Source organism: Hydractinia symbiolongicarpus, chromosome 4 (genome assembly GCF_029227915.1).
Source record: "Hydractinia symbiolongicarpus strain clone_291-10 chromosome 4, HSymV2.1, whole genome shotgun sequence".
NCBI classification, from domain to species: domain Eukaryota; kingdom Metazoa; phylum Cnidaria; class Hydrozoa; order Anthoathecata; family Hydractiniidae; genus Hydractinia; species Hydractinia symbiolongicarpus.
Genome location: NC_079878.1, coordinates 1,776,512 through 1,847,825, shown reverse-complemented (window position 1 = coordinate 1,847,825; position 71,314 = coordinate 1,776,512). Strand labels below are relative to the sequence as shown.

Below are 71,314 nucleotides of genomic sequence, written 5' to 3'. Positions count from 1 at the left end.
AAGACACAGTACAGTAACTTTTGATATTTTGTGTATTTGTTTTAGTTTGTACTTGTTCCATGAAAAGTTGTCATTCCCCGAAAACTTAAAGGAAAGGCGAACAAAAAACTTTTTTGTGGGCAACAATAAAAATTTTAAGCGAGGAAGCAAATATTAAGGAATTTCTAAATTCCAAAATCTGATAAAATAACTACTATAACCACACACAAATAACTATGTTTCATAACTGAATATCCACATTCTTTACCAGCAACATTTTTACAAAGTTCTCAGGCTGTATGTGGCAAAAAGTTTCGTTAATACTTCTTGGAACTTTATAAACATCTGTCATGGCCAATAATGATATTTTTTTCGTAATTTAATTCGCTTATTTACAACATACTTCCAGCTTCGGATGATGAAGTTTGTTGTGATGAGATGGCGCCAAATTCGATAAATACACAGACCGGAAACTTTCAAAAACAAATGGAACGTTCAACGGTTTCAGCTGTGTTTACAAATCTTTATATTTTTTTTATATTTACTAATGAATTAGTTCAGTAATAAAAATATGGTCGTGTTATTCTACTAATAGCATTTTTGCTATTTTGATCTTTAACTTGTCTTGTTTATTATTTTCGATAAAAGAGTGCGTTGCCATCACAATACAGGAAAAAAGTCTAATATAGTTTCTGAATATAACCACCAGTTTGGCAAATGTGTAAAATACCGAACAATAAAATAACTCACATTCATGGATAAAAAAAAAAATACTATTTTGTAACAAACCCCTATAAAGAGATGTTTTATGGAACATTCCAGACCAACGTGTCTGGTCTTTGAAATTAACTGTAGCATCATAAATTTTCAATTAGCAGCCATGCCCGCGCTGTTTGCCCCTTCTTTAACACAATGTCTTTTCCAGTCAATTTCTGCATATTTTAGCAGCAACTTTATTATGCTGCAGCTATGGCTTTTCAACAAACATCACAAAACATCATTAAAACATTTAAAAATAGTTGTTTTTATGGCATTTTTTACGAATTTTGAGCACGATTGTTAAAGCGCTTGTACGTCCTTGTTTATATTTTGACTTCTACTTTATTTCATATTGGACTAAGCTGAAAATATGAATCTTTTGCCTTGCAAAGGCTTTTCGTTTTCGTTTTTTATTTCGTATATTTTTATTCGGACAATTTTGCTTCTTAGTGAGCTCGAAATAAAGATGACTCACTATAAAATAGAAAAATATCGCTGAAGATGATGTTATATATTATTTTATTTGTATATTATCACAAAATGTGTTGCCACTTACGTAAGAATTTCACAAAATGCATATTTTTTTAAGTTTTATATATTCAAAGCTAAGAAGAATAAAAATAATATATCTTTAAAGGAGAGGCGAACTTCACTGCGGCGCTGCTGCTGAATGAAACTTAATGATGTCAGCGTTGATTTTGAGGACCACACCGACTGGATTGGCCTGCTTCATTAAAAATTCCTTTCTAGTATACAATTTTACATGTCACAGATAACATGAAAAGAAAAATGTCTTGAACAAAGACTAAGGATGTTGTGACATTAAAAATATTCGTAGAGTAGATAAAAATTGAGGTGGATTTTCACTTAAAAACTTTGCAAAATGACAAAACAGTAAACCTTAAGATGAGTGTGTCCTGTTACAAATACCAGTTTTGTTTACATCTTTGTAAGTGCTGAATCATTTATAATTGAATACTTTTACACGTTTGCTAAATGGGTGCGGAAATTAAAAAAAACCATGTGGTATATATCTGCTCTTTTTTGTGATGGTCACGAGTCAATACACACAAAATAAATAAAAAAAGTTAAAGATCAAAATAGAAAAATGTTGAATACCTTATTCCATGAAATTAACGAGTCATGAAATTAACGCGGTTTTTTTAATTTCGCCATTGTTAATTAAATGCAGTGTTAATTTAAAGCATGTTAATTTCATGACCGTTAATTAAAATACTATTAATTTGGTAACTTTTTTATAACATGTTGAAGCCTAAAAAACATAAAAATACAATTTTTCTTTAAATTTCTATTATTTCCTACTCATCGGACGATTGCTCAACCCGGTCTTTTTAAAATAGCTTTTGTTTAATCATCATACTCTGATATGAGTGGAAAATAAACTGAAAGCACTTTTTTTTAATATCGTCTTTCAAAAAAACGTAAGCTTTTATTTCGATTTTCAAACCGCCTTGTAATAGAGAAGACCGCTTTACTACCGTGGATTCGACTGTTGCCGTAATTTTTGCTTCGTGTGTTATCGCATATTCTCAAATTTGCATTAATTAAATGCATATTTGAAAACAACCTTGGTCAACCGCGTTAATTAAATCCCTTTTTTCAAAATAATTTCATTAAACCGCGTTAATTTTATGACCATTAATTCAATTTGCGTTAATTTCGTGACTCGTTAATTTCATGGAATCAGGAAACATGTGACGAATATATTTTCATTTTATCCTACTGAACTTACTGAAAAAATCTGTAAGTAAGTAAAGATAGTTTCCCGTCTGTATATTTATCAAAGTTGACACCATGTCATCTCAACGAACTTCATCGCTTAAAATTGGTAGTATTTAGTAGAAAAGGGATTCAAAACATAACAAAATATTGTTGTTGGTCAAAGATCTTTTTACTGATATTTACTGGTAGCAAAGAAAATTCTGCGAAAATGTTATTAGGAATATAGTTATTTTGTCGATTAAAATTGATTTTGTCGGTGCCACATAGTACTTCTTTAACAAGAATATTTTTAACAAGAAACGCTTGTCTTGTGTAACATCTGTAGATCCTTAAAATGCAAATGCGCGGCAAAGTTTTGTCAGATTTTTTTTTTAAATTTGCAAATCCAAATTGACTTTCTCCCTTAATGATCTTTCAAATGTTCTGCTTCTAAAGATCTACAGGTAAGGCTTTTCTTATAAAATAAATTATCCATTATAAAATAAATTATCCATTTTCAAACTATTGTTGACAGGTGCGTTAGTTATATGAAGCCTTATGTACGTTTGTTTTACAGATTATAATCTTAAAAAAATTTAATACAACATACCTGGGCGTATCCTGGTTTCCTTTCACCTTGTGCAGTCGTAAAGGAATCATTTTATTTACAAAAAGAAACGTGGAAGCCTCACGTATGTTTCAAATTCTATTTCAAATTAATTTTGGTAGAAAGAAAAAACAGAAGTAAAAGCAATTTCAAACAAACTAGTCTTTAAGTCATAGAATAGAAGTTTATATCTCATTTTAAACATGAGTTTTAAAATAGAATGACAAAAAATAAGACAAAGAAAAAACAAACCAAAAAAACACAATAAACTTATGGTTTAATGAACGCAATAAAAGCGAAGAGACCAGGCGGATGATGAACTATGGAGCAACTCAATGAACTAAAAAAAACAAAAAAACTAACTGTCTTAAAGTGCATAAACTCATTTGCAAATCATCTACATAAATTTTTATTCAGAAGAACACGTTGGAAAAACGTGCCTAAAAGTAGAAACATTAACATACATGACGCCTCATAAAAATCATTGCACCATTAACTATAGTTTAAAACTTGGTAGGAACAGTCTGCTGTGATCTATTAAACACGGGATTTCCTACAGATGTTAAGAACCAGAATATTCAAAAGATTTTTAAGAAGGTTTAAGAAGCACAAAATTGGTTTACGGAATTGGAGAAAACTGCCAAGCATTTGGCTGCATTTAAATCATCATGTCACACTTAGGAAGAGTAGTAGCACAGAGCTATGGTTTTCTTGTTTTTATTTAAAACAAAACTTAAGCATGTTAAAAACCTAATCGGAAACCAAACTATAATCCTGAGCATGATATGCAAAAGGTTGCTTTTTGTCTAATTCTCTAAATGATAAAACGGCATCTTGTGGCAGCATGCATCGCCCGCAAAATAGTAGGTCCGGTAACTAACTTCTAATTTCCAAAATGTCCGCATTGCGGAACAAATCACTCCACAGCCCCCCCCCCCCCAAAAAAAAAAACGCAGGATTCTAAGTGAGTCTAAATCCCGTGTAAATATTAACAAGTTATGGGTAAGAACTCTGAAATCACGCCCTTTTTTGCAGTAATTTATGTCTAGGATTGCAACTTAGAATGTGAGGGAACTTTAGAACTTTCATGGATTCCTGTATCGCTATGAAATCGAATCGTCATTTCGGATTTATTAAAAACGCTGTTGCGCAAAAAAAAAAAAAAAAAAGAAAAAAGACAGTGAGGAAACACGGAAAAAACTGACGAATGCCTTTATTGTTGTCAATGTGAACGGTGTGGATAAAACCATTCATTACCAGCTGATTTTGCAAAAAAAATATGTCATGTATGTTCTGGTTAATTGCACTTAATTAAATGTAATTGCATGTAAATGTGGGCAAATAGAAAAGAAATGACGTAGTTATGTAATTAGTGTTCGTTTCTTGATGCTTGAACAGAAAGAATAATTAGACTTGTACATTAACAGAGGCGGATATTAATTTAGAATGTCTGTATTTAAAGTCAGATAAGTGGAACCCTCTGTAAGTGGCAATTTCAATAAGTGGAATTATTATTTTGGTCCAATAAGACAAATCGGATAAGTGGAACATTCGATAAATGAAAGTATTTTTCAAGCCCCCATGTGGTTTCCCCGTATCGAGCACAAACTGTATATGTATATATCTAAAAAACTTTAGGGATTATAATTTTGGCACATAATTAAACCGATGAAAACTGATACAAAATTTCCGTTTTCAAACTATTACGTTTTCGTTTCAAACCGAAACGTTCTTTGAATCTGTATAAATCCTCAAGTGTAAACGCAGTATAAGCACAAGGAATAGTGGACCATCGATGTTAAGAGATAAAATTAACTTGTTGAAATAAGTGGAAAATTTAAACAGAAAAATATTAAATTAAATCATTTAGGACTCATGAAAACAGAAACGAAAAAGTAGCTAACACCATATGAGAAAAAAAAATATAAAGCAATTATAGTATCCCTAACCGTATTTTGTCTGTGTGTTCAAAAGGGTTACCTTGTCCTGTTGCGGAAACGCAAAATGTGATATATAAAGGACGGGAGACCCCGTGGATTTTTCCACGGGTTAACGACTAGTCTATATCATAATACCCGTATACGTCTGTTTGTGACGCAAGATAGCAACCGCAGTAACGAGAAACACAGAATGCAGGTAATAAAGGACGGGCGAACCCGTGGACTTATCCGCGGGTTAACGAATAGCATTTTTAAAATATTTAAACCACGGACATAGTTACCTTATCGAAGCCACAGTTCCACATTAGCACACATGTACAAAACAAGTTCTGAAAATATGTCAAAACCTATATGCAGGAATTGCTTGCTGGCAAATTAATTCTCCATTACAATGTCTAAAGATTTAATCTTAACATCAGCTGCTATTTTAAGACTTTTACAGCATGTCTGTTACTCAAACAATTTATGACCACCTAAGCGTGTGTTTAAAAATAACAAAGCTTTCTTCCACAGATTAAATTATGATTTTATGGCTATAATTTTTACTTCTGCGAAGTTAACAAGTTAACTCTTGTATAAAAACTTAGGCTTTTATCGGGACTAAAATTGACAGTGTTAAGATAAACTCTATTAGATAAAAGCCCCAGTGAAATAAATAATAACCTTGCAATGCCTTGAACATTCATACTGTTATTCTACAGGACTTTTTTTGAATTAGAAAAATACCGGCTGAAACTATCATTGAGTATACTAAGTGCTGTACTATAAAGTTTTTGGCACAATATTTTTTTTATTGATGACTGATTATATGACCTTTATTGTAACAGGAAAATTTAGACTTAATTACAGCGGTTAATCATCCTGCGGAAACGACCAAATGTCAAATTTACTTTATGTCTGTGTGTGGTCACAATGTCGTCATGGTTCTGTTTGCTAAAAAAAATGTTTTTTAACTTTCAGAAATGTTTAAAACTTTCTTAATTCAAATATATAATCAATCAGCTCGTTTATTGCTTTGGAGTGCACCAGGGAAAGAACTGGCATTAAAAAGGCAAATTTCAAATCAGGAATTATGACGTGGTTTCTGCGTTTAAATTAATTGCATCTCTTTTACATCCATAAAACGGTTTAATTTACTCCTTAGTTATCAGTGGTAATGCATTTCTACTGTCTGTCTATCGATCTGATCTGTTTTAACTTTTAAAATGGCTTGCTCGAGAGTTCAGCTCATGACTGAATACAAGTACTCTAGGTACAATACCAGCATTTTCTGAAAAAGCCCTTTCCCATTTGTTAGACGATATGTTTTTGTAATACATCATATGCTGAAAATTCTATCAAAGAAAATTCCCTTGTTAATTTATAGAATGAATGTTTTCACAACAGTTGGGATAACAATGATAAAGGTGTTTCCAAATCCGCCTATTTCCTGCACAATAATTAAACACAATTACAGAATGGTGTAGATATTAATTAGACCTCACAGGTGGGCATAGCGGAAATACTTGATTAAGTTCCCCCTCCCTCCTTTCAATAAACCGCCTTTTGATTAAGTTTCCAGCTTAAAATTACTTTTGACAAATAAGCCTCACAAGATCCTGACTACCTACCAAGCATGAAGTTAAATCCTAAACTGCATGGAATCTCCTTCCAAACCGGTAAAACAGTAATTATGTTCAACAGACTGATGTTAAGAAATTGGGAAAATCCTGTTAAAGTTTTTTCCCTCCATCCCTTCTCTCGCAGCTTTGTTAATTGGCTATCTTATCTGGAGTCACTGGCAATATTGGTCGGGGCAAGTCAACATAAAACAGCCGCTGACTGTAAAGGCAGACAGGGGGCAGACTTCTTTAAGAGCTTGTTTTTCATTAAAAATCACTTTTATGGAACAGTTGTCGCGCAACGTTTTTAACAGAACCTCTGCGATATTTATTGCGAAACTCTTTTGAGTCACTTTGATTTGCATCCTGCATTTACAATTTACAATTTCATAACTAACTTCTGTACACGGTGCTGTTATGGAAATTGATCCTTATAAACAGGATTCTGGCATCCTCATACCGAGATTATTCTTGATAAAGTCTAAAATCAATAAATTAAAACCTGCTACGTGGTATAAAGTTACAAAAATTAACAGTTACAAAATTCAACATTTATATTTAATTTTGTTGTGAAAATTTAGTTCACCGGATCCACACTTTCCACATAAATTAATTTGCTTAGAGTTTAAAAGATTATACCACGGATTTTTTCAAATACAAACTTGTTCAGAATATCATCGGAATAAGAGTACAATTTTAAAGAACGTACCCACAAGCAATTCTTACCCTATCTTCATTCTGGTCACGCGCACTTAAAACTCGACAAAGTTCATTTCTCAACGCTCACAAACAAACTTAATATCTTAGGTTATTTAGTTAGATCCAAAACCTCACTCGTTGCTTGTTCAAGAAGCACTGCGAGAAGCACATTTACAGCGTTGTTAACCCAACCCATATAACTATTGCAGCATATAGACGCAATGTAGTTTGGAAAATTCGAAAAATGGACAAGAAATGTCATGTTCTATAAATGTATGAGGAGGATATTAGACCCTTATCTTTTTTTCTTAAAGGAATTATTAGAAGACTACGCTAAACTGTTTCCAAAACAGATTTGTTATATTTTAAATCTATCACCGTACCATTGACGTAAAAGATCTTAAATTTAGTCACGGCTAAATTAAAGCCTAAGAATGTAAAATCCATAACGCTTATGTCGTGTTCTTGAAATAACTCGAGAGAGCTAAACGATGATTTCGTATAGTAGCAGACTAAAATTTACATTTATTACAACTCAAGCAAAAATATTTTAACTTATGGAATAAGCGCGTAGAAGAATTGTCTTATGGTTTTAGACCGATTTGATGAAATGACGCTAAAAGAATTTAAGCACATTATCATAAGAAAAATGATTTTAGAAAATAATGTGCAGGATTACTTATAAATTCAGGCTCAATTAATGGATGAGGGAAGTCTGCGCATATTGTATTATCAACAAAAGATGTGTAACTGTCTGTGGTTTCGTTTGTAAGAGTTGGTGAATCTAACAACCAAAAAAAGCATGGATGTGGGGTGAACCTCCAAACTGAAATTGGACTTTAATAGCATAATTAGCTACTTGGCCAATAGGACTACTCTTATGAAGCAAAATTTATCTAAAGAAATTCTCTACTCTGTATTGAAAGTGCCTTGCAGTTAAAACTGGGTTTTGATTAAGAATACTACAACGGCTAAAATAATCCAATTCGTTACTGCTAACATCAATGTTATTTAATTTTCCTATTATCACTAACAGTTCATCCCATCTTAAATCTGCACATGACAGAGTAAGGAAGTATGATGGCAATCCTAACTGTTTAACCATTGGTAAAACATTGTAAAGAAAATGTTTTAAATAAGCAGGTGTTCCTTTAATACAGTTCATAAATTGATAACATTGACCTTCACAAACAAAAGAACGAAGTGTTTCATGAAAATTAATTTGCAACTGCACAGCCGTTATTGTGCCCTTTACCTTTTTTGTTGCAATAATTATTAGATTAAGCAAATTTGACTGTTGCATTACATAATGAGCAAAAAATATATAATCAGCATTTGAAAACAAACGCTGGCTGAAATATTTAGTCGCTGTCAAGTACACTGGTCTAGCAACCTTATAACACAAATTTTCCAGAGGGAAGTAAAAAGGGAAATGCAAGCTCCTCGCAGTATTGGTCAGAAAAAAAAGATTGTGGTTGTTTATTCTCACCAGGAGCAAAATCTAAAACCTCATCATCTGGATTTTGGAAATTTGGTATAACACACATTTCATCGCTACTTGCACAATTCATACTTTCTTTCATTTTCAGCTTCTAAATTGTCATCATTAATGTCAACTGTTACTGAAAATTCATTTGTGTCAACCATAGCATCTGTATCACATAAACTTAAAAATTCCTGAGTTATATTATCCATTCTTATCAGCACATCTGAGTAGAATTGAAATTTTTCAAATATTGCAGGGCTTCGTTTAAAAACTACTTTGAAACACAATATGGCTTTGAGAATCCAACTTTCTCTTCAGTTTGACACACAATACACTACTACTATCTATACCCTGAGGAAGACTGTTATTAACGGCTTCTACTTAAATAGGAACATTCCAAATAGTACCTTTTATCTTTTGTTGTTGACCTGTAGGCATAACAGCTATTTTTTAAAATAATATTCTTTTTGAAATCAGAATTTGCTCAACTCTGTTTAAACATTGAATTTCATTAGGAAGATCAACAATATTTAACTTATTACAAACAGCCTGCGGGGTATCTCAGCTTTTTTGAAATACTTATCGCAAGTTATGTAAATGTAAGCATGAGAATCAAAGCATAGAACATCGGTAAACACAAAGTATAAACTTCATAATTGTTTTTGCTAAATGATTTCACAGTTTTCTTGTAAAGGCTCCTATTACAAACTATGCAGACATAGTAGGGGCCATTCTGAATACCTTTTGGGAAATTTAAAATGCAATCATTTATTGTTTTAGCACTTTTTTGTTTGCGCTTAGCATCAGCATTGTTATATGTATTTGTTTTCTCCTTATTGGAAACAGTTGCCTTTCGTTTTCTAGATTGCTCCCTGTTGTGTTCTGTTGCTTGCTGTTTTTTTAGGTCTTTGCTTATTCTCCTTAGTTGCATGCTGCTTTTTAGCTTTCTTCTTGTTGGAATCAGTTGCATGTCTTATTTTTACATTTTTCCTTGTTGGCTTCCGTTGCCATGCGTAAACGACACTTTTCTATATTGACTTTGTTAGAATATAGTCGAGAAAGACTTACTTCTTCATCTGAATCAATACTTATGTATTGTAATTCATATGGCTAATCAACTGTCGTTAGATCAATGTAGGTTGTATGAAGGTATATTTCTAAATCTCTCTTTCTTTGGAATTCCATTAAAGAACAAAAACCATCAGGTGTTGTTTGACCGCACTTATTTTTGGTGTGAGAATCAAACAAGTAGACACAGTTCTTTTTAGGGAGTTTCGCAACACAAATAAATCTATGTATGTAGGTATGTTTTTTTTTCAGAGATTTGTTTAGTTTATCTGCTTTCGTAATGATGTTGAAAAAGAAACTGCATACAAGCTACAACAAGCACAATGTTTTCCAGCACTTTCGCCGAACATAGAATGGAATTGATTAAACGATCCATGAGTAATTTTCAGGAGAGACATCTTACATTTTAATCCAATTCACACCACATGTGCCTCTAGCACAGAAGCAGTTTTTTATATATAATATAACATATATATTAATTATAATAATTGTACTTTTATGGTGCAACATAGCTGCACTAGCTCTTATGGTGCGACAATGGTACAACAAAGCTGCACTAGCTTTTATGGTGCAACAAAGCTTCACCAGCTTTTATGGTGCCACAAAGCTGCACTAGCTAAAGAAAAGAACAACAAGCACTGGGTAAATTACCGCTGATAATTCGACGATATATTGCGAGGGAAAATTATAAAACTAAAAAAACTGTAATTTGACTTGGTCAATCTGACTTCGTCGTGTAGTTCTTTGAGAAATCATGGTATATTCGATGAAAATACATTCTGTAATATAGACGCATTCAAATATAGCTCATCGTTTGTCCATGGTTTCCGCATAGCAAATTTCGTGAGTCACTTACACCGTGTCCAAAACTGCGAAGATCGTAGTCGCAGAAGCTTGGATTTGAAACACGAATCTCCACCTCGTTACAACCGCGAATAAATAAAAAATAAAAACTTTGCATAGCTATATGAAGTATATATTCTAAAATAAAAGTTAAAATTTTAACTGGATATTTTTAAAACTGATTAGGAAAATTCTGAAAATTTCAGAATACAAATCTTGTTATGTATTAACTTGTCAATTCAAAGATAATAAGTTCTGAACGAACTCAATTTGAATGATGAAATAGTTCATTGTTAAATAATTCAGCAATAAGCAGGTAAATATTTCATTATTTAAGCCTTCAAAATTTACTCTCTTGTTGAGAATGCTTTGAAAATGCTAATGGTGCACGGTTTGATAACAGCTGATCTGAAAAAGAAAGCACGTTTTAAAAATGAAAAACAAGAATACAAATTTGTCATAAACTGAAATAACACCAATTTGTTTATTTATTAGCTCTTTAACCTCTTTTTGACTCTTTGATTTGAAAAGGGAATTTATTAGAAAGATACAAATTAATGCCATGTAATGCAAAACGTATATTATATATATAAATGTATGTATATAAAATTTATTCAATCTGGTTTTTGATACCTTTGTTAAACAGGTAACATATTAAGCAGGCAATACACGATTTTTAAAGCCGTGGACAAAACAGGATTTATTTTGTTGAGATCGATTAGAGAATTAAAAAAAATTGACTGTTTATTATCCTTTTTTGATCCGAATTCTCGAATTAAAAGTTTTTTCAATGGAAACTTTTTGAGGAAATTAATTGTTTCGTTTGATAAATCCAAAAAGTTGGAAATCTAACTTCTGAAATTTAGATTGACAAATTGAAATCAACAGGTTCAAACAAAAAAGGGTAAACACGGAATTATTAAATCTGCTGACTTGATAAATCGATGGTCCTTTTTGTAAGACTTCTAAAAATGAAGTTTTAATACTTTGTGTTACTTTGGGTGAGTTCAAGTAACATTTCCAAGCAAATTAGGCACTAAGGAGAACAGGTAATTAGTCAGTAAAAAAATAGTTAGCTGTTTTCAATAGCATGGTAGCTTAGTGGTTACAAGCCATGTTTGTGCGGGAGAACGAAATTCCATTCCCCGTAACGCAATTTCTCTCACATACCCAAACAGCATGAGGAATCAGAAACTGTTCAAGTTATAGAGAGCTTCGGGTAATAGAGTCTTCGGAGTATTTCCAAGCTTTTGTATAAATTTAATATACTTTAATACCAAAGAATCGTGTTTATGCTTTGTCCTAATGACATATGAATCATTTAAGACCCCCTCGCACATGTAAATATGAAAAAAATCGAATCAGTTTAGACTTTGAAGATGAAAAAGGTTTACAATACAGCAAGCTGCACTGAAGGATCTTGTCTACAGGGACGGTAGATTTACGTTTGCAGAGCCAAAAAAATGCAAAAAAAACGGCTTGTCTCATATAAAGTTTTAGATACATGTCACGACACTGCAGTTAAGGGAAAATACCCAAAGAGAGCAAAAAAAGGTTAAGTTAAGGAGAGATTCGAGTTATGGGTGTTCGAGTAATTGACAGTTATGAGAGTTTATTAGAAAATTCCCACCGTGCTGGCGAAATTATTTGAGAGTAAGAGTTGGAGTTACAGAGAGTCCACTGTATATACAATGCGTACAGTATAACTAATACAACTAATTATACAATATATTTTTTTACTCACATTTCCACACTTTTCTTCGTTATTAATTTTCCCATAGCCATCTATACCTATATAGACCCACATATATTTATATAGATAGTCTGCCACTTGTTGATAAGGAAATTAGAAACAAAAAGATTGTAGTTGAAGGTATTGATTATGTAATTCATTTTTTTATATTTACCTTAAATGTCTCTTTAATAATAGCCGTATTCCGTCTGTCTGTGTGTCCGCGAAAGCCGCGTCCCGTAACGGAAACACGAATATTTGTAAATTACGCGCCGATACCAAATGCGATATATTTTTACCGACTTTGTTTTGACCGCTCGCGCGTGGAATACCATTCACAACGCCTGATTCTTTAAAAAAACCAAGATTTTCGCGACAAGAAAGAATCCAAGATCTTCGCGGAACAAAGGCTATTTTGATAATGGTCGTGTTTGTGGTCAGTGTGTGAGGTTTGTAGGCCTGTTTGACTTTTTTATCTTCTAAAAGCCTTATATATTTGTAATATTTGTTTTCTGTTTGTTTTCAATGTTAGGATAAATATATTGTCACGTTTTTTAGCAACGTACAGATCTTAAACGCACCAGTTTTAGGATGTTTGGCTAGGAACGAAGATTAGCTAGCTATAGCTACTAGCTAGCTAGAGCTTCACTTATTGCTATTCTGTTTGGTATAAGAGCTTTTTATCATAGCCAACATTTATTTTTATGTTGAGGCTGTGGCTATTTAGCTAGCTCCTTAAAAAGTGAAAGTATAAAATGCAGTTTGGCTACAACAATATTCTTAAGCAATATATAATTTTTATGCTAAATGCAGTTAGCTAGCTAGGTATAGCTACATATTTTATTTTTCTGCAAACTTTTTCTGCAAATGAAATGGCTGAGCGATTGTTTTGGCTGGACGAGTAACGACAGGCTGTTCCCTGTGTTTTTATTTAAACCGAAGTTGCAATGAACATTTTTGGAAAAGGGTAATACGCCTTATGCGCCTGTTCAACCGTGTTTAACTGTACTAAGCGGTTAGCCCAGTGGTAAAAACAGACTGTTTTTTGTAAAAGGCTGTTACGCCTATGGGCATGTGCAACACCGTTTACCTGTATATACTAAGGTCAGCCCACCACTGTGACAATTAATTTTTAAACTTTCTTGGGAATCACGCCTGGACTAACCGCTCAGCCCTGTGTCTGCGAGAAAGTTTTTTTCAAAAGGGTATTATTCCTATACGCTGTACAACACGGTTTAACTGTACTAAGCGCTCAGCCCAGTGTCACGATTAATTTTTTAACTTTTAAAAAGACTTTTCCACAAAATAAAATAATATTGACCGATTGTTTTTGCTATGACAGGGTAACAACGGTTTGTAAACTCTGTTTTCAAATCAGCTATTGTTGCGGGAAAGTAATTTAAAAAAAATATGTTACAGTCGCACACTATAATGGTGTATGCGCTTAACTTGATTTACGCCTGTGCAACACGGTTTAACTGTACTAAGCGTTCAGCTCAGTGTCACGATTAATTTTTTAACTTGCGCAAAAAGTTATTCCGCAAAATGAAATAGAATTGACGATTGTTTTTGCTATGATGGAGTAACAACACTTTGTAAACTCTGTTTTTATATCAGTTATCGTTGCGGGAAAGTTATTTTTTGAAAAATATGTTACAGTCGCACACTATAACGGTGTATGCGCTTCAAATGATTAACGACATACTGTATACCTGTACTAAAGCGCTCCACCTGATCGTGTGGGACAGTTTACGGCTCTTATTAAGCGCTCCACAGAGTGTTCAATGCCGGATCACACCTTTACTTGTGGCTTAACCCGGCGTTTCGACGCCGGGTTTCCCGGCTAGTCTATATTATAATACCCGTATACGTCTGTCTGTCACGCAAAATGGTAGCTTAGCGGCCCAAGTAGCAAGACGCACGCAGTGCAGTATAAAAAGGACAGGCGAACCCGTGGATTTTTCTACGGGCAACGGACTAGTATTTTGCAAATACACAATATATACAAAAAATCTCATTGTTGATTTGGTTCAGATGCAGTTGTAATAGTTGCTGACTGTATCTATATTATAATACGCTGAGGGTGTCTGTGTGTGACAGGCAAGGTGGATGTGTTCATTTTCCTTTGATATCGCCGAAAAAGTTAAGTCTCAAATGTCAAATTTTCTAACGTAACGGCGCGACGTCATTAACACTATTTTAAAATTAATGAAGCTATTACAGTGCACCTCAAATTGAGGCCAAATAACTTGGAAACGAAGTAGTGACGTCAATGATTTTTCACCGCGTGAGTGTCAATAATTTTTCACCGCGTGGGTAACTAGGAACCACCTAGGACCAATTTGGGTAAGTTTCCCAAACCTGGGTTTCCAAATCCGTTTCGGAATCAAAGGTGATTCTAACGACCGTATAATGGAATTTAAGCGAATTTGCCGGCAGTCTGGGGCGAGCTTCGAAAATTTTATAACAAAGTTGCTGATAAAGGCACAACTTCTAATGTCGACAACAGAAATTTTACCCTCGCGCGGCCTTATGTAAATCTATATAACTAGAATCTAAGGTCTTCAGATGTTGTAGAAAAAACAAAAAACAATTTTGTTGTCGTTTTCAAGCGCAGCAAACGTAAATAAGACGAGACGGTAAATGTCGAGTCAAAAAGTGACCTAGCTAACAGGTCGGCTATAACGTTACCGTAATGCATCGATTAAACGCCGGAGGCGTTTATTGAATATTCTGATATTTAGGGGGCGTTTAATCGAGGGGGCGTTTATTAAAAAATGTTAAAATTGCAAATTGTTATTATATTTGTAGTTAGTCAAATAAACGAAATACAAACAAAAAATATGATACAACAATAAATATTCAACAGTTAAGTATGTCGATTTCTTCATCTATATCATTTTCATCAATCACTTTTAGTGTTGGTGCAGCGGCAGCGATATCTTTTTCGGAAATTTCGAACGGGTTCAAGTCAAGTTCCTTATTTTGGAGCAGCAGCGTCTGGTTTTTTAAAAGATTCGCTCCTGCTTCAGTTTTCTTCCCTTCCTTGAAACATGAAATCAGATGATCTTGAGAGCTGCTGCTCTGTTGCTGTTTTCAATGGCAAATCCCACAACTTACTTTTTAAACTGCATTGTAAATGCTCTTCTTCTTTGCCTTTATGCGAGGTCAAATCAGATAATTCTGCCATATTGACTTTTGCGTGTCGAAGAACAATTAAAATAATGTTGCTTTGATTTTTTTAAATGAATCGATTCGAACGACTATGATGACAATATAAGAAATACAAGCAAGCAAACAAAATAAACATTACGTAGCTACATTTTATTAGAAGTAAAAATATGGCCCGAGTAAGTGGTCACTATCCCTTTAAAATGCGCCATAAAACAGACTTGATTAGTGTCATCCGAGGTCATCATGCTTACAGGTCGATGTGGTCCTCTACAATCGGTGAAATTCTCTTTACTGCTTCCTACTCAAGAGAAGAGCCTCAGCAGTATGATAAATACTGTGTTGGTGTGTATCGAGATGAAGAACACGGGGTGCTGGTGGGGCATATACCTTTAGAGATTTCTAGCCTTTGCTATCATTTTCTCAACCAAAGTGAAGACAATATGATACGTGTGGTAGTGACAGGGAAAAGGCAAAGAGAGGTTGGTTTGGTTGTTCCTGCAAACAATAAAACACAATCTAAAATAAAACTTATTTTAAAACGAAAAGGAGTGTACAGAAAGTTTCCTGTTTATAATAAATAATAAAAATTTGAAACAATTAAACTTTGTTTTTATTCGTAGTACACTGCCATGTCATACATAGGCCAGGGAGAGGACTATAACATGAGCATTGCTGCTATTTCGATTAAACTCCCCTTTTGATAGGGGACGTTTATTCGAGGGGGGCGTTTATTAAATATTTTGATATTTAGGGCGGGGGGGGGGCGTTTATAAGAAGGGGGCGTTTAATCGATGCATTGAGTTTTTCACCTTATGAAACTTATCGTTTCGAAAGCTCAAGGATTATACTTTCAATTTTTTAAAGTTCCATGCTTTCAGTTTTTTTCGGAAAAATATTTGTCATCAAAGTTGACCAAATTCAAATTTTCAAAACGGTGGCACAAACAGGAAAAAAAGCTTTGGTCATGAAATGTGAAACTTTATGTTTCCAGAAAGCTTTTGACTAAGTTAAAAAAATATAATTGAAGAGGCTAACGATTAAACTGGTTACATAATATTTTTTAAAATACACCAATAGAATGGCAGAACTAAATAAACTTTGTCGCATATTTGGAAATATTTTGAATGGAAGAGTTTCCTATCATGTGAAGGAAAACCTCTCTAGCCTTCAGTCAGCATTTCAGGGGGACTTCTGAGCAAGATGTAATCAAAATACATCCATCAAATTTTGTAATAAATGCTACTGCACAACTCAAAATACCCAATAAAATGGAAAGAAGGCAGTGCATAAAATTTCTCAAAAATTAAATCTAAGGGGGGGGGGGGGGGGGGTGACGGCCTATAAAATCTAAAAAAGGTGGAAGGCGGAAAAAACCCATTGAGCCAGAATTGATGACACCCAACAACATTTTGAAGCTAAGCCCGTCCAAGCTTGTATCGACAATTATTGAAAAATGCATGACACATTTGGTTGGTATCAAAATTAAACAGTCAACACTACTGAATTAAGCGATTAAATTTGCTACAAAAGGACCCCAAGTATATGAATAAGAATTTAGGATATATACATATATATCTGCATTTTCCTGAAAATTATTCATATTTCTACTATATATAAATTATATACCTATCAAAGACTAAAAATAAAAACCAATTATTTATTATAGTCAATAACGGTAACAGCGATCAGCATGCCAAGAAAACTATAAAATGAAAGCAGTAAAAGAAGCTTATCTGACCGGAGCAAAACTGCCAAAAATATAATCAACATGATTTCAGGAGAGAGAAAATAGGAGTAACTACATCGCAATGCAGCTATAACTAGTCTTTTAAGACAAAGATGTCAATGAAAAAAAGGAGGTTTTTCTCCAAAGAATAAGAAACCACTGGAAAACTTATTCCAGTGATGTATTTGTGAAACAAACAGCTGCGATCATGAAAAAATGCGACAAGGAGCAGCGAAAACATATAATCGCAGAAATCCATCATGTCTCCATTCCGGCTAAGACTGCTGCCACCATGAAAGCCACTTTGAATTTGCCATTGAACCTTATGCGAAATAATTCCCGATGGCTTGCCACTTTTGACACCAAGCTCGCATCGAAAAAAACAACAAGACAGGTTGGAGACAAGTGGATAGGGAGAGGGCTTGTTGCTGAGCTAGCTCCTCCAACTCGGAAATTTAGTAGCAATAATAAGCAGCTTGTTGTAGATCCCAAACCCGGGGTATACCTTTACAATATTGTTGGTCATATATTAAACCGGCTAACAGAACTGAGTAAAAATAATCAATTAGTTCATCACTCATTTATACCGGATGATGAAATCATGTCAAAATTGGTGGTGACCAAGGTGATAACAGTTTCAAAATGAGCTATCAAGTGGCTGATATTAGAAACCCCAATCGCAAAAAATTACAACCATCTTCAGCATATTTGAAGCAAAGAATCCCGTGACAAATTTAAGAATCTGCCTAGAGAGATTAAAATCCAAATTAGGATGCTGCAAATAAGACGTGGAATAATTTAAAGATCCGTCTCTTTATGTATGGAGATTACGAGTATTTATGTGCTATGTATAGAATTACTGGGGTAAATGGTAATGACATGTTTGATTAAATTAAAATACATATCATATTTTGAAAATTTCACATTAAGGAAAAACAAGAATAGCTTCAAAAGTTCCTTTTTTCAGATTTCTTAAAAAATTTATGTGTATTCAATAATACACATATCATATTATATGTGTATTATATAAAATAAAATCTAGATCTATAAAATGACCTTAGTGGTTTAAATAGGCCGTCTCTGTTGTCTCTGGTGCAGCATAAATCCAGAAGCTCAAGACTTGAAGCCAACAGCCAAAAAGTGTAAATTTACAAAACACGGAGAAGAGTAATGACAGAATTTTCTACTAGATTGTAAGTGGATGTGACTGTATTTAAAAAATTACGTTAAATAACCTTGTGTTACCAGTTTCTAGCAAATTTATAACACAGTAATGCGACATTGGCTTAGTTAAGCGATACTGAAGCTTTCATACGTATTTGATAGTTATCGTGAAACTGTGAAAAATATGCCTACTTCAAAATTCATTTTCTGATTAAAAAAACTAAAAGCACCTCAAAGTTGCATTTTTCTCTTAAGGCCATGTGTGCTTAATGCAAAATAACTTTTCTACAGCCCTAGCAAACTCTGAATAACTACATCCCTGGAAAACTCTGAATAACAAGTTAATTACCTTGACGTTAGAAAAGTAACGCAAACAAGCTAAAGTCTTGATTTTTTCTTTCATCAACTTGGGTAGTTTTATTCCTCGAACCTAGCTCCACTACAACAAAAATGTTTTACTGAGCCTCTTTTTTGACTTTTCACTACGGCTAAATTAGATCCATTGGATTATTAGATAGGAGGATAACAACAGATTTAAACTTCCTCTTGGTTTGTTTTGACTACGTAGTTTGACGACAGCCACCATTATTCCTTTACGGATGTCGTTAAAAACACGCGCATGCGCAAGCTCTAAGATTCCGCTTCGAACCACCCGTGGAATGGACGGGTTTTTAAACCCTAATATCTCTGCAACCGTTTGTCAAAAAGTATATAATCCTATACATTTTCTTGATCTAAAGACCTATACGTTGAAGGCAACAGTTATACAAATTTCTAAAAAATAATTTTGTGTGTTTTCGCGGGTCTTTGCTGACATCATCATAATTTTTAAACCCTTATATATCATTAACCGTTCATTAAAATCACATGATCACATACATTCTCTTTATGAGCGTCTCGAGCTCTACACAATAGACACAACGGACAAACTGAATTTCGTCAATTTGTTCTCGCATACGCACTACTGACATCAGCAAAAGGACTAAAATAACCAATATTTTCATTGTCCTCCTGCCTATGTGGATTTCTCGACGGGCCTTATCGACTAGTGTATATAATAATACGCTTGTGTGAGTGACCATGTGAGTCCACGACACGCAAAGTACGGGTCACTTTTTTACGACGTGACGTTACGCTAAAATTTACCAAGTTAAAAAAAACGCAAATCAGGGGGTTACTATTTAATATTTTTAATTATCTTTTCTTATTATTGTAAAAAATAAAAGTCTCTTTCTGTATTTTATTGAAGCAAATTTTTATTTTATTTTGAAATGTTTTTAATTGTTTTAAAAGCCCTGTTGCTCGTTATGGATACAATAATTTAATTTTACCCCGGTGTACCATGAGCGCGCGTATCTAACGGAAACAATATGCTTATCAACTATAAAAAGAAAACCGAAGCAAAGAAGGTTGTTTCTTTTTTAAAGTAATCCTGAAAAAAGTTATTTTAAACAATGTTTACTCATCATGAGGTTAGCTTAAACCTCATTTTTGTTTTCTGGGACCGAGGTTGCTTCTTTTTATAAAAAATCCATCGAATTCGAATATGAATGTAATTCGAATCTAAAATAAAAAATAGGAAACTGTTGTTGTCGAACGAAGTTGGTGTTGTTAGTTAGAAATACTTTTTTTAAAAAATAAAAAAATGTACGATATAACATTACAAAGAGAGTTGATTGAAAATGTATCAAATAATTTTAATCCAATTTATGAAGCAAAGTTTAGCAGTCGAAGTAAAAAACTGATTGAAATTTTATCCAGAGAACGCTAGCAAACTATCCACTGAGAAAGTCGAAATGAACGTGTTTGTGTCCAGGCAATAGGCCATTACATGTAGTAGAAATTGCTATTACTTATAGCATGGCTTTTTTATTAAGGCATTATATATTTTCAGGCCATAGTCATGCTAAGAACATATTGAGAATAATGAGGATAGCATTTGTCAAAAAAGTTAAGAACATCAGGCTGAAACTAAAACACACTATTCTTATAAATACAGCGTGTATATCCTAGAGAAGAATTTACATAAACTGTAAAAAGTAATTTTTCCGTTGTTACTGTTTTTAACACTACAGCTGTGTCATTCAGTATTGATGTCGTTTTAAAAAACCTTAACCTAAAACCTAAACTTAAATCAATGTTTACATCTGTTACATTACCGTTTGAAACATATTCCATTCTTAAATTCGAAAAGACTGCATTGTTATCTTCTTTGATTTTATGCGTGATATAGTTTCAGCGTATTTCGCTTTTTACGTAACGGTTGTTAGACACCTTTGATTTTTTTTTGAACATTTCTCATTTTTACTTCATATTTTTTTTGTTGCACACGCTTATATTTTTAGACGTTTTGTTTGACCGATTATAAGGATAAAATAATGCAGATTGTGAGCAACCTCGATCCCAGGGCTCTTTTCTCTTTCTGCCATCCCGTTATATAAGAGAGAAAGAGCCAGGGGTCGAAGTTGAAATGTGAGTTTTGAAATTTCAAATTATTGTGTTGTGTGTTTTTCTGTGGTAACCCTTACTTCGCTTTAATGAGAGATTCAGTGGATTCTCTCACAGGAATTCAGCTAGTTATCAATATTTTACTCGCGAGTAACTTTATCTATGCTTCTATTTTTGTAAGACAAAAGAAAAACATGAATGTTGTACGACAAGCATTGACAAAAAAGCAGGAGCCATAACGTCGACTACAACCAGATTCATTCTATGAAAACATGAACAACAGAAGATTGGAATTGGAATATAAAAGATTAGGTTAGTATCGTATCGCTTGTTTTAGGCCAAAGTTAATGTTTTTATTGTAGTGACGTGGGCTAACATTCTACGATAATTTTATTACGTGGGCTAACATTCTATGACTTTTATGATGAAAACGATTCAGCAATGGCCGTAGCGAATCTTAAAATTTTACAACGACAACGACATATCGGTAATTGGCACGATACCTTTATTTTATTCGAACGAAGAATACTTCGATTAAACAGGTAAGATCGAGAAAATAATATTAATATTGCACGTTTTTTGTCTTGAAAATAGAATATCCAATTCAAAGAATGACTTCTTCTCCGATTGATGATAAGGTGACAAAACAGCTAGCTCTAATGACAGCTGATTCTACTATAGTTACAGGTTGTAACCCTATAAATGTTTTTTAAAAAAGCAAAATTCCCTTCTTTGAAAGGATTTCATAAAAACATTGACCGTAAAGAGGCAGAAAAATACAATAGCGACAGAACACAACACAAAACAATTAATATTAAAACAATTCGAAATGAATAGGTGCGAATGAGATAAATAAAACTTTCCATATATATGTATATCGACATGTTGCTAATAAGGTTATGTCCCAGAGAGGAGTATTTGTATCCGTATCGTTCCCAGCGGTCGAGGTTGTCATTTTGATAATTTCACGGATTGTTTTTCCCTGATAGTTTCGACAAGTTTGGAGAGCAATAAAATCTAATGTGTATACCTCTCATTAAAAACTTGTGACATTTCATCATATTTCTCAAAGTTAGTTCCCGGGGTTCCTAGTCCGTTCACTTTAATTGACACAAAAATTCGTAATAATAAGAAAATAATTTACAAAGAGGTGGCAAGCCACCGCAATGATGAACTCAACCTGTTAGGTCTTTGGAAACAAGCTAGAGGTTGTACTCCTCTAGAGAACATGCCTCTAAAAGCACAATTCTCCCTTTTTACAAGGAATTAATTAAAAAAATATAAAAAATGAAATAAAAAGGACACAACACATTTGAAAAGATGAACAGAACTTTAACCAAGGGCAGGTAGGTTTCGACCCATATTTCTGAACCTAAGTACCCTGGATGTCTAGCTGGGTCACCTCGAAGAGATCCGCGGACGGTCATCAGCAGAAACTAGACATCCCTATCTTTCTAAAATTAACTTTGACCACTTTCTGTTCAACTGTGCTATTCTTTGTTTTTAACTCAGGTAATAAGTGGAGTCGTTACTCTCCAAAGACAAGACCTAGTGTGATCAAACCCCCTTGCTAACTTAATTTTTATTTGATTTTGTTTTATTTTTGACTGGGGTAATAAGCGGAGTTGTCACTCTCCAAAGACAAGACTGAGTGTAGTCAAGCCCCCTTGCTGACTCATTCCGGGCAAAATATTCTTATCTCAGCTCTTCTAAAAAGAAAACATATGACTCGTGATTGTTAATAAGGCGGTCATCACAGAAAATTACTGCTCTATCGTTGCAATGCATCCACCTGTGTACCATTTGGTCGAAGGCTATGGTTGTGTAGTGACCATTAATTAAGTTGCCGCAATGGTTGATAATAGCCCTTAATTGAAAATTTTTACGAAATTTCACTTCTCCATCTACGGTTAAAGGTATGGAAAGGGTACCAGGGTAAGCAGTAATACGAGAGGCAATTTTTGACACAAGGCCGTTGGCACTGGCAAAACGTATATATATGGGTCGCAATTTAATCGAAAAAGGCAATTTGATTGTTTCAGGCATGGCAGAAGGTGGATAACGGTTTTCATCCAGCACTTTTCGCTGGCAAATATGATGAAAAACTTCAAAATCGTTATATCTTATATACAGGGTTGCATGTTAATATACAAAGCACAATCGAAATTCCTGAAGTCCATATGCTTGCCAAAAAAGAAAGAAAGTTACAAAGTGCACGCACGATAAACTCGACCAGTTAAGTCTTAAAATTTAAAGTCCATAAGTCTTTCTCTTCTAAAGAATATGCAGATATGAAAAAAACACAATTCTTCCTTTTTCCAAAGAGATAATAGGATAATAATAGGACTTCTGTAAAGGGGACGAGGGTTTCTACTAATATTTCCAAACCCAGGTTGGCGGGTTTCAACTACAGCAGTTTGATGAGCGTTGCAAACATGGCAGAAGTAGGCATTAGTGCAGTAGTAGTATACATTAGTAGGCATTATCTAAGGAAAATTGTAACGTAGGGTCCAGAGAGAGTTGGATGCATGGTGTTATAACTTCTGAGGAGCTGGTAATATGACATGAATTGCAAGTGGTTGATGTCTTGATGCCATGTGTCAGAGTCACTAAATATGGGAATATTGACATAAGAGGAAAAACTTTCAACAAATTTATTGTCCTTAAGCAGATGTTGTCCATCTCTTACAAACCTTTTCAGATGCAAGGTTAAAATTTCGCTAGTCCTCGTAATCCTAGTTTCCCAAGTGCTCTCTTGGTGCCGGGAACATTGTGGGCAAAACCATTTATTTTCATTCTCAAGACTTTCAGAATCTAAAAATGTACTAACTGACAATTGGACGCTGGAAGACGGTGACAGTGTTAGGATGTCCTGATTTTCAATATTACCTGAAGAACAGAGACAGGTGTTACGGATAACTGACACCGATACTTCTGTGGAGATCTTCTGAGACGCAATTACTTAGTACCCTTTCAATTCATCAAAGACAAGAAGTAACATCTGTGCTACATTTTGCTGAGAATTGTATTGGAAAGATGATTTTCCAGAAGAGTATATCTTACGTTCCAGGGCCTTGAGAAAGTTTGAAGAATCAACGGGGGTCACAAAGAACGGTTTAGCATGGTCATGGTAAGAGCAATCGCCTTCATGTCATGGTAAGAGCAATCGCCTTCATAATTGGTGACAAATGGGACGACTCCGAAGCCATCTAGGACCATAGGGATGGAAAAGTACTTAGTGCTTGCAAAATAACATTGGCATAGCACGTATTGCCTTTGTTGACAAAACCTGTATTCATAAAGAGAATAGGAGTAACTACATCGCAATGCAGATATAACTAGCCTTTTAAGACAGATATGTTAATGAAAAAAAAAGGAGGTTTCTCTTCAAAGAATAAGAAGCCACTGGAAAACTTCTGTATTCTCCCCTTTACAGGGATGATCGAAAAGCTAATGGATTTCGGCTGTACTGAAACAAACATCTATGAATTACGTTAACCAAGCAAGAATATTTAGCGACTTTGGTGGAGGGCAATAATTTGTATTTTCTTCGCAAGGGCAAGTGAGTTCGATAATTACAACTCGTTTAAGCTTATTTGAAAAGACAACTATGCCAGGTCTTAGTCGTGACACAGCATGTGACCTGGAAAAACAAAGTTTGGACTAGTGTCGGCAACAACTATTCAATCATTGGTGAGATGTATACCTGTAACCTTTGTCTTTAATTTGGGACTAACATAAGTACTTGCCTAAACAAAAGTCGTATTACATTTCCTAGAGATGGTAAGTGGAAGTGGTGACAGGAATTGTTTTAAGGTGCCAACCAAGTGCACTAGCACCGAATCGTGCCTAAACGTATATCTTCCCTTCACTAGAGCTCTTTTACATGCACCCAGAATGTGAGCGGAGATGCAGATTTCTTTGTGGCACAAAAAACAAGATGATTATGTAATTATTTTCCAACGTTTTAGATTGTTAGGGGATGGCAAGACATCATATGTAGACTGGAGACAGAAAGATAAAAGGTTTGGTAGGGTAGCTGGTATGTCTTTCCACGAAAATTCGAATTTAACATAGTTCTCCCACCTAGTCCACTGCCCTTGGACTTGAAGCAGCAATGCTCTGGAAAAATAACTTTCTTCTTCAATTTCCTTCGATGTTTTGGAAACCAATTTCCATGTTTTGGAAACCAAATCAACCAAAAATATAAGACTATCTTTGTATTGATTTTGTAAATAAATCTGGATTTCTAACAAGAATATTTCTGCCATGTTACCCGCTCGTCAAGTTATGGGGGATTCCCTTAGTTTAGTACAACAACAGCATTAACCATCCCGGTATTTCTACCCCTAAAGTCCAATATCAACATTTAGCTAGAACAACAGCTAATTTATGGTGGCCTATTGGTATAAACGTAAAAAATATGATGGATATGTCAAACTAAAAAGAAAAAAAAGATAAAAAGATAAAAAATTAAATCAATAAAAAGTAATATTACCAAATTCAAATAATTAGAATAAAAAAATGTTTTATTAATGATAAACAATTTATTAAGAAAAAAATGATGATGAGGTGACAAAACAGCTAGCTGTAATGATATTTCTTGTCTAATGACAGCTGGTTCTACTATAGTTAGAGGTTGCAACCCTCTAGAGATTTTTCAAAAAAGCAAAATCCCCCTTTTTGCAAAGATTTCCTAAAAACATTAACCGTAAAAGGCAGAAAAATACAACAGCGACAGAACACAACACTAAACAATAAATATTAAAGCAATTCAAAATGAATTGAATAGGTACAAATGAGATAAATAAAACTTATCATAACGTGAATATCCTTAAACGGATAAATTTAAAATTATTCTTTAGAGAATGTGTTTAAGAAGCAAACAACTATCTGCGCGCCAGGACTTGTGACCCTGGCTGTAGCTTTCCACATGTGTTATGGAGCTCCAACACTCAGTCTTACACAGATAATTGTTGCTGTGGACCTGCCTAATGACAGTACCAGCCTGTCATAACTGGGGTAATATGCGTGGGCGTAACACCACGAAGACCAGATAAGAAAATCTAACCCCCTTGCAAAGCTTCTTCTAAAATGACTAAGGGCAGCAGGATGGTCAATCCTGAAAGCAAAGTGAGCAAACTCTGCTTCCCTTTTGAACTGGGGTAATAAGTGTGATCGTTAAGCCCAAAGACAAGATATGATATCAAACCCCTTGCTGTGCTTCTTACAGTGTCTCTATACAAAGAGAGGAGTGAGCAAACTCCAGTTTCACGGTGCACTGAGCAACATAAATCAGCTGGGGTAAATAAAACCGCTAGGGTCATGAATACCCTCCCCCATTTGTTGTGTGACATACAAATAAGCTAACTTCTGGAAAAGAAAAGTATGTATGACGAAGAATTATTCAAGTGGAATGTGTCTACTTGAGAAATACAGCGATCGTTGCATTTGAACCAGGTGTTTTGTTGGTCCTTAATGAAGGCCCAGTAATGACCTGCTTTTAATGTACCTGAGTGGTTAATGGTAGCAACCAAGTTATACTTGTTGTTGAAAGACACATCGTCAGTTGGGTGAGATGCTACCTTTAAGACATGATGTTTTTTAGGCAAGCAATTGACTAACTTGTTGTCTTTAAAAGAAGACCCATTTACTGATGTGTATCTTAACAATTGTACAACAAGGAAGTCGCCGCAATTAGAAATCTGACTTTCAATTGTGGCCTCTTGATGCGATGAACACTGGGGGCAGAACCACTTGTTGTCACCTAGAAGTTCTTGAGGTTGTAAAAATTTGTTAAAAGAGTCTGCTATTGACTTACACGTTGGTAAAATTAAAATTGAATCCTTTTGTTCCCTGGAAGTGGAGAAACAACAGGAGTTGCATGACGTTGTTGTGCTCACAGTTACAGACAGTAGATTGTCAACCAAAGGGGAAGATCCAATAATTTCGTCAAAAACAAATTGAAGGATCTGGGGCACATCTTGTTGGTGATTGTGATAAAACGCGTTATTGTTAAGAGCATGCATTCTGTTTTGCAGTGCTCGTAAGAAATTGGAAGGATCAATTGGTGAACGAGAACGATTCAGTAGTGACATATTTAGGACTATAGACTTTACTAGAGGAGATGACAAAGAGGACTCTGATGGTAATTGAGACCAAAGTCTTGGAAGAACCGTTAATGCTTGCAAAATGGAGTTTGCGTAGCATGTGTTCCCCTTGTTTATCAAACCAGCGTAAACGATGCTCACCTTTTGTTTAAGTTCCTGGCTAAGGTGATGGTGTTCCGTGGGTTTTGGCATGTCAGAGATGGCTGAAGATGGACTTTTAATGGATTTGGTAACAGACGAGGACTTTTCATGAGGTATACTATCCTTTGGTCGTGGCAATGTTGGCGGACTGCAGTGCGTAAGATCTTGTGACCAATGTGGTGAGTCTCGTGCAATCCAAATGCAAAAGGATGCTTTCATGCTTATATCGCCAAGCTTGCGGGCGGTTAAAAACGCAGATTTGCTAGCGAAACCGAGGCTTTTTAGACAGCAAGTTAGAGACCTTGAAGAGTAGCCCCTAGCACCCACTTCTACTGCAAAAAGATGCGGAAACCACCCGTTGCTACGTATTACCTCGACCAAAGGGTAGTATTTGGAAATTTGGAGGGATGTGATTGCAATATGGCCAGGAAACACAAATCCTTCATTCAGATCTGCTAACATCACCCAGTCACTAGCATGGTGGAATAGACCAGTTGGTTTTGATCTTTTAGCGGAGGAATAGCTACCTGCTTTTACAAATGACACTTTAAGGTGCTTTTTAGTTTCCGGGACAACTTCAGATGAAAAACGCTCTAGACTTAACAGGAGCCCGCGAAGCACAGCATCGTGCGGAAAGTGAACCTTCCTTGTGATAGAGCAACCTTGCAAGCGCCTAAAACATGCGCTGTTGTACATACTTGTTTGGAACATAAGGCACAAGCAGATTCAGTACAAACGTTCCAGCGCTTTAAATTGCTAGATGAGGGAAGAACATCGTAAGTAGAAGCAAGACAGAAGGAAAGCAAGTGTGGGGACATGGCAAAAATGGACTTCCAAGATAGATCGTTTTTTGTGTAATTTTCCCATCTCGTCCACTGACCCTGCACTTGCAACTGCAATGCTCTACCCATGTTGCCTTCCTCATCGATATCTTTAGCTGTGTTCGATATTAATTTACGATACGCATAGCACTGTTTTGAAAGATTTGTTGATCCCTAGGCCCGCTTTGCCGTACTGGGGAGTTCCCACGACTGACTTTATTTTCACCTCTGCCTCTGCTGTTCTTACTGCGTTGTCCACTTTCCACATGCCAACTTTCAAAGTAGGTGCACTGTTAGACACAAGAGGATCTTTGGAATCGCGTAAAAGTAAATGACCACTTATTTTAGAGCATGTAAGCAATGACGTCAAGCTCTTAATTGGCATTGGACAAGGCGAGCAGGAGCTATATAGGCAAATATTTGACGTGGAATTGTGCAGAGATCGCCATTTTCTAATGAAAGTTGATATCTTCTGCTATCTCTTACAAATCTTTTCAGATGCAAGGTTAAAATTTCGCTATTCCTCGTAATCCTAGTTTCCCAAGTGCTTTCTTGGTGCCGGGAACATGGTGGGAAAAACCATTTATTTTCATTCTCCAGACTTTCAGAATCTAAAAATGTACTAACTGACAATTGGACGCTGGAAGACGGTGACAGTGTTAGGATGTCCTGATTTTCAATATTAACTAAAGAACAGAGACAGGTGTTTCGGGTAACTGACACTGATACTTCTGTGGAGATCTTCTGAGACGCAATTACTTAGTACCCTTTCAATTCATCAAAGACAAGAAGTAACATCTGTGCTACATTTTGCTGAGAAATGTATTGGAAAGATGATTTTCCAGAAGAGTATATCTTACGTTCCAGGGCCTTGAGAAAGTTTAAAGGATCAACGGGGGTCACAAAGAACGGTTTAGCATGGTCATGGTAAGAGCAATCGCCTTCATAATTGGTGACAAATGGGATGACTTCAAAGCCATCTAGGACCATAGGGATGGAATAGTACTTAGTGCTTGCAAAATAACATTGGCATAGCACGTATTGCCTTTGTTGACAAAACCTGTATTCATAAAGAGAATAGGAGTAACTACATCGCAATGCAGATATAACTAGCCTTTTAAGACAGATATGTTAATGAAAAAAAAGGGAGGTTTCTCTCCAAAGAATAAGAAGCCACTGGAAAACTTCTGTATTTTCTCCTTTACAGGGATGATCGAAAAGCTAATGGATTTCGGCTGTACTGAAACAAACACATGTGAATGTGGAAACATGAAGATTGGTGAAATTCACTCACGCTTGGGATCTGGTGCGGGCCCTTGAGTAAGCATCCCCTGCCTCCTGCAAGACACCAGCCACATTCATTGACACCATCCGCCAAAACCAATAACTTTTGTTAAACGTTGGAAAAAGGAGAGTCGGCAACTACAATTCGTATCGTTGTTGCTTTTACCTACTTACACATTTGAGTTTGTTTTGGCACTAGTTTGTACAGGTAGTTCTCCCACCTAGTCCACTGCCCTTGGACTTGAAGCTGCAATGCTCTGGAAAAATAACTTTCTTCTTCAATTTCCTTCGATGTTTTGGAAACCAATTTCCATGTTTTGGAAACCAAAACAACCAAAAATATAAGACTATCTTTGTATTGATTTTGTAAATAAATCTGGATTTCTAACAAGAATATTTCTGCTATGTTACCTGCTCGTCAAGTTATGGGGGATTTCCTTAGTTTAGTACAACAACAGCAATAACCGTCCCGGTATTTCTACCCCTAAAGTCCAATATCAACATTTAGCTAAAACAACAGCTAATTTATGGTGGCCCATCGGCATAAACGTAAAAAATATGATTGATATGTCAAACTAAAAAGAAAAAAAAGATAAAAAAATTAAATCAATAAAAAGTAATATTAACAAATTTAAATAATTAGAATAAAAAAATGTTTTATTAATGATAAACAATTTATTAAGAAAAAAATCTTATAAAAGAAAAGATTCTTTAAAAAAAAAAAAATTACACGGTGTGGCCCAGCGCTATCAGTGTCACAAGCCCTGCAATTGGTCATGGTTTTATTCACCGCGCAACTAAGCACGCTCTTTCATTGTGTTTATTTATTCAATGAGGTGAAAAACATGGCGAAAGCAAATGCAAGGAATGAAAAATTTAAGAAAAGGGGAAGAAGGTACATTCCATCATGGTTCAAAAAATGAATCCAGTGGCAACTGGCAAGTTGAAGAAATACGAACCAGAAAGAGCTAGAGACTTCTAGAGACTTTTCAGAGTATTCAAGTTTATCTCTGGACAATGTCAAAAGAGCGTGCCAGAAGTATCATGGCGAACCTGAAGGATCGTGTGATGTCTTGTATAGTGAGAGAGGACCATCATGTATTGAGGATGATCAGATAATAGGCAAAAAAGTTTTGCTTGTTCGATTTTTAGCAACAGCAAAAATATTAACAGATTATATCAACAGCCAAAAACGTTCTGACCTACACCAAAGGAACTTGTCTTCTATTTATAATAAATCAAGGAATGCGTATTCAGACTCAACAAGTTCCATCAAACGAAGAAAGAGAATTGTATGTTCAAGCATTAATAGCAGTGTGTTTCCAAAGGCAATATCCATAGCTGATGTAATTAAAGCTGGGAAACTTGTTAAACCAAAAGAGGAATACACAACGGATATAGGATAGCATTTTACGATCGAATATGCAACTCGGGTCATACAAATGGGATAATAGTAAGACCCTACACTGCTCCTTTAAGTATTCGAACCGTTCATGCAAATCCTTCCACCATCTTTCTATTGTGTTAGAGGTTATTTCCCATACTCAATACACTTAGTGCTGTCCTCCAGATCACAGAATTTGTCAACTAAGTATGCATGTATCGTTGCCATCACTCCAGTCTCGCTTCCACGATCCATGCGTAAATACATAGGCAATTTCTTTGTTTCTAGAAGAGAAAGAAAATAATTTACAAAGAGGTGGCAAGCCACCGCAATGATGAACTCAACCTGTTAGGTCTTTGGAAACAAGCTAAAGGTTGTACTCCTCTAGAGAATATGCCTCTAAAAGCACAATTCTCCCTTTTTACAAGGAATTAAAAAAATATATAAAAAAAATAAAATAAAAAGGACACAACACATTTGAAAAGATGAACAGAACTTTAACCAAGGGCAGGTAGGTTTCGACCCATATTTCTGAACCTTAGTACCCTGGATGTCTAGCTGGGTCACCTCGAAGAGGTCCGCGGACAGTCATCAGCAGAAACTAGACGTGTAAAATTTCCAATTTAGATCAGAGTTCCACGTCCATACTTTAAGAAAAATTATTTTTCTGGAAAACGTGTCTAGACAACCATACACGGCAAGAGGAAATGTGGACAATTTTGTTTTTACTTTATATATTTTTACTTTAAATAAATAATAATTAAAAAAATAATAAAATTAAAACATTAATTAAAGAAAAAAAGAACTTTTAAGAACGATTTTTTTCAACATTTATTCATTTTATTGCTTTACGTTGGTACCAATGGGCCACCATACTAGTTATTGCATTTCTTTATTATATTGAATTTTACCATTTATGTGAACCCCCGGTCTTACAACGATACAGTTAGCTGCATCAAGGAATCGACTTCTTTCTGTCTCGCCACATTTGAAATGTTTGAAATGAATGGAAAGAAGGAAAAATATTATATTTTTTTCCGCACAGAATTCCCATTTCATTCGCTGCTGGTTCTCCGGTTGTTCTCTTCGGTTACTGTCAGCTCTCTGATTGTTCTGTGAAACTAATGGTTATACCTGGTTTCGTCTTTGGGTAAAAAACCTTCAAAAACGCCTGTTGTATAAAAACAACAATGAATGGAAACCAGGTCACCCATTTTGTAGTGAGATGTCGGAAACACACATTCGATACCCATTTCATTAATAAGCATCCAAGAAGGTTTTTTAAAACAGTTTTAGTTAAATGGAGTTTTCTGATGATGAAGATTTGAAGCCATTTCAAAGGTTTGTTTTTATTTTTATCGCTTCTTTTATTAAAGTTTCATTTTCTTTCTTTGTTATTCTTTCATTCGTGACTTTAACTTGGAAAAACTTTTGCCAGAATTTTTTTCAACTTCAAATGTTCATATTTGTTTTTTCCCCCCAAAAGGCGAATTTATGGTCAGATTTAGGGATAATGCTGAATATAGGATTGGCAGAATTATGTCAAAGTTATTAATTGTAAATCATTATGTCTGGTACACTAAAAACTTACTCAGGGACTTTGTTGATCAATATTGTTCGGAAGCTGTTCGTGCCTTGCGTGGTATCGGAAAATACAGGCTTGCTAATGGGTATGAACATTTTATTGTGCAGCTGATAACATGGGATCGCTGGTCTCTCCAACGTCAACAGCAACACATTAACATTTTTTGCAATTTGTTCCAAGTCAGACGCAACTATTTGTGAAACCAAAGAACGCTAGACTTAAAAGCACACCACTTGCAAAGCATAGGCGTGCGCGTTTAGCTGAAGTCGAATTATTTTCTTCTTGATTTGATGAATTCCAGGAGAAGCAACAGGTATCACCAATTGTGCTGTCACGGAAGGAGATTAAGAAGAACGGAAATGAAAATGTCGTTTGTTGGGAAGTAGCTTCTAAGCATGCGTGCATAGAAACGCTTAATCCAGATAGGCTTTTAACCAACAAATATGTTCTTGTTCATCGAAATTAAAAATGATTGCCCTCAGGCTGTGAAAAGGTGTCACAGCTGTAAACGCACCTTCTCTGATACAGACGTGGTATTATCAAAGACTGAAGGTAATCGTAAGTATACGGACAATATTGGGAAGAAAGTGGCATACTTAGGCAATATTTATATTCTTTGGCTCCCTTGAAGGAGAATGATCAAAAATTTTCATTTAATACACAACTTTCCGGTTTCGGAAAATAAAAAAAAATCATAATGGTAGCTTTTTGGAAGGTAAACACGAAAAACGGTGAATTTTACATAACTATGAAAATCTCAAAAAAAGAGTTAAACTTGTCAACAACTATATAAAACCTATACAAATATCGACAAAGGAAAGATTGAACTTGGTATTTCAATAAAAAAACACTAAGAAATATTATTTTTGTGCGTTTTTGAAGGAAAAATCTTGATTGTAAAAATTATGTTTACATGTGATATTTATCCATTTTTTTATTTTCTCACTCATATAAATCTTGTTCTACTTAATTATAACGTGAAAGGAACTAATGGTGCTTTAGCCCATATAATTTTTTTTTGTTAAAGACCAATGCAAGTATCAAAAATCTCTCTTACTTTACACTGGCGTATCAATGATTTTTAACCTTTGCGGCTGTCGCTTTTCAAAACAAAATAAGATTTCGATTGCGCATTTTACATAACCAAAATTATGCCGAAGAGCGAAATGAAAATTTTCAAAACAAACTTCACGTGTGACTCTTTTGAGAATTCACGTGTTAGCTATAAACACTTGCGATATGACTGATGATATAAATTTGGATATGTCCCTAGATAAATTTAAACTGTGGAGTACAAACGCCTTAAAATCTTTTCTACATGTAAGAAACAAAATCACTGATGGATCCTTTGAAGAACTAACTGCCAGGTAATTTTCTGCCAGGTATTTTTTCGTCTATTTACAAACTCAGTAAAAAATTTTCTTTCACTTTCTTATCAGCGTATTTTAAACGATTTCAGAGCTTATGCAGCTTGGTGTGATAACATTGATGTTGACCCTGAACTTGAACAGAGAGAGAGAGACGTTTTGGAGGAGTATCGTAGTAAACTGACGTTGAAAGATACCGTATTTGACGACCCCCTTGTTTTAAAAGACGGGTGGATTGGAGAGCACAGTAAAAGTGGCATTAACTCGTGGCCTTCGTTAAATTATCTTGACATAGCAAACTACATCGGCTTGAAACAGCCTGATTTTCTAAGGAGTATGCAAAGTGATTACAAGCAAGGCAAATCGTTCACATATTTCGCATGTCAGTTTGTTCGTGAGATATTTATAAATACAATAAGCGAAGACTCAAAATATTGTATGTTGAAATGTCGCGTAGTTCCTTTGCAAAGAGTCAACAACAAACCCTACTTTGTTTGGGCAATAATTGTAAAAGATACTCCAAGTCGACCTGGTGGACAAATCATAAGTGCTTATTGCTCGTGTACCGCTGGGCTTTATGGTGCATGCAATCATATAACAGCTATGTGTTTCCGCATTGAATACGCAGTAAGAGCGGGCATGACTAATCCTAGCAAGACCAGTACATTATGTACATGGAACGTCCCTTCAGGAACGAAAGTAAATACAAAAGCTGAAGAGATTAGTGAAATACATTTCGATAAACCACACTACATGAAAGATCACGAGGCTAGTCAAAAAATTAATGAAGCTAAAGCAAAGTTTAAGTTATTTTCACCATCTGATCCCAGTCGTCTAAAAAAGCTTCAAAATAAAGATAACATCAGAACAGAACTATTCGCAGTTATTAAAGACGACATCAAGGGCAGTACCTTGTGGGAATGTATGGAAGGCATTAGCATATCTAGAGAGGCAGAGAAAATGAACTCAAACAAAACAACTTTGTTAACTTTACCCGCCGAAGCAGAAACGTTTTTAGAAAATAGGAAAATAGACAGCGACCAAAATATTACTTCATTCAAAAAAAGCCTTGTTTATACTGATGAACATATTAGATATCTCAATGAGGCAACAAAAAATCAAAATCAAAGTTCAGAATGGCACAGTCATAGAAAGGGTCGAATCACTGCATCGAATTTCCACAGAGTATTTACAAAAACTACCACACTTCAATCAACAAAAAAAACAGTTTCCGCTGATGCTTTAATTTCGGACCTCATGGGGTATAAAGACAATCCTACAACACATGCATTAAAACATGGAACATCTTTAGAGCCACATGCAAAAAGAAAATATCAACTTTTAAATAAAAAAAACATAAAAAATTTAAAACACAAGACTCTGGTCTTGTTGTATTGAAGCAATATCCTTATATAGGTGCATCTCCTGATTTGCTTGTAGAATGTGAATGCTGTGGAGCAGGGTTAGTAGAAATAAAATGCCCGTTTTCAATCAAAGATCAAATTCCCACTAGCAATAATCTCTCTTATTTACATGAAGTTACAGACGAATTAGGAGCTAGGGTGACATTAAAAAAGAACATCAGTTACTATTTTCAAATTGAAGGGCAAATGGGTATAACAGGCCGGAGCTACTGTGACTTTTTTGTTTATACCCACCATGGATATTTTCAAGAGAGAATTCCATTTGTTGAAGACTTTTGGACTGCTTTATTAGAAAAACTAGATTTTTTCTGGACGCACTACATAGCACCTGAATTATTACATAAAAATATTATCAATAAAGGTTCAACTATATGTTCTACTTCGAAAAATAGTGAAGATGTCGAAAACCAAAAGAAAAATGAGTACACCACTTCCATAAATAATGTAAATATCATTCCTATAGCATCTTCAACATCTAACTTAATTATTGGAGAAACTCCAAAAAGAAAAATGAAAAAATCAGAGCCTACATTTCAAACGCATGTTAACAATAAAATAACAGTGGATTGCAATAAAATAAAAGTAGAACCTCCTAATTCAAAAGTAAAAACTAATACAATGTTAACATCACCAGTGGATTTGTTATTGCAGCAAAAGAAACAATATCAACTAATACAAGTGTCATAAATGTAAACAACAAAAAAACGATTAAAAAGAATCTCACTAAACTATTACCAACAAAAATTGTAAATGTAACAGATGAGCAGTGCACAAAGAAAAGAAAGAACAAAGATAACTGTGACAACAAAATCACCAGCAAGGCACCTAAAGTGGAAAATAAATATTACTGTGGATTGTGCAAAAAAGAACTCCCATATGCACCTAAATCATTTGACGAAAACAGTATTGGTTGTGATAAATGTCCACTATGGTATCACTTTTTCTGTGTTCAAATAAAATCAGAGAATGTTCCACCTAAAGATGAAGAGTGGTTTTGTCCAAATTGTAAATAAATTCTAAAACAATGTGTATATATATACGTTATATAGCTAGGTTATTTATTATATATATTTACTTTCCATATATCGGCTTTTTGAGGTTACATAAGGCTGCACAAATTATAATGATGTCATCTAAGTGACATAAAAGAGTTATAGGAACTTCTTTTGCAATGAGGTGAAACTTTTTCAAACGAGAAATAACTTGTTCAACCAGAATTCGCAACTTTGCAATTTTAGTGGTTTTTCTAACATCTGCTTGTGACATTTGGCTCTGACCTCTTTTACCTGGTGGAACAATTATATTGATACAGCGAGCTGCACATTCATCAGCAATATTGAATCCTTTATCAACCATTACATCTGTATATGGTTCAACAAAGTCTAAGTATCCAGATTGTATTGTTAATTCTTTGTCTGAAATGCAACCACTATATGCTTTGGATATAAATGCTATATGAGAATTAGGTTAAACTACAACCAATATTTTAGCAGTGTTATGGTGCTTGTAACTAGACCAGGTTTGCCGTTGTGCTATATGATTTTTGGGGGTCTGAATGAATATTTCAGTACCATCAGCTATTGAATGAAGATTTTGAACATCTCTGAATCTTGGAGGTCTTGTAGCAGCAATATGTCCATAATCAGGAAAGTAAACAAATGATTTCAATACACTTGCTGTTGCTTTTACCCAAGTTGCAAATATGCGACTAGATATAGTAGCAGAAATACCAAATCTTTGAGCTAAATCTTGCCCTAATAATCCAAGCCTAATTTTCATTAGCATTAACAGGAACTCATCTTTGACACATAACTTTGATTTAGGACCAGATTTATTTGGTGTCCTTTTATATTTTCTAACTAGGGTAATATTGGTTTCTTTAAGTCCTCTCCATTTACGTTTGACATATGGTGTAATATACGAACATAGTTTATCGAATAATATTCTGGAAGTAATTCCAGTATAAAACATAACATCTTCATCAGAATTTAATAGCAGCTCATTAACAGGTTTCTTGCATGTACAGTTTTTTACTTTCTCTTCCAGCTGTTTATTAAGCCTGTTGAGAATGTTGACTTTGTTAAGAAGAGCTTTAAAGGGGAAGTTCGGTCAAAAAAAATAAATTTATTTTATTTTATAATTCCATGTATTTATACTTATAAAAACAAAAAAACTTTACTTCATTAAACTTGGAGTTTCGGAAATGTCTCTAATGTTGACACAAACTTCTTGAAAATGCTCCGTTTTTGAAAAAGCGCGTCAGAAAAAAAAAAGCTGGGTTCTAACTCAAGTATGACGTTTTATAGTTCAAAACATTGCATCGCGTGAAAGAGTCACAACACAGGCTACACAATTTGCTAGAAGAATCTACTTCTTTCCTGCTATATTTCTTTTCAAATCTGTAACAAATTACTTCTTTGAAAATACAGTGTTAGTTTTGTAAGCAATGGATCAAATTCGAAGCGATTCAAGTTCTAACGAAGATGAAAACGATGACATACCTGATTTATCCACTCTCAGACCCTTCAATTTTGAACCAGAATTTTCTTCGGAAGAACTGAATAAATTAGGAACGTGTAGTTCCGAGAGTGATGAGGAAGAAGATGAAGTTTCAAGGATCGGCAATAATAACTGGTGCCAATGCGGTGGTCACTGTAGAGCGATGGAGTCGTACAGTGAAAGCTTGTGTTGCAGGGATACAAATGAAATTCCTGACAATCATTTTGAAGGTAAAATAAACAAAAAATTTAGCCAAGCATAATTTTCTTTTTCGTGTTTAAAACCATAACAAAACTCTACATATTCCCTTTAAATATTGGTCTTCGCGTTGATAAAAAAAAATATGCCTACGAACACGACAACTGACGCAAAACTTCTTTCAAAATATTTTGCCTAACATGAGTTTTTTCTCAAAAACATTTAACTCTCCTTCGCATATATTTTATTCGTTATCATTCGCTACTGCCAAAACAATCTCACAAAAAAAACACAACGGTGGTTGTTTTATTTTGTTCAGCTTTACAAATCGAATGAGAACGTGCGCTCAAAAATCAAAACTTGAGACGGGGGTCATTTTTTAAAATTTTCTTTTTAGGAAAACAATGTATTACTGAAGCCGAAACTTTTGGGATGGTTTGTCTATGTAAACCAGTACTAACCACTGCACTGTCTGCTCTAAATAATTTAAGGGGCGATGCAATGCACACGGATAATTGGTACGTTTTTTTATTGCATCTTATTTTAAGGGTTAAGGGCAAGAAAGGACTTGGGAACAAACTTGTGTTATATCACAATTTCTTTTTAGTTCACTACGTTTTGCCGGTTATAAACAGTACACGTGGTGGATACATAACAGGTTGGGAAAAGGTGTGCGAAAAATTATACCGTCGTGTGCTTTATGGGCAATTCGTAATAAATATCCATCTGAAAATGGTATTTATATCCCATTCACGGAGAGCAAATCCGACGTCGTTATCATTCTCACTATCTGACAGATTTTCCAAATTGAACGATTCGTCTTGACTTTTCTCATTATTACTAATTGCTTCTTCCTCGTATTCTGAAAATTCTTCTATGACAGACATCGATACTTCTACATCGGGCGAGAAAGAAAAATCGGTATTACAACATTTGTCCTTTTTTTTTGGTTTTGGAATCTTCACTTTTATTGGAGCAACTTGGATTCCAACCTTTTCATGACTCACATACAGTGATGATTGACATTGAACGCCGCGTGTCTTAGTGCACTTGACAGCATTGACAGCTTTATCAACGCCATTTGTTTCAGTCTGGGTTCCCATTTCTTGTTTATTTTTAGGTTGTGTAGTATCACTTGCTTCTGTTTCCAGCATAGAATCAATTAGCTAGAAGATAACCAAACAAAATTTCATTTTAAAACAAACCCTCTGTATTGCAAAAACATATAGACACTTATTTTACCTGTCGTTTCTGACGGTCTTCGATTCTTTTTTCTGTTCTTTTACGTTTCTCAGGCTGTTTTGTAAAATTAAACAAGGTCGGAACAGCACTATCTTTAAATTTCTTCCGCGGTGGAGAACCCATTAGTTCAGCCTAGAAATTTAAAAATAATAGATTTCCATTACCCCCGTCTTACGAAAGCACGTGTTCTTGAAGGATTTTTCGATGTTAAAAAAACATTCAGCACTGGGGGAAAGAAGATGCGAACATGCGAAGAAAATATAATGATTTTTTTTGACATAGTTTTGTTTTGGAAATGGCTGTAATAAATAAAACTGTGTTGAATTTTTCTAAATACGAGAAAGACAAATGTTTGGCTGTTTGGTGAAACATAGGTAACGAAAAGACTTACTTGTAAATCTCTTTCGAAGCACTCTGGTTCAAAATGATGAGAACAAATATAAAACATAGAGTCTTTCGGCAAGGTACCACTTCTTTTTATATTGTGTAGCCATTTATTCCGAAGCTCTTTATCTTTTTTCGCACTAGGAATGTGATAAAATACTACCCGGATTTTTCTTTCGTTGTTATCTTCGTCTTTTGTCGTAAGCTTTTCGTTATCTACCTCCTTATTTTCCTCGCTTCCCTTACCCTTTTCTGTCTTTTTATTATTGCTACTTCGATTTGTACAGCCGATGGCAGCACAGTTTGGCATATTGAAATAATAAAATGCATAAACAAAACGCTTCTTCGTGTGATTACACCTAATCCCCAACACCGAACTTCGCTTTTTGAACTATAAAACGTCATAATTCAAACTCAACCCAGCCTTCGTAAAAACGTAAAGTGGTCAGTCTACGGAGGTGTTTTTACGCGTGGTTAACACAGATTATTTCAGAAAAATAAGGGTTTCATTTAAAAAGAATTATCGTATTCTTTTTTTTTCTTTTATGACTATTGATTATGAAAATATAATTTTTGACCGAACTTCCCCTTTAATAGTCAGCTGCAACAGTAACTTTTCCTGTTTTTGTTGTGACGGGTCATTTTCAACAGTGCGACATTTTGCAAAAATACAGAAAAATGGTAAATAACTACTCAAAAACAGGAACATTTTGAACAGGTAGAAATAACTATGTGAAATAATTGGAAGACTATAAACAGAATTTATTAAATGTGCTTCCTTCTTGGTGAATTCTATTAGTGATGCAATCTGTAACTCTGTAACGTATTTCTCCTTTGCATTTTTTAATGTGGAAACAGCAACTTGTAAAGGGGATTCCATTTTATGTGAAGATTTTATCTGACGCATAACTGTCTCAGCTTTTTGCTTACAATTGTAACCCATATGCAATGATGGAAATGGGTGACTATCAGTAGGACTTTGTGAAACAAAGTGTTTGGAACATACTCTAGAAGACTTTCCTGGAGACCACAACTTGTTCCTTTTTACTGCATCCATACGATTTATCATCTGTAGCCAGATTTTCCTCATCATACAATCCTTCTTCTCAGTTGGAAATGGAAACAATCTATTAAAAATAAAAGTTTATATGCATTATGGCTATGCAGCTTTAGTAGCTCTAGCTAGCTGCTATACATTAGCTGTAGCTAGAATAGAAATAAAACACTCCTTTTCCGTCAACTTCAATCAGTTTCTTTCAATAAAATACTAAAAATGTATGTAAAAAATGCTTACGTAAAAGGTGGTTCGCAAGAACATTGACTTTCATTATGACATACTTTATGAACGTTGCATATTGATTTACGCCATTTTGTTAATAAATAATCGCCATTATTACATCCTGTTACGGCACAGTATCGAGACATTACAGCTAATTTGATGAACTTTCGATTAGAGTATCAATTTTCCAATATTGCTAAATGTTTTTGACAGGGTTTTAAAGTTTGGTCTTCTGGTGAAATGCAGTGTTTACCTACCAAAATTCTACCATTATGAATTTCGTCATTTATGAAGATGCGCGCGCATGATTTTTTGAAACCGGAAAGTTGTGTATTGCACCCGCAAAAACTTCAGCTTTATTACCATCCAATTGCCTATAATAAAATAAATCGTGTAGCAAAACGAAAGAGCTATTTATTAGAAATTATAAAATTACATAGTATCATCCGTTTATTCGGCTTGATACCTTGAAAATTCAAACATACGTTATTTTATATAATTTTGTTTTGGTCTATTTCTATAGCGAGAGACCGCCGCTCAAAATATATAATATATATATATAATACTATTTCGGCTATCGGAATTCCCTTATTTCCGATAGTGTGTTGGTCAAAGACATGTCGATATCAGATATGTTAACATCCCGCCGCAATGATCTTGATCCACGCAGGCATAGCAATGTCGATCGGAGTAACGAAAAGCAAATTTTCGTTCTGACAAACGTCATAGCGATAGACGTTGGTATACCACGTTTATCTGCTATCAACTCAGCAAGACGTTGATAGAATCTCTTGCATTCTCTTCCTAACCCACCGTGTGTAGAAAACACCAAAGGTGTAAAAGAACCATTTTCAACCTGCAAAACCCTTTCGTTGTATGACCTTTTCTTTTCTTGCTCATTCCTTTCATAGCAACGTTTGATTTCTGTGTTCCTATACCTCTGGGCGTTAAGGTCAAAGACCCTGACATCGCAGAATACCCGTTGGCCAGGAATCCAGAAACCAAGTGCGCTAACATCTAATTGAGCTTCATTGGATGTGATCGCACTTTTCTGGTCAAAGCGTTCGTTTTCTAGTGGAGCAAGCATCGGTTCAATTCGTACGTCTTTACACACTTCTTTCAAAAGCTGAGCAGTTATATCACGAACTTCGTTATGACGTTGTGTGACAAACCCACCCTTTTTGCAGGATAACGCCTGAGCAAGATCAAACTTTGAGCCACATTCACATTCAAATGGTAACCTGGGTAATTCCCAAACGAAAGAGCTATTGCGTAAAAGCCAAACCACAATCGTGGAAAATACTTCTTTTTGAATTTTAGGTACTTGCTGCTTCCACTGAAAAGCCTTAGCTGCTGCAAGCTAACCTGAATAAAAGCCACAGTGTGTTTTCTCAGCAACCAGCAGACATTAAAAAGCTTAAGAAAACACAGAGAAAACAACGGCTAAACTTTGCAGTAAAATTTAAACGTATTCAACGTAGCGTATGCTACGATGCTACTACAACAATGCGTAAGCTTCCCAATATAACAGCTGTTTTGTCACTTTATCATAAATTTCTGTTTACCGTAACGGTTTCATGACTGCTAGGAAAGACCGACTGGCACTGGGAAAGACTAGTGACACTAAGAAAGACTAGATTTGCTCCTTATATGCCTTGACCGTTATTGGACATTCTTTCGGATCTGATTTTAGTATTGTTTTCTACTTGGACCTTAACCAACAGTACGCGCCTTTAGATGAATGGTTAATAGGTTAATTAACCGCTCGCGAATCCTTGCTGTAGTGGCGACACTGCAAAATTAATAGCTTAGCCCTGTGAGCCAGCCAACTCAGGGTGGTCTCCATCCTGTGCATTTTAACTGTCCTACCCTCTTTGTCTGTTTATTTGTTCAACTTTTGTGACAATTATATATGTGAATTTAAGATTAAGTTTAAAGTGACAAATTCGTCTGCTCCAATTTGACCTTTAACGAACCCCCCCCCTCCATAAAAAGTTGCTCAGGATATCTTCTTCAATTGTGTTGCTGGAAAGTTTAAGAAGACGATTGTATCTCAGGATAAACCCCACACGAGACACTCCCTTCACACTGAGAGGAATTACCTCAACAACATGCAAACAAAAACACCAGTTTCTTGGGGAATATGATTGACCCAATTGGATAGCTTTGTTTCTGAATTCTTATCCAACAGGCTAAGGTTTTGCAATTCTCTTTCTGAAACAGTGCAACTCTTAGAAGACACTAGCGTACCATCCTCTAACTTCGGACACTTTTTCAGTTTTACCTCTCTAAAACCTTATCTACGCAACTTCTAATGCTGGTTCTGCAATTTATCGTTCGTTCCAAGCTACGCGGCCATATTGACGGCGAACTTTCTCTCATGCTGGCACCGCACACTGGAAAAAACGTCCACCAAAGAGCTCCACCAAGTACCCCTAACGTCGGACAACTTCCCCTAACATCTGACAGTTGCTAACTTCAGCCTAATTAGTTTCCTCAGAAGTATAAATCCAATCTCGAAAGTTTTTTTTTATCCCGCATATGGGATAATAAAACTGTTAACGTTCGGATATGTCATGAAATATTTGGTAGCATTATAAGAGCATTTTGTTTACGCTGTAAAGTTGCAAAAGATTACAAAGAAAATGTACAATATAGTTTGGAACTTTATTAAAAAGTACAAATAACACACTAACACCTACAGTCCTGACAAATATAGTCAGCATCATCAGCCGTAACAACTAGGTTCTCACATACGTCGTGGAACCACTTCTCACATTTTCCGCAAAAAATCCATATGTTTTTTCTTCTCTCTTTGACCGGAGCTTTTCTCTACGGCAGCTGAAGCAATGTGTTTTCTTGTCGTATGATTCGTCACTTTCTTCGCTCTCGCTAGTTGTTATGATTTCTTCGTCCTCCTCCTCACTGCTAGTATCTTCAAAAAATTCGATTTTTTTCCGCTTGTTTCGCGATGGTCGTGAGGATGCCTGCTCTATCGTGATTAATGAGGAACTTGTTTGCGGTTCCTCTAAAGCCCTTGTTTGCTTTTCTTTTGGCTGCGACTGTTTTTTCTGCTCTTGCCGTTGATTTTTCTCTTGCTTTTTAATGTCAGCTATCTTTTTTTTCCCTCTTTCTCTTTTCTGCATTTCTTTCTTTTCCTCTTCTTCTTTCTTTTTCTCTTCTTTTTCTCTGAATAATTTTATATGTTCCTCAGATGTAAGTACTCTTGCTTTTGTTATGACTCTGAGGTTCTTTTTTTTCTTTTCAGGTGACGATGGAATAATATCCGTTAGCTTCGAAAAATATGTTTTTAAAGGCTTAAAAATTGCTACGTCAAGGGGTTGTAAAATGTTTGTCGTGTGCGGTGGCAAGCAGAAGTGATGGATATCTTTCTGCACGAGCAGGTCTATTGTATCAATATCCATGTGCGAACCATGTCCATCCAAGATAAGAAGCAATGGTTTCTTAACGTGCTCAGTTTCTGGTATAAATAGCTGTTGCACCCATTTTTTAAATAACTCCTTATCCATATACCCGTTAGGTGAAGTGCCATATAGAGCTTTGTATGGACCTGTTCGTGCGTATGAGCCACTTGGGTAGCACTTTTCAAAAACAATAAAAGGGGGTAAAGGATAATCAGCAGCCGAGACGGTAACATGTGCCGTTATATGTTCGCGACTGCCCTTGCTCTCTGCGTAAGCTTGTTTACAATTTCGTTCCACAATCACCTATGAAAAAAGTGTAGAATATAAGAAAATGTCAAATATTCGAATGTGGGAATGTCGATTGATCTGGGTTCGAAGCCTTCGGTCTTAGACAATGGTAGACAATAATTAGAGGTTCTTCGCCGTTTCTACGTAAATTGGGTACTCACTTTTCCAGATTTCATGTCCATGGTCATGTCAGTCTCATCACAATTAAATATTCTGTCTGGCTTGTTCATTATGTCAAGATCTTCTAAAGTCTTTTTTAATAAATTGAAATGTTGATTCATAACATTCACGTTTGCCATTCTACTTCTTCCTCTATCAAGATTATCCGCTTACGAAGGGTTAAGTCATTTTGGTGTCGTTTCTTAAATTTGTGCCACCAGTTATGTCCTGGGCCAGTTACCTTATTAAATCGAGTGCTTCCCTTTCGTTTGGCAATATCCCAAGCAAACATCTTAACAGCTGCCACTGACAATGGATTAGCAATGCTTGCCATAAACTTTATGTAATTGACAAGCGATGTTTCTTCGACACATGTCAGCTCTGTGTGTCGGCCAGGTTTATCAGTTTTGCACTTCATGTTAATCCTGTCACTTAGTGTTTGCTTTGGTACGCCAAAATGTTTGGAAGCTTTTCCTAACGACATGCCTTTTTTAACTTCTGCCAGTGCATTGGCCATATCGTCATCTGACCACCGTCTGTAGGATCGTTTTGGTGCCATTTCTTAAAAACACGACAATTTGTTTGTATTACCCCCAACTTCGGACAATTTCTTCGTATCAGAGAAACACTTATAAATAATGGTAAATGCATAGAATGACCCTATTGAAGCCGTAACAATTTCAAAAAGACTTAATTCATCAAATTATCGGAGATTTAAGACATAATTTACCAAAAATCATTCTACCCCTAACATCGGACACTGTAAATATACAGGTTTTGAACACAAAAATTATGTCTCGGTTAAAGTTAAAATGTGACGTAAAAATGCCTTGATCAACACAAATATAACCTTATAAATTATCACTAGGCATCCTTGATAAGATAAAGCATGGGTGTGTAATTTACAGAACAGATCTCGCCGATGCGGCATATGTTTATATTTTACGGAACGGCAGATCTTTCTAGAATTTCTCGCGCGCTATTTCAATGCAGTGAAGCTTACACAGAGATTTTTATGGAGTAAAGTGTAAACTGTCCGAAGTTAGAAGATGTCCGAAGTTAGAGGATTGTACTCTATCTACAATGAAGCAGCTCTAGTTTTTGGTCATCCTGGTTTACAAAGGTGGCAAAAACCTGTTAGGGAAGAAATGTCACACAATGCTGTCCAATAATTTAAGAAAAAAAAAAGAATTCGCTTCTTAGGCAAAAAAAAGGCTTCTTGCAACCTAAGCCACGCATATTACCCCAGTTACGACAGGCTGATACTATCATTAGACAGGTCCACAGCAACAATTATCTGTGTAAGGCTGAGTGATAGAGCTCTGTAACGCCTGTGGAAAGCTACAGCCAGGGTCAAAAGTCCTGGCGCACAAATAAATTTTTGCTTTAACTTAAACACGTTCCATTTAGAATAATTTTCAATTTATCCGTTTAAGGATGTTCACGTTATGTTATGTTTCTTTATTCAAAATATTGACAGGCTGGTGGATAAAAACCATTTACTTATTGCGCAGGGTAGATTTACATTCCGCCACGATTCTGTTTTAAAAGAACTTGTGGAGTTGCTCACTACTTTTTGTAAGTCCATCACGTCACCTGTAAAACAGCTAAAAACATTAAGTTTGTTAAAGCTGGTGCCTACACTCCTGGTAAAAAGTCTAAACTTACAGGTCTTTTACATCTCTCCTGCGATTGGATAATTTTGTCTGACTTAAAGGACGGATTTGTTTTTCCTGGGCATATTGCTTTAGCATCACTCAGGCCAGATCTCGTTATCTATTCCAACAAAAGGAAGCATGTGATTGTGATAGAGCTTACCTGTCCATGCGAGAAAATATGGAAACTCAATTCAACTAAGATGTCCAAATACAATCCTCTGGAGAACATCATCAAACAAAACGGTTGGCATATAGATCTTTTTGCCATCGAAGTAGGTGCCAGAGGCTACTGCTCTCGATCTGTTTCTGCTTGTTTGAAAAGACTGGGATTGGATCGCAGAAAAACTTTTCAAGCTGCTCGTCAACTTGGTGACATGTGCATGAAAGCTTCTTTCTGTATTTGGGTCGCTAGAAATACAAAGGTATGGAATTAACACAGCCCCATCCCTATTTCAACCAACTATTCCATACCCACTCCTCTAATGCCAAATGCCAAACAACCAACAGTCACCAAGCCCAATACACGTGTTAAAGCAGGCGAAGACCCACCTACCCACAGCAAAGTAATTCACGCAGGATTAAATAAAGGAAATACCTGTTACGCCAATTCCATCCTGTAAGCATTAACTGCAATCCCATCATTTTGGTTACATTGTGCTTCGGAATCTTCTCTTGTTTCTCCTCTATTGAAGTCTGTTATGCTGAGTTTGTCCATGCTGTCCTAGTCTTCCACAGCTGTTGACCCTTCTGCCTTCTTAAGAGCCTTGCAGCGTGAGATGTCCAGCATTAGGAAGACCCCATTCAACATTAATACACAGCAGGACGTGCCAGAAATACTGCTTCATGTGTGACTGGGTAAGAAGTGGAGTCGTCACTCTCCAAAGATAAGACCAGTGCAGTCAAACTCCCTTGCTGACATAATTTTTTTTTTGTTTGTTTGTTTTCCTTTGTTTTTTCCTTTTTGACTGGAGTAATAATAAGTGGAGTCGTCACTCTCCAAAGATAGGACCTGGTACAGTCAAACCCCCTTGCTGGCGTAATTTTTTTTTTTGTTCTTCGCTTTTATTTTGACTGGGGTAATAAGTGGAGTCGTCACTCTCCAAAGACAAGACTACAAAAAATAAATAAATAAATAAATAGTAATAAAAAAAATAAAAATAAAAAAAAATATAAGAATAGTCAAACCCCCTTGCTGACAAAAGCCGGAATTTGTGGTGCTCACTGCAATTTACCTAACCTCTTCAAGGAAAAGGATGTAAGGGATGTACACCATTAAGCAAGCTTTGTTTGCAAGGGACCACTGCTCTGTCGTTGCAATGAAACCACTTACCACGTACTTGGTTATAAGCAACAGTAGTGTAATGGCCATTGTTCAAATTTCCGGAGTGGTTAATAACAGCCCTTAAAGGAGTGGTTCACTTAAAATTCATTAAATTTTTCTCCTTTAAATTTTGTTTTAAATGCTTAATATATTTATAAAAGTATATTTATTTTTCTTTTTAACGAAAGTTTATGCAATTAAGGCGTAATATGCATAAGTATTTTTACAGTGGTTTTAAACTAATTAAATATTCTGACATCATTGGGGCATATGTTGAAAAAAACAGCATGTGAGGAGATAGTGTCAAAAGGTTTGAGAAAGTGAAAGTTTAAACGAAATTAAAAACAACATTAAAAAGATAGCAATTTTTTTATTAAAATGGGCTGGTGTGTTGTTGTTGGTTGTAGTAATAATACTTTTACAAAAAATAGAGAAAAAAATATCAGTTTTTTTCGTTTTCCGTCAAATATTACCTTGAAAAAGAAATGGTTAGCTAACATTAAAAGAGAAAACCCACCTAAAGAGGCGAAGATTTGTCATCAGCATTTTGAGAATTCATGTTTTACAAGAGATTTACAGGTCTGTATAACACATATTAAATTGTTCTAACTTTTGAAATAAAACTATAATAAGTAATTCTTTGTCTTATTTAGAACGAACTTCTTAACAAACCACTCAGACGTTTGCTCAAAGATGACGCTGTTCCAACTTTATTTCCTCACAACTCAGGAAAACAACCACAAAAGCGAAGATCCAGCATTCTAAGAGAGGAGACTGCAGTCAAACGAAAACTATGTGAAGATGCAATCATTCACAATGAAGAAGTTGAACACTTGGAACTTGAGATGAATTCTAAAGGTACACAAGCTGTCTTTACACCTGAAACAAATTGTGTATCTACTCAAACGGAAAAACAAAGTAACGCAAATAAAGTGAATGTTGCAGTTCAATGTGATTATAAGCCCATTCAAGTTGCAGCTAATAATGACCTTAATGAAATCACTTGTAGCAGTGATTCAGAAAGTAGTTACACCGAAACTGATTGTGAGTATCTAAATGAAAGTGAATATAGCAGTGATCATGAATATAATATCAACACGCAAGTTCCTCAAAAAGCAGCTTTCATAGTATATTGGTCATCATTATTGGTATTCTTTCAAAGATGTTTAACTTGTTCAATGCCTGCTTTCGTGAAATGCTTCAGTACAAAGGGTTCTCAGCTAATGGTAAAATTGCTCTGTGTGAATAATCACAATAATACCTGGAGGTCTCAACCAATTATCAATCGGTATTCACAGGGAAACTTAACGCAAGCAGCAGCGGTACTTTTTAGTGCAAATACGTTCAAACGAATGGCTAAATATTTCAACCTTGCAAGCATTCAATGGATAACTAAAACTAGTTATTACACAATTCAAAGAAAATTCTTAGCAGGAGTAGTGCATGAAAATTATTCTAGAATGAACACAAAATTAATAAATGAAATAAAATTAATGGGTCCATGTCATCTCAGTGGCGATGGAAGATGTGACAGCCCTGGCCACAATGCAAAATATCTTACTTATTCACTAATGAACCAGAAGACCAATGAAATTATTGCATTATCAATCACTCAGGTGTCTGAAGCAGGGAATTCTTACAGAATGGAAAAACTAGGGTTTACTAAAGCTCTTACCTACTTGAAGAGTCAAAACACTGTAATAGAACAGATAACAACAGATAGGCATAAACAAATACGAAAGTATATAAGAGAAGAACAACCTGATATTGATATTATCCTTCGATTTGACATTTGGCACTTTTGCAAAAACATTAAAGCAAAACTTGTAGATGCCAGCAAAAAATCTTCCTGCAACATTATCCAGAAATGGATAAAATCTATTTGTAATCATCTATGGTGGGCGTGTGCTACTTGTAATGAAGACGAGGAGCTTTTGCCTGAAAAATGGATAAGTGTTTTATTTCATATCCAAAACAAGCACAAATGGATAGGCAGTAATAAGTTCACGAAATGTGAGCACCCTCCTTTGCCAAGAAAAAAAGCAAAAGCTAAAGAATGGATTGAAGCAAATTCCGACGCATTTCTTGCTTTGCAGTCAATAGTTTTAAATAAAACGCTATTAACGGACTTAAAACATCTTACAAGATTTTCTCACACAGGTACATTGGAAGTGTACCATTCTTTGTACAATAAATGGGCACCAAAAAGTCAACATTTTTCACATCTTGGAATGATCACTAGAAGCCAGTTGGCAGTTTTAGATTTTAACAAAGGTAGCAACTTGGAACAAACAACTACAAGTGGAGGAGAAAAAAGATATAATGTTAATTTTTCCAAAATCACTGGAACATGGTCATCAAAACCAATTAAAGCTGATAAAAACAATTCATATTTGCACAAAATGGTTGAACAGACCCTTGAATGCGCTTCAAACGGATTGACACTAGAGCTTCCAAAAGTGCTACAAAACCTGCCAAAGAACATTGCTAAAACTCCCAAGCCGAACAAAAAAGAGCTGATCACAAACCAGGTCTCCAGATTTCAGAAATAAAACTATTTTTTTAAAGACATTTATATTTAATTCAACATATTAAATATAAAGATGACACAAGTCTTAAATTTCCATGTTAGTCTTTCTTTCCTTCGGAGTAAGGAACATAATTATTATCAAGCTCTGGATATAAGTTTCGTATTTCCCACAAGGCACAAGACGGAATAACACGTCGATTTCCTTTCCCCAAATGTTGGTACAGCCACCATGTAAACTGTTTGTATGCAGCATATCGCATTGACCTATTTTTTATGTTTTCTTCTAAATGGTCTCCTTTTGATTCGTGTAATCCAACAAGAACATTTTTTAAAACGTCTGCATTCAAACAGAGTGTCTTAAATTGGTCTAATTGTGTTACACATAGTTGCTGTTCAATTTTGTCTTGCAAAGCCCCAACTTCTTGGCAACACAAACAATCAATATCTCTTTGCTCTACTTTACATTTTCCACAGGTGCACCACTCTGTATTTCCAGTTCTTGTCTTTTCTTCTGCTGAAACTTCATCATTAGTTAAATCTAAAAATTCTTCCTCATCTGAAGCTGCTGACTCAGAGGAAGAGATATCTATTTCTGGTTCAAAAAGATATGGTTTCAACGACTTCATCATTCCTTCCATTTTTTCAACATCTTCATCTTCACTTTCTTGTTCAAAAAATATTTCATCATTTGAAAAATTTTCTGAGTCAGACATTTTTTAAGTATAGTTTAAGTGTGGGTTGTTTTCTGTTTTTAAACTCTTTTCAGCACATTTCTTTCTTAAACATTAACACATGTGCCTCGATGACGTCAGAAAAAAAGGCTCAAAAAAAATAGCTTATGAAATTGGTTCAAAAGATCAATTGTTATGAATTATTTATTACTTTAGTAAAAGTTTTTTTGTTTTCTTTACGTTAACAGAATCAGTTACACATGAATTTTAAAAAAAATTTTTTGACTGAACCACTCCTTTAAGTTGTAGTGCTTGCGACAAGAGACTTCACTGTCTACAGTGATAGGTATAGAAACGGTGCCAGGGTAAGATGTGACAGGAGAACAAACCTTAGACACAAGACCTTTGTTACAGGCAAAGCGCTTTAATTGCAGAACCAAAACCAATCGGTAAACATACATGTGGGTCTCTCAGGATCGAAAATTTCTACACCCTCTCTGATTGCTTCAACGATGGATTGTTTTGATAGCTTGAACGCGGCATCCAACTCTGGAGTCCATTCGAATTGACAACGTGAGGACAAGAACGGACGGAAAGGTTTCATATAGGTCCGAAGCTGAGCATAATTGGCGACTTAATTGACTAGGCCAAACCAGCTTCATATGTCTGTCGTGGAAGTCGGAGTTGGAAAATGTTGGATTGTATCAAAGAATTTGGGTAACAGGTCTATGCGTTCCTCCGATATATGAAATCCAACAAAGTTGACCTCTTGTTGCGCAAACTGTAATTTGTCGGGGTGCAATGTGATACCAGCCTCCCCAATGCTTGTCCAGCTCTGTGTCGTAGTGGAGAGTGTCATTGACATTTCGCTCCTTTCTCTCAAAAATCAATGATTACAGCATCAAAACGTCTGTTATAGCCATCCCCCGAAGAAAGGAATTCTTAGGGAAGTGGTTTGTACCACCAACAACCAAACGATGTTATAAAAGTCGTAAGATGACGATCTGATTTACGAAGTGGGACACTGAAAGCCATTCCAAGCGTCAGTGACTGTCTTCCAGGTCTTTCGTGGGACTCGCCGAGCTACGTAGAATGTAGACTTGGAGTGATGTGTGTCTCCCGTTTGCAGAATTTGTTTAGCGGCGATATGTCCACCGTCTTTTGTGGACATCCATCAGCTTTCCTCCTGATCACCATCCTGTGGCACCATTCCACCGGTTCCCCAAACTGGACTCGTTTGATCACCCCAAGAGCTTCATCTCGTTTTAAATCAGACTGGACCTTGTCTTGCCAGTGAATTGGTATGGGGGTCGCTTTTTGGCATGCGGATAGTTCTACTTCGTCTTTTAGATGGATCTCCACAGGTGGTCATGGTGGGTAAGTTTTGATGTGGGCATCTGTTAAAGGTGGAGCACTTGTAACGTTCCCGAAGCCATGCTTCCATTCTACCATTGTTCTCAGGGGTGCAGGGGAATGGAATTTAGTCAGGTCGGCAGATACAAGTGTCCACTTGGGCAATCACAAATGCCTCCATCCTCTTTCGTGGCACCGCATATCATCATTCTTCCTGGTAGTGTTGGTATCTCCTGAGCAATGCCCATCATCCTTTGGTGGGTTTGAAAACATACCAACTTGTGGAAATTCTCAATTCAAAATGCCGAGGTCCAGCATTGTATCATACGAAAGGCATAATGATTTTACATCCCGCCTAACATAGATCATGGTATTGCAAGAGACTGACTGACCCGTTAGAGAACTAAATAGCATTACACACATCCCACTATATTGCATGCCAAAACCACGATTGAAAATTTAACTTGATAAAAAGCTTAAGATATCTATTTGGGCATACAAAAAGCCTTTCTCTCCACACTCCATCAAGGAGATATGCCCAAACACACCTTTTGGTGTCTCCAATGCTGGTGACACCCAAGCTTTCATGCTTAAGTCAGATAATTCTTTTGGCACAGTTGCTTTCCATGTCCTAAATATAATTCAAAATATATTTTTCAGTTTTTTTTAGATAGAACCTATTTCTTGAAAAAAATATAGCAGGTATTCTATAGAAGATTTCTAAAAATTTTCCGAGTTTTCAAGAAAGACGTATAAAATTTCCTAGACACGACCCTTGAAAAGTACATTATTACGACCCTTGAATGGTATATTATTTTCTCTGGGCGACATAAAAAAACCTATCGTTTTCACTGGACCTCCCAAGTAATTACTGTTATATCTTTTAAAAACCTTATTTTTGAACTGTAAATAGTTTACATTTTGAGACATGAAAATCATCCCTTCTTCTAAATCCACAAACACTTTCTCGGACAAACTAGGCGAATATCTCCATTTGCATATAACGATTAGAAAAAACCCCAAGCATTTCACTTACAATAAAAAGACACAACGTGACATTAAGCTGAAAAGTCATTACTTTAAATAGTATTACATCCCACTATGCTGAGTGCCAAACCACGATTGAAAATTAAATTTAGTAAAAAGCTCACGATATCTTTTTGGGCATACAAAAAGCCTTCTCTCCACACTCCATCAAGGAGATATGCCCAAACACACCTTTTGGTGTCTCCAATGCTGGTGACACCCAAGTTTTCATGCTTACGTCAGATAATTCTTTTGGCACAGTTTTTTTTCCATGTCCTAAATATAATTCAAAATATATTATTTCAGTTTCTTTTTAGATAGAACCTATTTCTTGAAAAAAATATAGCAGGTATTCTATAGAAGATTTCTAAAAATTTTCCGAGTTTCCGAGAAAGACGTATAAAATTCCCTTGACACGACCCTTGAAAAGTACATTATTATGACCCTTGAAAAGTATATCCAAGTAATTACTGTTATAGCTTTTAAAAACCTTATTTTTGAACTGTAAATAGTTTACATTTTGAGACATGAAAACCATCCCTTTTTCTAAATCCACAAAAACCTTCTCCGACAATTTAAGACGAATATCTCCATCAATTGCATAAAACGACTAGAAAAAACCCAAACATTTTACTTATAATGGAGATATGCCCAAACAGACCTTTTGGTGTCTCCAATGCTGGTGACACCCAAGCTGCCATGCTTAAGTCTGATAATTTTTCGCCACAGTTTTTTTTCTGTGCCCTAAATATAATTCAAAATATATTATTTCAGTTTCTTTTTAGATAGAACATATTTCTTGAAAAAAATATAGCAGGTATTCTCTAGAAGATTTCTAAAAATTTTCCGAGTTTTCAAGAAAGGCGTATAAAATTCCCTGGACACGACCCTGGATAAGTATATTACTACGACCCTTGAAAAGTATATTATTTTCTCTGGTTGACATAAAAAACCTATCGTTTTCACTGGATCTCCCAAGTAATTACTGTTAAAGCGAGCGTCAACGAATGTATATAGCTTTTAAAAACCTTATTTTTGAACTGTAAATAGTTCACATTTTGAGACATGAAACCATCCCTTTTTCTAAATCCACAAAAACTTTCTCGGACAAACTAAGCGAATATCTCCATTAGCATATAACGACTAGAAAAAACCCCAAACATTTCACTTACAATAAAAAGACACAACGTGACATTAAGCTGAAAAGTCATTACTTTAAATAGTATTACATCCCACTATGTTGAGTGCCAAACCACGATTGAAAATTAAATTTAATAAAAAGCTCACGATATCTATTTGGGCATACAAAAAGCCTTTCTCTCCACACTACATCAAGGAGATGTGCCCAAACACACCTTTTGGTGTCTCCAATGCTGGTGACACCCAAGCTGCCATGCTTAAGTCTGATAATTTTTCGCCATAGTTTTTTTTCTGTGCCCTAAATATAATTCAAAACATATTATTTCAGTTTCTTTCTATAGAAGATTTCTAAACATTTTCCGAGTTTTCAAGAAAGACGTATAAAATTCCCTGGACACGACCCTTGAAAAGTACATTATTATGACCCTTGAAAAGTATATCCAAGTAATTACTGTTATAGCCTTAAAAAACCTTATTTTTGAAACTTAAGGAGTTTACCTTTCGAGACATGAAAACCATGCCTTTTTCTAAATCTCTAAATCCACAAAAACCTTCTCCGACAAATTAACCCTATTACGTCCGAGGTTTTTCGAACATACTATGACCGGGGGGGGGGGGGGGGATTCCGCCCCCCCTCAATAACTTTTCATAGGATTGCTCAAATTGAATCAAACTTGGCACACTTATTATCGTAAGATGACGATCTGATTTACGAAGTGGGACACTGAAAGCCATTCCAAGCGTCAGTGACTGTCTTCCAGGTCTTTCGTGGGACTCGCCGAGCTACGTAGAATGTAGACTTGGAGTGATGTGTGTCTCCCGTTTGCAGAATTTGTTTAGCGGCGATGCTTAAGTCAGATAATTCTTTTGGCACAGTTGCTTTCCATGTCCTAAATATAATTGAAAATATATTTTTCAGTTTTTTTTAGATAGAACCTATTTCTTGAAAAAAATATAGCAGGTATTCTATAGAAGATTTCTAAAAATTTTCCGAGTTTTCAAGAAAGACGTATAAAATTTCCTAGACACGACCCTTGAAAAGTACATTATTACGACCCTTGAATGGTATATTATTTTCTCTGGGCGACATAAAAAAACCTATCGTTTTCACTGGACCTCCCAAGTAATTACTGTTATATCTTTGAAAAACCTTATTTTTGAACTGTAAATAGTTTACATTTTGAGACATGAAAATCATCCCTTCTTCTAAATCCACAAACACTTTCTCGGACAAACTAGGCGAATATCTCCATTTGCATATAACGATTAGAAAAAACCCCAAACATTTCACTTACAATAAAAAGATACAACGTGACATTAAGCTGAAAAGTCATTACTTTAAATAGTATTACATCCCACTATGTTGAGTGCCAAACCACGATTGAAAATTAAATTTAGTAAAAAGCTCACGATATCTATTTGGGCATACAAAAAGCCTTTCTCTCCACACTACATCAAGGAGATGTGCCCAAACACACCTTTTGGTGTCTCCAATGCTGGTGACACCCAAGCTGCCATGCTTAAGTCTGATAATTTTTCGCCATAGTTTTTTTTCTGTGCCCTAAATATAATTCAAAACATATTATTTCAGTTTCTTTCTATAGAAGATTTCTAAACATTTTCCGAGTTTTCAAGAAAGACGTATAAAATTCCCTGGACACGACCCTTGAAAAGTACATTATTATGACCCTTGAAAAGTATATCCAAGTAATTACTGTTATAGCCTTAAAAAACCTTATTTTTGAAACTTAAGGAGTTTACCTTTCGAGACATGAAAACCATGCCTTTTTCTAAATCTCTAAATCCACAAAAACCTTCTCCGACAAATTAACCCTATTACGTCCGAGGTTTTTCGAACATACTATGACCGGGGGGGGGGGATTCCGCCCCCCCTCAATAACTTTTCATAGGATTGCTCAAATTGAATCAAACTTGGCACACTTATTATCGTAAGATGACGATCTGATTTACGAAGTGGGACACTGAAAGCCATTCCAAGCGTCAGTGACTGTCTTCCAGGTCTTTCGTGGGACTCGCCGAGCTACGTAGAATGTAGACTTGGAGTGATGTGTGTCTCCCGTTTGCAGAATTTGTTTAGCGGCGATGCTTAAGTCAGATAATTCTTTTGGCACAGTTGCTTTCCATGTCCTAAATATAATTCAAAATATATTTTTCAGTTTTTTTTAGATAGAACCTATTTCTTGAAAAAAATATAGCAGGTATTCTATAGAAGATTTCTAAAAATTTTCCGAGTTTTCAAGAAAGACGTATAAAATTTCCTAGACACGACCCTTGAAAAGTACATTATTACGACCCTTGAATGGTATATTATTTTCTCTGGGCGACATAAAAAAACCTATCGTTTTCACTGGACCTCCCAAGTAATTACTGTTATATCTTTTAAAAACCTTATTTTTGAACTGTAAATAGTTTACATTTTGAGACATGAAAATCATCCCTTCTTCTAAATCCACAAACACTTTCTCGGACAAACTAGGCGAATATCTCCATTTGCATATAACGATTAGAAAAAACCCCAAGCATTTCACTTACAATAAAAAGACACAACGTGACATTAAGCTGAAAAGTCATTACTTTAAATAGTATTACATCCCACTATGCTGAGTGCCAAACCACGATTGAAAATTAAATTTAGTAAAAAGCTCACGATATCTTTTTGGGCATACAAAAAGCCTTCTCTCCACACTCCATCAAGGAGATATGCCCAAACACACCTTTTGGTGTCTCCAATGCTGGTGACACCCAAGTTTTCATGCTTACGTCAGATAATTCTTTTGGCACAGTTTTTTTTCCATGTCCTAAATATAATTCAAAATATATTATTTCAGTTTCTTTTTAGATAGAACCTATTTCTTGAAAAAAATATAGCAGGTATTCTATAGAAGATTTCTAAAAATTTTCCGAGTTTCCGAGAAAGACGTATAAAATTCCCTTGACACGACCCTTGAAAAGTACATTATTATGACCCTTGAAAAGTATATCCAAGTAATTACTGTTATAGCTTTTAAAAACCTTATTTTTGAACTGTAAATAGTTTACATTTTGAGACATGAAAACCATCCCTTTTTCTAAATCCACAAAAACCTTCTCCGACAATTTAAGACGAATATCTCCATCAATTGCATAAAACGACTAGAAAAAACCCAAACATTTTACTTATAATGGAGATATGCCCAAACAGACCTTTTGGTGTCTCCAATGCTGGTGACACCCAAGCTGCCATGCTTAAGTCTGATAATTTTTCGCCACAGTTTTTTTTCTGTGCCCTAAATATAATTCAAAATATATTATTTCAGTTTCTTTTTAGATAGAACATATTTCTTGAAAAAAATATAGCAGGTATTCTCTAGAAGATTTCTAAAAATTTTCCGAGTTTTCAAGAAAGGCGTATAAAATTCCCTGGACACGACCCTGGATAAGTATATTACTACGACCCTTGAAAAGTATATTATTTTCTCTGGTTGACATAAAAAACCTATCGTTTTCACTGGATCTCCCAAGTAATTACTGTTAAAGCGAGCGTCAACGAATGTATATAGCTTTTAAAAACCTTATTTTTGAACTGTAAATAGTTCACATTTTGAGACATGAAACCATCCCTTTTTCTAAATCCACAAAAACTTTCTCGGACAAACTAAGCGAATATCTCCATTAGCATATAACGACTAGAAAAAACCCCAAACATTTCACTTACAATAAAAAGACACAACGTGACATTAAGCTGAAAAGTCATTACTTTAAATAGTATTACATCCCACTATGTTGAGTGCCAAACCACGATTGAAAATTAAATTTAATAAAAAGCTCACGATATCTATTTGGGCATACAAAAAGCCTTTCTCTCCACACTACATCAAGGAGATGTGCCCAAACACACCTTTTGGTGTCTTCAATGCTTGTGACACCCAAGCTGCCATGCTTAAGTCTGATAATTTTTCGCCATAGTTTTTTTTCTGTGCCCTAAATATAATTCAAAACATATTATTTCAGTTTCTTTCTATAGAAGATTTCTAAACATTTTCCGAGTTTTCAAGAAAGACGTATAAAATTCCCTGGACACGACCCTTGAAAAGTACATTATTATGACCCTTGAAAAGTATATCCAAGTAATTACTGTTATAGCCTTAAAAAACCTTATTTTTGAAACTTAAGGAGTTTACCTTTCGAGACATGAAAACCATGCCTTTTTCTAAATCTCTAAATCCACAAAAACCTTCTCCGACAAATTAACCCTATTACGTCCGAGGTTTTTCGAACATACTATGACCGGGGGGGGGGGGATTCCGCCCCCCCTCAATAACTTTTCATAGGATTGCTCAAATTGAATCAAACTTGGCACACTTATAGTACGTCATAAAAGGAACAAAATGGCGGCAATGAATTTTTGCTTGCGTCAGCACATTTTCTGTGACGTCATCAGAAGCTTGAACATTGTTAAAAATGCCACTATCTGCTTAAAATATAATTACTTTTGTTCTAGAGCGAGTTTTTACATTCTGTTTGAAGTTTCTGAAAGCTAAATAAATTTTGTTTAACATATCTTCCGGTTTTTACATGGATCGGATAAATAATCGCCAAAAATTGCCCGAAAATCCGTTTTTTTTTCGATTTTCGGGTAAAATCCGACAACATCGGGAAATCAAATTAGTCACGTGTCAAAATTATTCAAAATGATTCTTCTTGATGAAACAAAGTTGTGTTGCAAGTTTCAAGTTCTAAGGATAATCCTAACAGGAGTTATTATATTTTCCCCATTATAAGGATTTCATAGAGATTTTAGGGGTAGTTTCGAGTAATGGCCAATATTAAAGCTTCTGAAAGGAATGGGACCTACAAATTTAGCGTGCAGGTGTCTAATAGATAAATGTTGAAACTCAGTAAGTATCATAGCCATGTAAGAAAGCAATCAGGAGTTATTAAAAAATACCGTCAGGCACCCCCCCCCCCCCCCCCCACCCCCCGGATTGAATAGGGTTTAGGCGAATATTTCCATCAATTGCATAGAATGACTAGTAAAAACCCCAAACATTTCACTTACAATAAAAAGGCACAACGTGACATTAAGCTGTCTTTAAGTTTAGTCAATTGCTTAAATTCTTTCAAGTAATCTATAACAAAAGTCTGCTTCCTTTAGTATTGTTTTTACTCTTCTTTGATTATCAATCTCATCATTAATACTATTCTGCTTCAATAATTTTTTGTTTCTCCTTTTCACCTGATCTTAAAGACGTTTCTGATGATTTTATCTGAGTAATTTCACCCAACGGCGCAATGCTAAAGTGATATTTATTGTGTAGGTTGTTGTCATTCTTGTGATCGTGAACAATTTGCTGAGCAGCGAACTGACATATTTTGAACAAGCAATTGCCTTGTTCACACTAAAACCCCTCTCCACAGAGGCTTGACAATGATAAAATTATTCTCATTACTGTAGCCAGATTTTGGTACTTTCAATGGGTTACAACAATATGTTTTGAGGAGAAGTCTCAATTTTTTAGATTTATTTAGGAGAATTAAGAAGTATTTTATTAATTTAAGGGGGTGGGATAATAGGGCAGAAACGGTTTTAAAAATCTTCCTTAAGCAGAGAATTAATTTGGTTCGCCGATGCCTGTGCGTTCGGATACGGGAATAAGGATGTTCTAGATGTAAGCTATATTTTTGAACAGCGAGGGCAAAATGGAGGCAATGTGTTAACAGGGAAAAGCACCCACAATCAACGCATCGAACAGCTTTTGAGAAAGTTTTATAATTTTTTTATCATCACCAAGCACAGTTATTACTACAATTTTAAAACTCTTTACAAAAACGTACATGGAATTTCCTTCCAGCAAAAATGACATCACATACAGTTTAGTTTTCCCCAACAAAAGTTCGTAATACGAAATATGAAAAGCCATTAGCTTACACAACAGTCTTCAGTGGAGTCCAATTCCACAAAAATTTGTTTTATTAGTGTATTGCATGTGGTCTTTTTCCCACAAAAGTTTACACAAAATTTTAGAAAACAGCAGTTTGCAACAAAAACAGGAACAGCCATACCATCCTCTCATAAATTAAAATAAAGTCACAAACCCAAAAATAAAATCCCACAGCTTTATATTTAAATTTTAGGACAAATGTATTAGCTACGCGCCAGGGGATACATTAATTATGCAACAAAATGCTGCAAACAAATATGCTGGCTAGGTAAGTGGCTTTTTTCTGGAAAATGCTAGTGTGCTTGCATCAGCGACATAAAAACCAAACGTCTAAAAATATCATAGTTCTTACTATTTGTGATTTTAAATCCACTTGAAACGCCTTTATTTACTACTTCTAACTTTACTTTACATCTAGCTCCACTTCTCACTTTTTCATTTTTTTCTTTTTAAATATGCTTTTTTGAACCACTTTTTTTACTTTTTCAAGATAAATAGATGGTTCTTTTGTGTTTTTTTTTGTGACGAGAGGACACCATTTATTTTAGCAAGTCAAATTGAGTCGTTTTCATCACGTGATGTAAACAAAGTAAACCCGCTAGCAAAATGGACATAATTTTTCGGCAACTTTAAAGAAAATTTTGGCGACTTGAAAAGGAGATGAACACATCCACTATGACCGTCCCATACACTTTGTACTATTACATAAGATAAAAGTATAGACTCTGTGCAATGTAACCAAACTATGAGCAACCACACTGATGAATTTATAATATGAACTTGCAAAAAAAACGACAAAATAAATTAGCTTCATTTATAATTCTCAAAGTTAAAGATGTTATGTGCCGGCTATGTGAGAACAAACGGAACACTTATCAAGCAGCGAAAACAATAGTCTAAAATCTGCCTGGTGGTGTTCCACCAATGCAAGAACTTCTAGGGCTCATCGACATCCTTGTCTTGTAATAACAATTGAAAAATATTTAAGGAAGGGCGCTGGGACAGAAGCTATTGAATTTACAACTGACAAATTGGCAACAACACATGATTGAAATTGAATTGTATGGAGAGAAAAATGAATTATATGGAAAATGTGCAGGATTCATAGGAAATATCAGTATTATAAGTTGTAGAATTATAATTAAATATTATTGAATTAAATAAAAAGGAGCACGGGCGCTTATCATAAAAAACTTTACGGTGGAGTGCTGCCAGTCAGTGGTTTATATTAAATGATAGCGTACGGCCAGTGAAATAGAAGCAGACTTCGGCGGTGGGAAACAAAACTGATTGGGGTAGTATTCATCGATGGATTATCATATATCAAGCTAAGTTCAAGAATTTGCTCTTATTTTGTTTTTAATAATAAAAACACAAATTCTGAATTTAGCCTCATTTTGTTCTCATTTTTGTAACGTAATATTCTCGGCACATAATTGTTCCTGCATTGTTCTTATTTTATGATTTGCGTTGTTCTTGGTTTTGAACACAATGGTTTAAGTCTGACGCTGTTCTTCTTTTGTTCTTACTTTTTTTGGCAAAATCTGAGGGTTGTGTTTTTATAAAACTGCTCTTTTATAAAAAAAACGTGTATATACACTTTATACAAAACTACGCTCCTTGTTTTGTCACATAATGCAATAAAATAATTATTAACTAACTATACAAAATGTTGGGCACTGATATGATGTTTTAAATCTTTATACCTAGAGTTTCTAAATATTCTCTTTATTCCTTCTTCAATAACTTTTTCGTATCTTCTTGAACGGTGATTTTCATGTATAGTTAAAATCGGAATTGGAATCGGGATTGGAAAATTTTCAAACAGGATTCCAAGAAATGTAACTAAATCCTTCCCTGTCGCTTTCTGAAAGTACCAGCTTTGTCAATGGACTACTCCTTCTATTTGCACAATCAAATCATAATCATCATTTGTTATTGCTTTGTAGCACTTTTTGTTTCATCTGTTACTTACACAGTTGAGCATGCACCAAATTAATAAACCTGACGTGTACAGTAAGAGGAAAATAAAAGTGCAGGTACAAACCTTGAAACCATTTTATGTTTAGATTTGAGACGTAGTGTCATAATATTTTCTGAAGTTTTTTTCCGATTAAGCCTATTCAAGTCAACTGGAGGATCTGTTTATGTGCAATGATAATCTCAATTTTTCTTTTTTTTTGATCACAACAAGAGAGGCAACTCGTTGTGATCAAAATCATCGTCTCGTTGTTTCACAAGGTCTTTTTCTAGTCGATTGGTTTGGCTTTTTCCCTACGTTTTCCAGCTTTCGATATAGCAAGGATGATTAGGGTTTGAAGGAAAGAAATGTATCAATATGCTGAGTTCTCCTGTCCTCGCTCCTTCTGTGCCATGAAACTGGGTCTACAAGAAGTCTACACAAAATTTGCATATTTAAAGTATAAATTTCAAATTTATAGTCTAAATTATTCTTAGTCTAGAAAAACTAAAAAGGTAAATGTCGGTGCTATTTCTTGAATCGTTTAAAAGTTGAAGCCAGCTTACCTGAAATTGTTGATATAGTTAGCTCATCCTGTATTTTCTTGCCTAAATATATGGCATGAAGTTCTTTCTTCTGTTGCCGGTTTGCCATTCTTTTTGTTGAATCTTCCACATCTTTAATCGGCATATTTTAATTAATAATATTACAAGCGTAGTGCGCAAAATTCATATACCATTGCTCTGTTAGTAGAATGAGCTTCGTCAGATACTGATGCATCTTGTCCATATCTGGATACTTGTCTCTATTGAATGGATATTGAACTTGATATAGTGTAATTGGTTAAGTATAGTACTGTCTATGTGAATTTCCAAATCCTACCTAAGGTGGTTTTTAAAGAGATACTCACAATAAAATTTTTGCCATATTCTAAAAGAATATTGATGACCGGATCTGGTAATGAAGCGTAACCAGGTATCTGTTCAGCTGCGACGATCAGCGAATTTTCAAATCTGGAAATAGTGATGTTTGGTGCTGCTATGTGAAACATGTTTGCAGTATTTTTCAAAGCGTGATAGTCATCGCTATTGTCTACAATGTATGTTTCCGAAAGATGTGAAACATCCAACACTTCATCCAGTTCTGTGGTAATAAATACTTCTAATGGTCCAAAAGGTAACTAGAAAGCGAAAATTAAATTAAAATAAATTAAAAATGAGTTATCAAATCTTCCGCTACTGTACGTATGGGTCACGGGGCTGGGTGGGTAGGTGGCGGGGACTTTTCCCCCCACTTTTTTACTTTTTTTAAATACAATAAATTTCAAAGTAATTCATTTCCCATTGCTTTAATATTTATTGTTATGTGTTGTGTTCTGTCACGGTTGTATTTTTCTGCCTCTTTACTGTGAATGTTTTTTGAAAAATCTTTAGAGGGTTGCTACCTATAACTATAGTAGAACCTGCTGTCATTAGACAAGAAATATCATTACAGCTAGCTGTTTTGTCACCTCGTCATCAGAAGCCGTTTTAGGGGCCTCAGAGCGTTTTTTGGAGAGAAAAATGTTCTTCTTTTTTTGACTTTTTTAACCCATAGGGAATTCATCCTCGTCCCATTGTTTAGTTTTTGCAGAGTGACTAAGAGTATCTTTTCGCCGCTATTAAATTCGCCAAAAAGAAAATAGCCCTAGGAACAAGGTTACCGCGAACCCTGTACCATTCCAAAGGAAATCATAAACTCGCTTGCACATGATATAAATTTTTCATTAGAAGAGAAGAAGTTTGGAAGTAAAAGTTTTTAAAACAATACAAAAGTAAACTTGTTAATTTCTTGAAAAAGAAGTCCTTGATTTTTTTAAAAAAGGCTTGAAGATCTTAGAAGATAACAGAAAAATTGATAGGAAGTAATGGCCAGAATCTTCCCGGTGTGGATGGAAGTTTATTCATAGTATAGTTAATTTTTCTTAGCTATTAGCACACAAGTTATGACATACATTTTTTAATTTGCTCGTTTAATCTAGTACATCAAGATTTCGGTACATAATAAATGAAAGATTGGAACATTTTTCGTATGCACGGAACAAAACAAAATAGAAAAAAAGTGTTAGCTAGCTGCGGGTGAATTTACGTCTTGTAGACTAAACAGCATCGTGTTTTCAGAGAAACCTTCCATGTTGTTAGTTAGCTTTATTTCTTTTTACACGTTAAGAAACTGGTTTCTTTTTACACGTCAAAGAAACTGGAAAAGGAAAAAAAAACTTCACGTGGGGAAAAAATAAAGAAGGCTCGACGCATTCCGTTATTTACCAATTCCAAATCAAAAAAACCTTTGATCAATAAAATTAGATATGGAAGTCATTGGTTCTTCGCAGTTTGAAAATGGTTCTCCAACTTTTTGATGATGGCCAGTTTTTTCAAATTTGATTTACAATTTTGTTGTTCTTCATTTTTTTTCATTCACAATATTAATACAAACCTCTTCCCCAGGGTCTTGTGGCCCCTGAGCCGTTATTACGGAGTGGACAGCAATGACTGTTGAACAGGGTGGTTATGTGATACAGAAAGCCCAGATATACTGAACATTTTTGCAATTCCAAAGATAATGAGATGCAAATTTGGCATTCGCCTTAATACAAGTCTTGTCTTTAGGTGTGACGACCCCACTTATTACCGCAGTCAACCCTGTTTTATATTGCAATAGATTGCACGGAGAACATTTGATGACAGAAGAAGATTCCAGGGCCTCCTGATGACCACCTATTAGACCTCAGATTTGAGGTGCCTAGGCTAGAATTCTGACACCCCTTGGTTGAGGCTTTGGGGCGAAACTGTTTGGTGTCAAGGTTCGTATTGTGCAATCTTTGTTGTATGGGTGTGTTTTTTGTGTGTTTTATTTCACTGATATTGTGTTTCATGCGAAAAGGAAGTTTAACTGTCTTTGTGGCAGTAACTTTGGAGGAACAAAACCTACAATTTAACCCTAAAACGTAACAGGTTAAGTATTTCATTGTGCCTTGCCGCAATGTTCACAATTTTCTTTCTTTGTTCAGAGATGGCGGGCGAAAAAAGACACACCATCAAAGAAACGTTTTTGTCAATGAGATCAAAATTGTCAGAACGTTACTGACTTTACTCTATTGATCTGGCTTAGCTTGATTATTCATGAGCTGTAGCTAACTGAGCTGTGCACTAAATAGGAACCCTGCTAGCTAACGTGACATCCTCCTGGGACAGTTTACATAACCACACATTTATAAACGACATGTTCAATGCCTATAATTACCAGGTTGGTGATTTTGTTGATAATTCGTTAGAAATTGCATGAGAAGAGCTGGGTACTCTAGTTGCACACAATTTTTTTAAAATATGTACAACAATTTTTCCTCTTTTTAAAATCAAAACTAAGAAGGATAAGTTGTAGTGTATTTGTGGATAATTCTCAAAGCTGGGTTAACATGCTTGACATTTTCTCATAATTTTTAACAAAAATGGCCAACATATTTAAATTTTGCATAAAAAATTATGGAATCCTGCATTTTTCAAGTATATGCACTAAGCAAACTGCCCCTGTTAGTAGCAAAACATTTAATTATGATGAAATGACCACACAAATTAACTGCAGTGAAAATGGTTCACTACAGTATAAAATTTAAAACATAATAAAGCCTGTTTTTATGATCATATACTATTCCAAATTTCCTACCATATATAATTTATGCTGTAAATCCAAATGTGCAACTCATTTTCTCTAAAACTTTTTTGTTTTCCCTTTTATAATGATCTAACCGAGGCCCGAGAATTATAAACTCCATTCCTATCAGTTTTAAAATGTAAACTTTTGCCATGTTGTTCTTAATTTTATCTATATATCTAAACTGTCAGCAGGACAAGAAGTTCTTTTTTTTGCCGGTAATATTTATGGATTTTGCAAGATCTTATTTCGTAAAAGGGACAACATTTGATATCATTTCCAACCAGTTTACCGTCAATACCCAGAGGGTAAAGAGTTCAGGTCACTCTTCTCTGGTAATTCATAAGAAGCTTAGCAAGGGGGTTTGTTTGCTTTCAGCTTGTCTTTGGGTGTAACCCCACTTTTTATCCCAGTTCAGTAAGGTGCCCATGTTACTAACTTGGTCTTCAGGCTTGACAACCCTGCTGTCCTTAGTCAAAATATGTACAGGCTGGTCTTGTCATGACAACCTCCTGTGTAAGGCTGACTGTTGGGGACCTGTAACACATGTGAAAAGCTACAACCGGAGTCACAAGTTCTGGTGCATAGGAGAGCTTTTTTTATATTATATATTTTTGACATATACAATTTTTCTATTTGTGTTTGTTCTGTAACCAGTTCGTTTATGTTGTTAGCTTTGTCCTGTGTCGTATTTTTGTGATAGAAGGATTGGTTTTTCTCTGTAAGATTTTCTCAAAGATTAGTAATGGGTCCAAGTTGGACAGTTGGACAGCAACAAAGTGTACTCAGCACCTTCTTCTGGGAGCCTAATCCCAATTTTATTCGCATCCACAGTCCTGTAGACAAAATACTTCAGTACAGCTTGCTGTAATGTAAACCTTTTTCAACTAAAAATGGTATCTTTTTCTAACATGTTTCTTTAAAGAGTCTCCCTACAATTAATGCAAAACTTTAGGCAGTCTTTCTATACACGCTACACAATAACTGACCGCCATATTTGTTGTATTCTTGTTTACGTAAAATTCCCGCGCTGGGTAGATTTAACTTTTTGCAGGGCAACAATAAATGTTAATAAATCCGTGTTTGGGTACAATTATAATAAATGATAAGCGATCATGTGACCAGCTTGTTGCAGGGCCTTTTCGCCGCTATCAACTTCATTAACGAGGCAAAATGCCCTGGGAATGAGGTTGTGATAATGCCTTTTTGCGAATTTAAATGGTATAGTTCAGTTTCCGCAGCATTTGTTTCAAGTTTTCTTTTTCTATGGACAGTTACACTGCGATTTGTGCTGACAAATTACTTAATTCGTTTCGGTATGTGTTAGAATGCTGCTTAAAGTTTCTTTCTTTTGCTGCCATATTTTGTAACCAGGTCACATTGACCTAGTAATTTTTACTAATTTTTACTAAGTTTTACTAATTTTTTCTGTTTTTTTTTTTACAGTAACCGTGCATTTCTTTGCCGCGTATGTTAAAGCCTTTGAAGTAGTCTCTTCAGACAGTCCTGTCAAAATGGTGCTAATATCAGTCACAGACTTTTGAATTGGTGTGCTGGTTACATGAGCAATTTCAGGCATGTCTTCATTTGGAGCTATAATGGATGACCCTATTAGATGGAAAAACTGCTCCTTTAGCAAGATCAGTGGTATCAATTTCCTCACCTGTGGAAACATTCATAAAAGATTCTAACTTCACTGGCTCGAGAATTTAAACTCAATCTTATTTATTGGTATGTATATCATCTTTCTGCCACATAGTTTGGGCAAAGCTTATAGTATCTAGCTGTTGAGTAAGTATTTCATTGTTGACTTAGATTTTGACTTTAAATGTAGGGTTTTGTAAACATTTTTTCCAATAGATAGCCAAATAATTTTTTTCTGTTTTGATCGTATACTCTCTGAAGGGGTGAATACTTTTCAGTGTGTCAAATTTTTTTCAGTGTGCAGAAATTCTATACCACTGTCGCTTTCCCTTCAAAATTCTGGAATCAAAAAATAATTAGCAATTCTTTCTAAGTGCGATTGGTATAACCATGGTTTCTTTTTATTGAATGATATGGTATCAAAGTGTTGGTTGGTGCCTTTAAGTTTTTACTGTGTTTTCCAATCTTGTTTGACACACCAGCCTCAATAATGGTATTTAAATGTGCTTTCCTTGACTTGTAATCTCAAAAACGCATTTAAAATTACATTAGCTGGGTGGTGGTTCGATGTCAATGTGGATACTGTTTTTAAAAAATTAAAATTCTTTATTCATTTCCAGTGTTTGTTGCTGGACCGGAAAGCAGCCGGTATTGTTCTGGTGCATGAGCTATCAATGAATGCCCGTATAACTCTTGTTTTGTCAACGACCTTGAACAGGTAGTATGTTTACATAATTTTATTCCATGGAGAAATGTCACGTTGTGTAAACGCAGAATGGATTTGGTGCACGACAATGATCCGGTCTGTACTGACTATCTTGTATCTCAAAAGCAGTTGACACAAGATCGATTACATTTTGATCGATCTTTCCATACAAATATTGTGTACAGTCAATTAAACATAATCTGTAGTCTGCACCCCGTTTGGCTTCTTTTCCACTAAATGACGCGTTTATTGTTTGCTCTAACAGCTTCCGTTCACTTTTGTTTAGATGATACGGGAGTTCATGCAAAAGCTTTTTAATGTGTCCACTACTGTCATGCAGTGGTTCGCATGGAAGAAGTTCATAATTGGCCAAGTTCAGCTCTTTCGTAGAAGAACTTGTTGTTTGGTACATCAAAGCCGGAGCACGTTGTGCACCCTTCAATGTACGATTAAGCAATTTCATATAGTCTTCATTTTTGGTTTTAAATTGCAGTTTGACGTCACCCTCACGTAAATCAGTGTCTTTTGTCGACATATTTGTAGTGTAATGAAAAATTTTGTTCCCAATCACTATATCTTAGATTAAATACATAATCTAAAACATTTGACATTTCTGCAAATATTCCACAATCCCAACAAAAATAATGACCAGCTTTTTGTGACAAGTTTCAAACTGACATGCAGGAGAAACACCTATAATGGTAAAGATTCGTTCGTTATTATATATTTCATTATATATAATTATATTATTTTGTACATAATAGTTGAAATGAAAAGATTTGTATCATTTTCCTCACCTTTGAATATTGGCAACTTCGACCACTATCTTTAAGGACACGAATCCCCAGGGCGTAACAAAGCAATGTTTTATGTGTTGCCGACAGTCGCCACAGCCATCTTTGCAAATGATTCTAATGTGGCGATAGGTAGAAGTTTTGTAAGCATTCTACGCAAATTATCCTCCTCCAAGGTTTTAGTGAACCCTTTATATTTCTAAATGCATTAAAAGGTTATGTTTGTAATGCAAGGGACACTATTTTTAATCTGTTCACTCAGCAAGATTCCTTACAGATTCTTGAGTATCTCATACCAGAGTTGTCTTTAGCCTTTCCTTTCTTTGGTAGATTATTCAACACTCGTGTGAGAATTTGTACTACTCGAAACGTTTGCAAAAATATTAGTACCTCTGAGCAAGTAAGTTCATTTCTTCAACTGCCCTTAACATGGACTTTACAATTGTCAGTAGATAACTTTTTGGATAGCGAACAATTATTGTCAGGCGTTAACGATTATTTCGGAATCTTTAGGGGGCATAACCTCTACATAGTCATAACCACCTGTCTTTAGACAAGTAATATCATTACAGCTTGCTGTTTTGTCACCTCATTATCATCGTACTTCTGTCAATACTGCAATAGTTACCAAACTGCGACAGTTAAAAAAGAGGTCGCAGAGTGCAGTTCACTTTTGATTCTGCAATTAAACCGCTTTGCCTATAACAAAGGTCTTGTGTCTAAGGTTTGTTCTCCTGTCACATCTTACCCGGGCACCCTTTCTATACCTATCACTGTAAAAAGTGATGTCTCTTGTCGCAAGCACTACAACTTAAGGGCTGTAATCAACCACTCTGGAAATTTGAACAATGGCTATTACACTACTGTTGCCTACAAGAAGCATAGCAAGGGGCTTGACAATTTGTCTTGTCTTTGGGGCTAACGATCCCACTTGTTACCCCAGTTCAGTAGGGAAGCACAGTTTGCTCGCTTTGTCTACAAGATTGACGATCCTGCTGCCATGAGTCATTGTTTAAGTAGCCTTTTGGGGTTATAATCTACTATGTCTGTCCTTGTTATCTACCATTTTGAGACATCACTCCTGTTATGAAAGTCTGGTACTCTCCTATGGCTGGCCCACCGTAACAACTATATGTGTAAGGCTGAGTGTTGGGTGCCTGCAACACATGTGGAAAGCTACGGCTAGATTCACAAGTCCTGGCGCACAGATAGTTGATTATTTCAATTTACATTCTTTAAGATTCATTTCAAATTTTCTCCGTTTTAGGATACCTTAGTTTTGATAAGTTTTATTTATTTTCTTATTTTATTTTATTTTTTTTTTAAATGTATTTTTTTTATATGTACCTATTTGCTTCGCTTTGAATTTCCTTTTTGTTGCTGTGTCTATTCTTTTTATAAATGTTTGTATTGTGCTCCTAATGTTGTCCTGCTATGGTTAATTGTTTATTTAATTAAAATCTTTGTAATAAGGTTAGATGCAAAACATTTAGGGGTTTGGACCTCTACAGTTTCCTACCGTTTGTCATTAGACAAGTATTATCATTACAACCAACTGTTTTGTCACCTCATTATCAACGTTACTGGCTCATTATCCGTTCTCTTTAAGTGCCTAGTTTGCTTGCAAAAAATTTCTAGAACTCACCCAAAGTAACACAAAATATTAAAACTTGTTTTTTAGATATCTCACATAAAAGACTATCGATTTATCAAATCCGCAAAGTTAATAATTGTGTGTTTACCCTCTTTTGTTTAAACTTGTTGAATTCAATTTGTTAGAAGTTCGCTTTTTGGATTTGTGGAGACAATGACCAATCAGTTTCCTCAAAAAGTTTACCTCGAAAGAAATTTTAATTCGAAAATTCGAATCGAAAAACGATAATAAACAATCAAATTTTTTTTTAATTCAATAATCGATCTCAACAAAAAAAATCCTGTTTTTTCCACAGGTTTGAAAATCATGTATTGCCCGCTTAATATGTTACTTCTTTAAGACAGATATCAAAAGCCGGATTGAATAAATTTATATACATACATTTCTATATATAATATACGTTTTGCATTACATGGCATTAATTTATATCTTTTTAATAAATCCCTTTCCAAGTTAAAGAGACAAAGAGAGGTTAAAGAGCTCATAAATTAACAATTTTTATGTTATTTCAGTTTTTGACAAATTTGTATTCTTGTTTCTCATTTTTTAAACGTGCTTTCTTTTTCAGATCAGCTGTTATCAAACCATGCACCATTAGCATTTTCAAACGATTCTCAACAAGAGAGTAAATTTTGAAGGCCTAAATACTGAAATAATCAAATGCTTATTGCTGGATTAATTAACAAT

At 35.1% G+C, this 71,314-nt stretch overlaps 6 protein-coding genes across 6 annotated transcripts; 2 read left to right on the top strand and 4 right to left on the bottom strand.

The window, feature by feature from the left end:
* Positions 1-32,933: 32,933 nt before the first annotated feature.
* On the top strand, positions 32,934-35,038 carry LOC130640806 (uncharacterized). The gene is made up of 2 exons (XM_057447365.1): positions 32,934-33,640; positions 33,733-35,038. Exons 1-2 carry the CDS (start codon positions 33,513-33,515, stop codon positions 35,036-35,038), a joined length of 1,434 nt encoding a protein of 477 aa, XP_057303348.1. The 5' UTR covers positions 32,934-33,512.
* A 1,097-nt stretch (positions 35,039-36,135) lies between these two features.
* On the bottom strand, positions 36,136-37,248 carry LOC130642165 (uncharacterized). Its single transcript, XM_057449249.1, has 3 exons — positions 37,244-37,248; positions 36,636-37,123; positions 36,136-36,479 (listed from the first exon to the last, which is right to left on the bottom strand). Exons 1-3 carry the CDS (start codon positions 37,246-37,248, stop codon positions 36,136-36,138), a joined length of 837 nt encoding a protein of 278 aa, XP_057305232.1.
* A 400-nt stretch (positions 37,249-37,648) lies between these two features.
* Positions 37,649-39,262, bottom strand: LOC130640808 (uncharacterized). Its single transcript, XM_057447367.1, has 2 exons — positions 39,004-39,262; positions 37,649-38,927 (listed from the first exon to the last, which is right to left on the bottom strand). The coding sequence occupies exons 1-2, from the start codon at positions 39,124-39,126 to the stop codon at positions 38,460-38,462; spliced, it is 591 nt and encodes a 196-aa protein (XP_057303350.1). The 5' UTR covers positions 39,127-39,262; the 3' UTR covers positions 37,649-38,459.
* Positions 39,263-39,943: 681 nt separating this feature from the next.
* On the bottom strand, positions 39,944-40,982 carry LOC130640807 (uncharacterized). The gene is made up of 2 exons (XM_057447366.1): positions 40,682-40,982; positions 39,944-40,514 (listed from the first exon to the last, which is right to left on the bottom strand). The coding sequence occupies exons 1-2, from the start codon at positions 40,810-40,812 to the stop codon at positions 39,944-39,946; spliced, it is 702 nt and encodes a 233-aa protein (XP_057303349.1). The 5' UTR covers positions 40,813-40,982.
* A 6,777-nt stretch (positions 40,983-47,759) lies between these two features.
* LOC130640804 (uncharacterized) lies at positions 47,760-50,813 on the top strand. Its single transcript, XM_057447363.1, has 2 exons — positions 47,760-48,096; positions 48,171-50,813. Exons 1-2 carry the CDS (start codon positions 47,896-47,898, stop codon positions 50,067-50,069), a joined length of 2,100 nt encoding a protein of 699 aa, XP_057303346.1. The 5' UTR covers positions 47,760-47,895; the 3' UTR covers positions 50,070-50,813.
* On the bottom strand, positions 50,107-51,014 carry LOC130640805 (P2X purinoceptor 7-like). Its single transcript, XM_057447364.1, has one exon. It carries the CDS (start codon positions 50,758-50,760, stop codon positions 50,146-50,148), a length of 615 nt encoding a protein of 204 aa, XP_057303347.1. The 5' UTR covers positions 50,761-51,014; the 3' UTR covers positions 50,107-50,145.
* Between the last annotated feature and the right edge of the window lie 20,300 nt (positions 51,015-71,314).

Excerpts from the sequence above, each read along its gene's own strand:
- LOC130640805 (XM_057447364.1), bottom strand. The coding sequence starts at position 50,760 with ATGTCTGACTCAGAAAATTTTTCAAATGATGAAATATTTTTTGAACAA.
- LOC130640808 (XM_057447367.1), bottom strand. The coding sequence starts at position 39,126 with ATGGGTTCTCCACCGCGGAAGAAATTTAAAGATAGTGCTGTTCCGACC. Across the intron at positions 38,928-39,003 it reads AAGACCGTCAGAAACGACAG|CTAATTGATTCTATGCTGGA; the intron begins GTAAAATAAGTG and ends GTTATCTTCTAG.
- LOC130640807 (XM_057447366.1), bottom strand. The coding sequence starts at position 40,812 with ATGTCTCGATACTGTGCCGTAACAGGATGTAATAATGGCGATTATTTA. Across the intron at positions 40,515-40,681 it reads TCTTGCGAACCACCTTTTAC|ATTGTTTCCATTTCCAACTG; the intron begins GTAAGCATTTTT and ends TATTTTTAATAG.
- LOC130642165 (XM_057449249.1), bottom strand. Across the intron at positions 36,480-36,635 it reads TCTTCATTCAATAGCTGATG|ACAAAGAATTAACAATACAA; the intron begins GTACTGAAATAT and ends GTTGCATTTCAG.
- LOC130640804 (XM_057447363.1), top strand. The coding sequence starts at position 47,896 with ATGGGCTGGTGTGTTGTTGTTGGTTGTAGTAATAATACTTTTACAAAA. Across the intron at positions 48,097-48,170 it reads GTTTTACAAGAGATTTACAG|AACGAACTTCTTAACAAACC; the intron begins GTCTGTATAACA and ends TGTCTTATTTAG.
- LOC130640806 (XM_057447365.1), top strand. The coding sequence starts at position 33,513 with ATGACTGATGATATAAATTTGGATATGTCCCTAGATAAATTTAAACTG. Across the intron at positions 33,641-33,732 it reads TTTGAAGAACTAACTGCCAG|AGCTTATGCAGCTTGGTGTG; the intron begins GTAATTTTCTGC and ends AAACGATTTCAG.